Genomic DNA, 70,309 nt, shown 5'->3' with positions numbered 1-70,309 from the left:
GGTTGCTTCAGGATCAGTAGATTTTGAATTGGGCTGCATGGCTGTGTGTGTGGTTTTTTGCAGGTGAATGTAAGGAAGCCAACAGACTGAGCAGCAGGATCTGAGGGGACTGGGATGGAAGACTGAGTCCTGCTCAGAGAGGCAGAAGGTATGTAACCAGCCATCTTAGCTGTTTCTGTTATTCATGAACTGATTCATAAATCCAGGTTTAAATATTTATGGAATATTTTATTAGTTTTAAGCTCTTCTTGAAATAGTGTCATATAGTGTCAGCCTCTATTACCTGTATCCTCACAGTGAATTTGGCCTGCAAAGTGCATGTTGGCCTTTCCAAAGACATAGAGGCTTGCCATATGGGCTCCAAATAGCCAGTATTGCTTTGTGCTGAACTTGCCACTGCGTGCTATGGCAGAAGCAGTAAATCCAGGAATGTTGTTTTCGTAAGAGGAAGAACCATGGCAAATGCAAAAGGGGAAAGAGTGAAATGTAAGTGGTTGATCTATAAATAATTCTGTGTTTGTCTGTCACACCAATCTTTGGGCATGCAAGATTTATCGACTGGAAATAATTGAGAATGTAATTATGTCCCAGGAACAGCTTATGGGAAAGATGTTTGCGTGGGGGTGAGGGCAGGCTGAAATAGCAGAGGTGGCTGTACCGTAAGACTGAAGTGGCCCAGCTGGACTTTGGGGAGAAGTCACAGGATGGTAACGGTGGTGAGTCCGGGAGCAGAACCATCCCTCTGCGCAAACCAAGGACGTGTCTGCTGAGGACACGTGGATGAGTTTATCTTGGCAATTTCTGATCAGGTCACTGCCTGAAATGAGGTATGCGCTAGCCCCCGGCTGGGTAGTGCTTTCTGCCATTGCCAGCACTCACGGTCCGTGCCGCTGTCTGCAGAGGCCAGTCCAGTCCTCTGGCTGCTTGACTACATCCTGCCCTCAACAGCACTTCTTGCTCTCGCTTTGGGCCCTTGCTTCAGTTAGACTTGTGCCTTCTCTTGCCCCCGTGCTGTCATGTCTCTTTCGGCTCCCTCCTGCTGTTCCTCTGCCTGTCCTCCATCCCAAGCCAGGAGCCTCTCACACAGCCAAACCCACCCCATCACCGTGGCTCGCTCTCTTCCCCAAACAGCCCAGAGCCTTCCTCGGCAGAGTCCCTTGCTCTGCGCATCTGGGCACCTACTCCACAGGCTGCACCCGTGCTGGCTGCAGCCAGCTCAGCTGCCCAGGTATGCAGGTTCCTTCCCCTCCAGGCTCTGGAGCTGGCCTCGCAGCATCAGTCAGGTCATCCTTGGCCCCGAGGCTTTTTTCAGTCAGAGCTGATGTTCACTGGTGGGGGCAAGTGGTGTCTCTGCGTGGTCTGTTGTTGCATGAATATATTCTGGGGTGCCAAAGATCTTTTTGGAACAGGGGACAGCCCTGCACTTCCAATCAGCAGCCTTCATTTGGGCCTGTGGGTTGGTACACATGGGCAGATGGGGTGGAGATGCCCTTGGTCATTGATACAGTAGGGAAAAAGAGGAAATGAGGATCTGGGAGCTTTGAACTATGGGGTGCTTGTGGGGCAGTGTTTGAAATATGAGCTGCACTGGCAGAGCTGGAGAGGTTGGCTGACAGGCTTATCAGCAGTTACCTTTGGCTGCTAATCCTGAAAGTAGTGTTGTACGGGAGCAACTTGAGAGTGGTCAACTACTGGAAGAAGTTGCCCAGAGAGGCTTTGGAATCTTCAGCCTTGAGGATATTCAAAACCTGGCTGGACACAGGCCTGGACTGCTGGCTCTAGCTGATCTTACCTGAGCAGAGTATTGGACCGGATGATCTCAAGAGGTTCCTTCCAACCTCAATTGTTTAAGAATTCTGTAACTTGTGTGAAGAGACAGCCCTGAAGAGCTGGATCTTACTCCTGACTACTAACAAGAGAGGTAGGGGGAAAAAGGACACACTTGCCAGTTTTGGGAGGAGGCTCTTCTTTCTCCTCCCCATGCCTTCAGTAACCATGTTCTGCCACCCACCACATTTACCAGGATCCTGCTGTGTTGGTGTCATGGACATTTTGCTGCCATTGGTAATCTGCTGCCCAAGGCAACCTGTCTGCTCTAACACCCCAGAAGAGGTGGCAGAGACCCAAGCGGGCAGGATTAACATGCTGGGCACAATGAGAGACCCTTTGGGTGGTGAGTGGGTGGATTTTTGAGAAGTGCACAGCCAAGCTGAGTGACCTTTCTTGACAGTGTTTCGGTCTTTGTTTTAATTTGGATCTCTGAGACCAGAGGCTCAAGACTCAGTCTTGTGTCTCAGTTACAGTCCATGGCACAAGGTTGTGGAGCAAAACCCATGGACCCTAAAACTAGAAAGGACATTGCTGCTTGTCTGGGGAAGCTGTGGGACCTGGACTATCTGTGGAATGTGTGCTCTCACACTTCCGTTGCGTTACTGCAAAAGCTTTCTTCAGATGAGGCAATCTTTCATAGTCTGTCAGTGATGGACTTTTCTGTTCAACACAGGATTTCTCGTTGCCACTTTTTACTCTCAGCATTGTGGTATGTCCCGTTAAGAAATGTTTGTGCTGGGGATGTTAGAAGGGAAAGTGTGCAAAACAGGCGTGCCAGGCTGGTAACTGTTAGTAGATGACTAACAATTTTTGATTAAGTCTCCATCAGAACCAGTGTTGAATTTCAGCTGTTTCTTTACTTGTGTTCTATCTGCAATCACAAAACTCCAATTTCCTACTTTCTTTTTTCCAGTTCCACATGTCCTCTAGGGGAAGTGCCTGCTACTTCCTTTGCTTTTCTATGAGGAAACGTTATGCAGATCATTGTATGTATTGATTTGAAATAATCACTCTGATTTTGACAGGAAAGCCAAATTCCATATGGGTTTTTGGGAGCCTGTGACAAGCAATTTAATATAATTGATGTGTCTCTCCGGGAAACAGCTTGGGATGATTTTAACAAGGCTCAGTAGATGCTGTTAAAAAGTTGGTGCCTGACAAATTGCACTGGTGCAACTTGGCGAGTGAGTTTATAAGTGTGTGTAAATTGGCTCCACTGTGCATTATTAAAATCTGAAGTTCTTTCTCTCCTGGAAATTAGCAGCACTCTGAGTTTACACTGAGATTTGATTATTGCCCTAATCAGTGAAGGACAGTGAAAGACTGCCTCAAATGAAAAAGTCCTTTGAACACTGGCAGGATCTCTACAATGCTTTTTTTAAATTCCAAGAAAATGGAAGAGATCCTGGTCTAATCAATTTTATTTAAAGACTATGGGTCAAGTAGAGCTATCTGCATTGCAATGGGGACACAGCTTTAAAACTGCTTGGATTGGGCTGGTTTCAAATATCTCTCTTGTGGGGTGACACACTGACTGAATCTGGTCTTCACAGCAAAAACTAAGATGTTTTTTGGGAAAGATAAAGCTCATCCAGAGCTGTCCCAGGGCTCCTGTTCTGCAGTCCTCTTCTGGTGGCTCCTTCTTGCCAGAACCTGGCAAATAGGGAGCAAAGTTTTGAATAAAATCCCAAATTAAATTTTGGAAGAGAGGATACTGTCAGGGAATCTGACTGTGAGTACAGAGCCCATCTGCAAAGTGAGCTGCAGTGTGGGATTATTCCCTTGTTAAGCATGAAGACAGCAGAATTACCTCTGATGAGCTTATCCTCATGTCTGGAAGTCAAATGGTCATTAGAGAAAAAGGATCATTTTCAGCAGCTGAGCCTGTAGGTGATTTGGGTTCACAGCTGGAGAGCTCAGGACTTGACAAGGCTTGGTAATCCCACAACTGGCCAAAATAAAATCACTTTGGTCGTGTTACCCTGGGGATGGTCCTGGCATGGCAGGAGGGGTGGGTAACAAAGCCTCTCTCCAACCAAACAGTTGCCCCTGTGCTGCCTCTGAATTAAGAGATGTGGCCAATGCTTCTGGCTTACTGGCAGGCCTGAGAGCTCTAATCCAGCATATCATCAGCTGGTGCATGTCTGAATTCTGCAAATAGATTGTTGAAATTTTTTGTTTTGGTTTTGTCTTTTTAATGACTGTTTTATAATAAAAAATAGGCGAGAACTGTACCTTTAAAGTGTGCATCCTCAGCTAGGGATTTCCTGTGGAAGCCACAGCAAAATGAGAAGGTTTAGTTATAGCAAGGCACACTCTGGCTTTTCTCCGTGTTGGCAGACTGAAGCAAGGTTTACAGAGGGTGCTTTAGGTCTGAGTCCATCATTAGAAGATGTGGCTGACAAAGATGTGGCTGAAATGGATGTGCGAAGAGAATGCTGTGCAATCTCTGTGCATTGTGGCTATAAATCTGTGTATATCTTGGCGATGAGGCTCTACATTGGGATGATAAAATCTTGAGATGGACCTCGGGCTGTGTTAAAGTGCTGTGGCATGTCATTCCAGCTGCTGGTCTGGTGCTAAACAAACAACTTTATTGTTTGCACACTGCTCCCTACTGAAACCAAATGTCAAGGATGTCTGTCTTAGTGGCCTTTTTTGTGGTTGCTGTCTTGATGTAAAGGATAAGCTAATGGTTTTCCTGCAGGAACTCGTATCTTAGTGGTAACAAATGCACATTCTTAATGTTAAACCAGTGGAAATAATCTAAGCTTCATCCATTTTCAGCTGTTGGTCATGTTGACAATGGGTTCAAAAGCCAACTGTCATGACCAAAGACCTTTTCTCCAGGGTGATATGTTCTGGATTTTCTGGGGTTTTCTTTTGTGTTTTTAGGTATATTTCACCAACTTAAGAAAAATGCATGTAAGTCCATTCAAGACCACTTACATTTCCAAGCCAAGCATTAAGAAGTTGGTAAGGCTGCCCATGTAGCTGTAATGCTACAGAGCTTCCCACAGCATTCAATGTCCTCATCTACAGTAAGGTTGCAATTCTGTTTTCTAAACACAAGTGTTAATGGTGTGCAAGATGACCTAAGGTATCTTTCCTGGTCCATAGTTCCTGCTCCGTAAAAAGTACAGACTGCTTAGAGTAGGTGAAAAGATTGGAATTCACCAGTCACCAACTGGGTGAAAAGATCAGAAGTCATCTGCTGCCAAATAGGGGCTATTAACCTATTATAAGCAGAGCAACAGATGTTCACACAGGGTTTCCTGTGATTCTTGAACTATGACAGTGGAAACTATTTTAAAAAAAGCCATTTATTCCAAAGCCATCTGACAAATCACAAGACATGCATCAATATGGAGAAAGTGATAGTCTGCACTTAAAAAAAGAAAGTGCATGGAAAACTCTGCATAGGCCAGAGCACCGTTCTGCTTCTGGGGTCAGTTAACTGCTCTGCAGCAGCCCAGAAATTACTACAGATGTTATATGGGTGTGGGGAAGGAGCAGCCATGCTCAGTTTCCTTGTAAATCTAAAGATTCTGGTGGTTAAATCTGGGACTATGAGATCAGACTTGTTCAGGAAGCGTTTCCCTCTTACACCTCACTAGCTTTTTGAATGTTTGGTATTGTATCTGTTGGATAGCAGAGCGGTGATCAGCTGTGAGTACCAGTCTAAGGGCTGACGTGTGCTGAGTGGGTCAGCATTAATGTGGCCCATGTGGATGCCTGGATGGAATAAGGGACAGACTGGTTCAGTGAAGATGACTTTAGAAGTGTAGAGGTGTGAGTGACTAGTTGTATTCTAAAGAGAGACTTTCATAGCTGAGGAAGACCTCAGCCTGCATGGGTTTGGCTGTGAGCAGCAGAGGGGATGGTCATGGCCGTGTCTTTCATGCCATAGCTGCACCATCCAGAAGCCAAACTCCTGCCTGGTGGCTACCTGACTTCTAGCAGACACCCACAGCCCAGTGGCTTTTGTCCCTGCTCCAACCTCTCGGCAGCAGTGGCTGGAGGTGCAGAAGGATGACCCCAGCATGCAGGGGTAGGCAGTGAAATGCCAAGAGCTGTATAGCAGCTCCTAGGGGATGTTGGTGAAATAGATGCCCCTGAGGCTGTTGGAGCACCAGGCTGGGGTGAGCTGCCTGAGGGTCCAGAGTTACTTCTAGGACCAAGAAGGGAGGATGGGGAAGCAGGGGAAATCCAAGGGAGGGAGAGGTGGATCCATGTGGGAAAGAGGAGATGACAATGATCCCCTGCCCCAGCACTACATGTTTGTGCTTTGCCATCTACGTGCACAGACCTTTCATTGAATTCAGTGCATCTTAACTAGACGGGCAGAGCAGGAGAAATGTGAGGCTCTGCCCTCCTGCGCTGCACTTCTAACCCAATCTTGGACACTTTGTGAGACCTCTCTCATCCTGGAACAAGAGTAGCTGCAGATGCAGGGCACCCTTCTGGTGTCTCTCTTGGATTTGAGGAAAGACCTGCTGTGACCTATGTTCCTGCTGTGAATTCAATGTTATATTCCCCTATACCAGAGGAGCTGAGGGGAAAGGACAATCCCAATGTTCTTATATAGCATTTTCAACCATAGCGTGCTTCCCTAGTGAAGAACTATAGAGGATTCATAGTATGTTATTTGTTCCTGTAGCATCTCGAACGTCATCCTTTTTGCTGGAGACTGGCTTCTGTGTTGGTACCCTGAACTTTATCTCCAGGCTAAGCAGTGTGAATAATTCCTTTTCAACACAACCATCCCTCCACCTAGCTCAGGGACTTTATGGTTTAATTTCAGTGCTCCCTGAAATGCACCCATAGTTGAGCTCTTCTAGTGCTTAATGACTTCGTGGTCTCCAGGTTACACCTTGTCCTACCCCATTATGGTAACAAGATGTCTCTATCCTGCTAGAGGTAGTGCATGTGTCCACATATCAGGTGGCAGAAACAGAGGCCTCCACCTTGTCTGAGATAGAAATTAGACATAAATTCTTGATCCTTTTAAAAATGAAACCCCAAATACATTAAATTGTTTTAGGGATTAGTCATGAAAATCTCTCTCCTCTTCCTGCTTGCTGGGTGTATGATGTTTGGGATGTTGCTGGAATCCTACATTCCCTTCTGAGTGACCCCTCTCTGATATTAGGAGAAACACAAAGGGTTCCTTTGGTTGCAGAAGCAAGTTTGACACCTGTGGTATGGTCAGAAACACAAGTTTATGGTTTGACTCCAGGCTGTGTTCATTAGACTCAAGGTTCATCACCTGGCTGGGTGGGTCCATGTGTGAGCCTGAAATCTATTCAGGTGGTACTGTGGACCACTGGAGCCTCTGACTGTGTGTGCTGCTACAGTTCTGCTTTTTCCCGTTTTTTGCTGTTTGCTGCATAAAATCCTAACGGGAAGAGATGAAGTGAGATGATGCTGTTTCCTGCAGTTCATCCCTCTCTTCACCACTCTTTTGGCTGGTATCTGGGTAGCTGAAATGCAGGAGTTGCTGTAGTACATCTAGGAACTGGCAGTGTGTTACCATCAGGTAGGCAATCCTCCTTGAAGGTGTGGTATCTAACACAAGCCTGGTGGAGCTGCCTGCTAAAACTTGGGCTCAACTGGCATAAAGGAACTCAGAAAACCTGGTTCTGTTTCGGACTTCTAGAAATCCTTAAAGTTGAGATTTATCCTAATATATTTGTCTTTCAAATAGGCGTTTTGGTTCAAGATTTTTTCCTACAAATATTCTCAATGGACTTGTCTGCTGTCTGTAGTTGAAGAGGTCACAATGTGAGATCATGTGAGGCATAACCATGTTGTCGTGCCGCTGCGAGAGTGGTTGTCACCATATGAAATTAGTTCTGGGGGATTGCTTAGTGAAATATCCCTCTTTTGGGTGTCAGGGAAAATGGGGAGTCCTGCAGTAGGAAGGGACCTGCCTACTCTCACAACAGAGGTGTGGTAACGAGCAATCTTAGATATTGCACCCTTTTCCTCTCTGGCAGGGACAGCCCACCTACCTGCACATTCAATTATTCTCTTTTTGGCAATTCTCAGGTTTTTAGACCTGTCTGGACTCATGAATCTCTATGGTTCTCAGAGGAATGCAGCCTTGCATCAAATAAGTCCTTTGAAGGGCTTATTTGATGTCCTTGTTCCTCAGGTTGTAAATCATAGGATTTGTGCTCTGTGGAGAATTTTGAACTGGGTGCGAAGTACATGAAGGAGCCTGTCCCATAGAATATGGTGGCAGGAGTTAGGTGGGAAGCAGAGGTGGAGAAGGCTTTTCATCTGCCTTTGGTGGACTTAATCTTCTGGATGGCAACTCTGGATGTAGGAGATGAGAGTGAAGTGGATGGTTGAGGACCAGGTCAGTGATGCATGTGTCGGAGCAGGAGAGATTTGGGATGGGGGGCATGGCACAGAAATGATTGATGTTGGAATCACAGAAGGACAGGCGGCATATAAATAAAATCTGAATAGTTGCATTCACACAGCTCGTGAGGCAGAATCCACACAGAAGGAGCACATGGAACCCCTTGGGCATAATGACAGGGTAGAGCAAGGGGTTACAGGTGGCTGTAAACCAGCTGTACGCTGTCATGCCCAAGAGGTAGCACTCTCCTGTCACTGCGATGCGGAGCAGGAAGATCTGAGCCGTGCATGCTGTGTATGATACGACTTTTGTCTTGGCTGCAAAGGTCATCATTAACACTGGGTCGAAGTAGCTAAAATCTAAGAAGGAAAGGCTGTTGATGAGGAAGAACATGGAGGTGTGGAGGCTGTGCTGATGAACACAATCATCCCCAGATTTCCCAGTAGAGTCAGCAGGTATATTCTTCATGAGGGTAGTGAACTAATATGTTTTGGTTTTGTTTTGGTATGTTTTCCCAAAATCATGTTAAGGGTGCTACTGGTTTGCAGTGCTCTTCGGCGAGGAAGGGCACAAACCAAACAAAAAACCCCCCATAGAATAAGGCAAGAGAAGTATATGCATATACAAACATGAATAGCCTGCTGAAAATGTCAAGCTATCCTGGTTCACAGCTGATAAATATTCTGATTTGAGAGTGTCTAGCTACCTTCTTGTCAAACAGAAAGCCTGGAATGTATTGAAGTTTGCCAAAGAAATAAAAAAAAGTAATCAATAGAATGTAATGGTCACAAATGGCATAAAATAGTCTAATTTGGCTTTCTAAAGTCTCCTAGTATGTTGCAAGAAGTATTGAATCTTTGCTCGTTTCCCCTCCTCATGAGAAGAGTCTTTACTATCTCGAGTGCTATCTTCTGGTTTATTTGTGAACAAATCTGTGGAGGCCCCTCGAGCCAGGACCTTCCTTTTGGAAGTCCCTTTGTGTCCAGCTGCTGCCCCGGTGCCCAGCAGCCTCTCTGCCAGCCCTGTCCCCAGTCCTGCCCTGCGGGTTCTCGGGACCGAGCCGGGAGAGGTCAGGGGGAGCAGGAGTTTGGTGTGAGGGGAGACGGGCCCCCCTCTACCTCGGGGCGAGGGGACTGGTGCAGCCCAGCCCTGGGCAGCGGCTGGGGTGCCGGGAATCCTGGCGGCTGGAGCGATCCCGGGGCCGTCCTGGCACCGCGTGGAGGGTGAGCACGCTGTGCTGCGGAGAGCGAAGCCACGCTGGGGGAGCGGGGTGACCCTCACCTGTGGGGGTGGGAGGAATGCACCAGCCCCACAAACATCCCCTCCTTGTTCCTCCCCCGGTCATTGGGATGGGACTTCCCCAGGGCCCTGGCGTGGGGCTTGTTCTATAGCAAACCCCAGCAAAGCCACATCTCCCGTGGGCGCGGGGCCGTGGCAGCAGCTCTGGCATGCTGGCCCCGGCACAGGGGAAGAGCACGGTCTCACCTGGGTGCCCCCCTTCCGTCAGCCGCCTCCATCGGCTGCAGGGAGAGACCTGCGGGCACAGCAGCACTGGCTCAGTGACCTCAGCCGAGCCCCGACTCGTGCTGCGTGGGGGTCCCTGCCAGCCCCAATTCCCTGGGGCCAGGGTCCTCCTGCGGAGCAGGGGCCCTGTGGCTGGCCAGTCTCCCAGGGAAGGGCTCCCCAGGAGCCTCCCTCCTACCTGGTGCCGTTTGCTGGAGAGGCGGCACCGGCAGTGCTGGGCAGCCCAGGCTGCCAGGAGCAGGAGGAAGCTGCTGGCCCAGATGAGGGGCAGCCAGATGTGCTGGGTCAGACCCATGGTGTCTGGCATGGCGGGGCTGGGGTCAAGGGCATGGGAGCATGTGCAGCCCTTCTGTCCCTTGGGGACAGTGAGGTCATGGCCACTGTGAGGCTGTTGAGCGCATCAGAAGTGCTGGAGGGGATGACGACAGGGGATGGGTGACTGGCCTGGGAGAGCGATGCTGAAGAAGGGCAGAGCCAAAGGCCCCAGAGCAGTGCAAGGCAATGGCAGGGGCTGAGGCAGCCAGGATGGACCCAGAGAGCAGGGCAGGCAGCTTGTCTAGCGCTATTTTCTCTCTGCATCCCACTATTCTGCTTCCTCTTCATGTTTTCTTGCTCCATCCCTCTGTCCTGCTCCCCATCAGTATACTTTCTTTGTAATCTCTGTCCTTCTCCCTGTCTCTTTTTCCCTATCCCACTGTTATTTTCCTTGTCCCTCTTTTTGTCTTTCTGTCCCGCTCTCCTGCTCCCCACCTGTATTTTTTTCTTTCGCCTTCTGCTTCTGCCCTTCGTTATCTCTTCTCCCCTCACCCCTCAGTCATTTTGCCTCTCTCTCCTCTATCCCTCTAACCTGTTCCCCATCCCTCTTTATTTCTCCCACCCTGTCCTTCTCCCTGTTGCTCTTTCACTCTTTTCAGCCCATCGCTCCAGGAGCTGACCGATCCCTGCTGTACCGGGGAGCACTGCTCCAGTAATGACTGCCCAGTGAAGGGGGAGCGTACGGGCACAGAGCCCTGTAGCAGCCTCGCTCCGGTCGCTTCTTATCCCTGTGAATGAATAAATGCTCGCCGTTCCCTTAGGGCTGTGTTGGTGATCCTGCTGTGCTGGGTGAGTGGCTCTGACAGACCCAGGGGAGGAGGTGATGCTCTGTGGGGGTCTGACAAATGGCCCCTTCTTCCTGATGTGCTCCAGCTGTGGACCAGAGCTGGAGGAGGACCCCAGGTGTGGCCAGTGAGGCTGATGGTCATGGTCCCTCCCTGTAAAGGGGCTGTGTTGCTGGGGTGGTGGTTGGGACCCTGCCCCTGCTGCCCGGGGTGGCTATGGCAAGAGGAAAAAGGAACTGTACAATCTCTGGAAGTGAGGTCGGGCTTCAAAGGAAGAGTACAGGGCTGTGGTTTGCGTATGCAGGGAAAAGATATGAAAGGCCAAAGCTCAATTAGAGTTGAAGCTGGCTGGTGTTGTGTCAGATAACAAGGAGGGCTTGCTTAAGTACATTAATAGCAAGAGGAAGTCTAAAGAAAACACTGGACTGGTATTTGTTGAAGATGGTCATCTGACTAACAGGGATGAAGAAATAGTGGAAGCATTCAATACTTTTTTTTTGCCTCAGTCTTTAATAATACAGATAGACCTTGGGCTGCCCAGTCCTCTGAGTTGGAGGACCATGAGTGTGGGAACAGTGACTCTCCATTTGTGAATGCTGAAATTCTTGGGGACCAGCTGTATCAGCTGAATGCCCACAAGTCCGTGGGGGCTGATTGGATTAATCCCAGAATACTGAAGGAGCTGGCAGATGTTATTGCAGGACCCCTCTCGATCATCTACCAAAGGTCTTGGGAGTCTGGGGAGGTCCCTGCTGACTGGAAGCTTTATGTTCTGTTTGCAGAAAAAGTAATATTGACTTTTACTTAAAATAGTATGCCAGCCTCTCTAATGGAGCACTGTCTGTATGCTTTCTCTTAGGCCAGTGTTCAGTATTGGGAAGACAGGGTGTGATTGAAATTAGCAGAAGTGATAAGCAATGATGGAAGCAGGTTGTGCCCACGCAGGCAGTGACTGTAGAAAATGGCACGTTTTCATCAAATCCATCAGGGCAGGAGGACAAGGAACAGAGCTGCACAACTGAGGCACTGTGGTGAGTATACGCAAGCCACAGAAACAGCCTCAAAAGTGTCTCACTTGTACTTATGAGGGCCTCTGTTACCTCCGCATCATGATGGCAGCAACCCCACATTGCCCACCATGTGGCTTCTCCCAAGTCCTAGCACAGCTCCCTGCTCTTCCAAGGTAGCTGGAAGCACTTTGGGTAAAGCAGGTTCCTTCTCCATAGAGACAAATCACTTGCAACCAAATCTTCTCAACTTGCAGAGCCCTGGGTGGTTCCTGGGCAAAGCGCTGGACAGCTTCACATGCTCTTCCTGACCATCTCCAGCATGTCCCGTGGGAGTGGTCCTTACCTCATAACAGGTCCATGGTGCCTTATATAAAAACCTAAAGCTGCATGCTTTACTAGTGGTGGTTCTTCACTTGCAGTTGAGTGCCTTAAATTAAAAAAATCTGACATCCACAATAGGACTCATTTTGTGACCTCATTGAGCTTGCTTGCTTTGTGGAAAGGTGCTCACTCTGGTACACCAGGATGAACCTGCTATTTCTATGGCACTTCCTAGAGGAGATGTGAACTTTATGTGATTCTCTTGTTTAAAATTATGAATTCATACTTCGTGTGAAGTACATGCTCTAACTTTATGGCCAAACAGCAGTGGCATAATAAATTTCACTCCTCAAATTCCTTCACTGTTTGATGTGATAATTATTAGCTTGGCTTCTTTGGGTCATAATGCTGTGCATTATGTTGGACGTGCACACGTATGTGCATGTATTTTTGTGTTCTAACAGTAAAACCTAGCAGCCTTTTTCAATCCAACTTGGTGTGGGATAAGGTACATGGCTTCTTAAAGGGCTTGTGCATAACTCTTCCTCTTGGTTCCAAGAGTGCTCCAACTCTGGAGAATGCAACCAGAAAACACTGGAAATTACTCTGGCTTTAATACTCCAGGTGGGGATCATCTCACTTAACTTCACATGTCCACTCCTTAGCTAGTACTCTTCACTTTAGGATGAAGTGGCTTCTGGGGACACTTTAGATATCAACATGCAGGTGAGACACATCCCTCATGTTTTGCTCAAGAGCAGAGTTTCCTCCATTTGCGGTACAGCTGGATTTTTTTTTCCCCAATAGTTGTTGCACTTAATTTGGGTCATTTTATATGATGGTACACTGGGGTATAATTAACTTTCCTCTGGAGAAAAAAAAAGGAAGCAAAAGAAAACATCAGAGTAGTTGGTAATTGCTGCTTCTGGGCATGATATATCTCTGGAGACTCATGGAACACCAGGGACAAACTTCAAAGGCAGAAATTGTCCATTATAGATCTTCAAGATGACAGAAACTGCTGGGCAAACTGAAGCGTGCCTTGCTTTCACAGGACCTGAATAAATCCCAGTGCTCTCTTATGCCTGCAGTATGGCTCTTGTGCTGGAATAATACCTCAAAGTAACATACTGTGAAATGAATTTCCAGAGTCTGAGTTTAGCCAACATTCACATCCATACACTCAGCATAATGTGCCTCCTGCATTCTTTCTCCATGACAGGTTTGTACCAACCTTCCAAGTCCTCATGTTCCTCATGAGGAAATGGTTCTTCAACGAGAGGGTGGTTGGTCACTGGAACAGGCTCCCCAGGGAAGTGGTCATGGCATCAAGACTGAGTTCAAGGCGTGTCTGGACGATGCTCTTAGTCGTATGGTTTAGTTTTAGGTAGTCCTGCAAGGGGCAGAGTTGGTCTCAATGATTGTTATGGGTCCTTTCCGACTGGAGATATTCTATGATATGATTCTGTGAAGTCAGGATGAATGTCAGCCTCTCCTGCAATCTACCTGAGATTATCCTATCCTAAAAAAATAGTAATGTCTATAAAATAGAATTCTTCCTGGGCAATTTAGCAGTTATTTCTTCTGTTCACAAACAGCAAAGACATTTATTTTCTCTCTTCAAGTCCCGTTATGCACTCGGGAAGTGCTATCTACTTCAACTTCTCTTCCACAGAAGTCTGCAGCCTCATGTCTTTATTCCTTTGCCTGTTGGTGAGATTTTCTAGACTTTGATCGTTGCTGTTGCTCTCTATGGTGCTCGTCTTTTTGGAAGCGTTGTGCATAGTGCCAGACACCGCACTTCAGGCGAGGTGTTGCCAGTGCCGAGGAGGCAAGGAAATTCCAGTTCTCATCTCTTGCTCAGTAATGCCATTTGTATACATCATCCTAAGATGTTCAAGTCCATTTTCAGGCTTGGTTTAAGTACCTCCTGAAAACTGTAACCTGCTAGTTCATTTAGGCTCCAAATGCATTGTTCTTTTGTTGTCTTTGTCCTTAATCCATTACTAGTCTCCTGACCACCATAGCCATCATTCAACAAAGTCAAACAGCAAAAGATATAGGTGAGCTTAACAGCTGAATTACTTGGGAATATGTGTAACTTACAGGGGGTGTTCTTTTTCCTTCAGGTTGTTGGACGAAGAGAGGTAGGCAGTTTTATCCTCCCTTGATGCCACCGGTTGTAGGGTCACCTAAAAGCTCCTCAAAAGAAAAATGACAAAAAGAAAATCCCTACAGCCATTTGTAAGGAGCTACTTAGAGTGTCTTGATTTTATTTTTGAAGTGCTTCCTTGATGCTGTGAATGAGTAAAAATGGTAAGAGAATGCCCTAAAATCATGAGAGCAGGTTAAAAAAAATCACTAAAAATAAAATATTTTCAGTATTAAAAATACTTGGGAATAAGAGGTTATTCCTATTTACTTTCTTTGGGAAGATGTCTGGCTCCTGGGAGGCTGGTTGGCTGGGGTGGCAGGAAAGCAGACTTGAAGCTCTGGTGGACAGAGTTAGACTTTTCTAAGGCTTCTTACTTTGCTCCGAGAGATGGTAGATGCCCCATCCCACAAAACATTGAAGGTCAGGGTGGATGGGGCATTGAGCAACCTGATCTAGTTGAAGATGTCCCTGTTCATTGCAGGGGAGTTGGACTAGATGACCTTTATATGTCCCTTCCAGCCCAAATTATTTGATGATTCTGCAGAGCCTGAGGCATCTGTGAAATCCAAAAGATACGAAATCTGCTTGGAGTGGAGACTCCATGTAGAAGGGATTAGCTCTGTAAGACAAGAGGACAGTCAGGCACTGGAAGAGGGGCTCAGCCTCCAGTCTTGGAGGTCTCCATGACCTGACTGGAGAAAGCCCTGGGCAACATGATGCGAACTCCATGTTGAGACTGTATTAAGCAGGAGTTTGGAGGCAGAGGCATCCTGAGGTCTTTCCAACCTGAGCCTGCGAGTGGCCTGATTTTGTGATCAATTCTGATCGTGCTGAAGAACCAGGACCTTTGCCCAGACTTCTGTGCGTAATATGTGATGTGGAAACAGTAATGCTAAATCAGCCAGCATGTTGAATGAGATGTGCTGGTACAACCTTGAATACTGTGTTCAGTGTTGGGCCCCTCACTACAAGAAGGACATTGAGGTGCTAGAGCGTGTCCAAAGAAGGGCAATGGAGCTGGTGAGGGGTCTGGAGAACAAGCCTTACGAGGAGCAGCTGAGGGGGCTGGGGGTGTTCAGTCTGGAGAAGAGGAGGCTGAGGGGAGACCTTATCGCTCCCTACAACTACCTGAAAGGGCGTTGTGGTGAGGTGGGTGTCAGTCTCTTCTCCCAAGTAACAGGTCTTCCTCTTGACAGGACAAGAGGAAATGGCCTCAAGTTGTGCCAGGGGAGGTTTAGACTGGATATTAGGAAAAACTTCTTCACCAAGTGGTCAAGCATTGGAACAGGCTGCCCAGGGAGGTGGAGGAGTCACCATCACTGGAAATATTCAAAAAATGTGTGGATGTGGTCCTTTGGGACATGGTTTAGTGGGCATGGTGGTGTTGGGTTAATGGTTGGACTTGATGTCAAAGGTCCTTTCCAACCTTACTGATTCTGTGATCCAGACAGGATGCTTCGCTATTCTGCCAATGCTCTCTGCTGGCATGAGTATGTCAGAGCAGCTCCTGGATGTGTCATCTTCATGGCTGTTGGAGTGTTTTCCGCTTGCCATGCCTCTTTGCTTTAACAGATGCTCTCGGGTGATTCCTGTGCATCCCTTCTCCTGCTGTTTGCAGCGATCGTAGCACTGCTACCAGGGAGCTGAAGAGCGCAGCAGCCCCAGGGGCCCTTCCTGATGGAGCTAAGGGCCAGATAACTGCTTCCTTTTCCACACCGTGGCCCCAGGCAGGCAGAAGAGGAAGGAAAAAATGCCACAGAAGAGAAACCTTGGCTGAATTGCCACTTGCTCTCTGGCCACTCTACGTTGGCTGAAGCTGGTGCCTACCAAAAGGCTGTGCAAGCCAGCAATGTCCTCCATGGAAGGAAAATGGTCCTCCCTAAACGACAGCATCCTGGAGGGAGCAGACCTGCAGGACAAGAAAGGCTTGGTGCTAGTTCTGACCTTTTCCCCAGCTGGTGTAGTGCCGTGGGGCTCTGGCGTGGGGCGGTCCCTGTGTGTACACAGGGCCCTCACTTCAATGTCATAGAGGCAAACCCACAGCCCCAAAGCTGCTGCTTATTCTGCAGGGGCCTGGCAGAACCTGAAGCTGCCAATACTTTCCCTGGGCACATAAGGCTGTGAGTTGTGTGGACACCAGCACTAATGGATGGCCCTTCCAGTCCCCCCAAGAGAGCCGAGGCACAGGGCTGGCTCTGCAGCTCCTCCAGCAACCTCAGGCCAGTTTGTGGCCAAGTGCATCCTCACAGGCAGATAGTGGGGCTCATCCCACCTAGGTTTGGACATCTAACTCTAGGATCCCAAATGTTTTTGCCCAGTTACAATGGGATCGAATCACCTTCAAAAAGTGGCTTCCACCACAGGAGGAGGCCCTCAGAAGCACTAAAGAGGATGTATTGGTTTTATAAGCAATTGCTAAGGGAGATACAATGCATTATCTGCGATGCTGCAAGAGCTTATTTCCTGAGTGTGCATCCACCTTCAGTTTCCATCACCTTCAAGAAGTAGCCTCCCACTGGAGCCAGCTAGGAAAATAGCTGGCTTCCCTGGCTGGAACTGGTGGGTTAAAGAAATCACCAAACTGAGCTGGTCTTGGATGTTACTCTTCTGGAGGGAACAACTATCTCTGTTTTGCCCTCTCTGCTTGAGTTACCATCGCAGAACTGGATAAAATGTGGAGAGCAGGATGCTGTGGTGAAAGCAGAGCTTGATCCTCATACAAACGAGTGCAGCTGTGAGCAGAGAGCATCAAGTAAGCTGATCACAAGCCAGAGGAGCACAGGGATGCACAGCAGCGGGCAGGAACCCAACTCAAGGACTTGCAAGGAATGACCATCCTGTCTGGGCCCCTCCCAGAGCTGTCCCAGCAGAGCCATCAGCTCCAGTCTCCAGTTGTGGATCCCATCACCATGGGCCATTGGGTGAGTCAGCTATTGGGACCTGGAAAGTCCTGGCCAATGCGATGTTCTGTACCAGCAATGGGAGCAGGGCTGCAGCCTCGGGAGCCCATATGTCCAGGTGTCAGCAACTGGGGAGACTGGGCTCCAGGGGCTGCTACTGGGCAGACTGTCTGTCTGAGCCCAGCTGATGGAGGATCCACCTTTTACATATATATATATATATATTTTTTTTCTCACTAGTGGACTTCCAACCTGCTCCATCAGAGAGGAGCAGGATGAGGCTGTCGGTGCTGTCTGTGTTCATGTGGGAGCTCTGGCTGTCTGTGATCTGTGTGGCCAGCCATATATATGTACATATACGTGTACGCATATGTAGCGTGTATAGGTACATGTACACATGCTCTGTGTGCATGCATCTGCTGGGAATACATCTTCAGCCTCACTACAGGTTGGTACTGGGGACATACAGTGGCAGTAGCCTCACCTCTCTTGGGCTGTTGGATCATGTATGACCTGTTTCCCTCTAACAATTGCAAAACCAGAAAAGTGAGACTATAATAGCAAATTGATTTCTGTATTTTGATTTGCTTTTTCTTTATAGCTACACATCCATTTTAACCAAAAATGAAGTACAAACAAAAGTGCACTTAACCTAACCGGCCACTTGCAAAGACAAACACTGATTTCCCTAAATTGACCCATTAATAAACAGTTACTGTAGGTTATTCTCCAGAAACACAGGAAGAAAAATTTCTTCTGATTCAAATCATTCTTGTGCTTATTTTTTTCTCGCAATGTTAAGTATGTAAGTAGAATCACTTATCTTCTGCATGTATTATTTCTGATATTTTGACAAATTCCCCAAACATAAACTTGAGAGAAATCCCTGCAGGATGCCCTTGGGGAAATCTCACTCTCTTTTCCAGGTGCCCTAGAGAGGCTATGATGATTTAGCCCATGAGCATGGGATCAACAGGACATCATTCTGGTTTTACAAAGACCAATGGAGCCTGTTTTTTTTTTACTTCAGCATAATAATTGCTGAGTGTGGGTCTGTAAATAACGCAGGAGACCTTTGAAATGAGAGAGGGTGAGTGAAATCCTGATGCAAAGTCATGCTGTATGGTAAGGTGTTGACTGTCCTCATGAGTCTCTGTTAACAAATAATTTTGTGCATGGACAAAATCTTCCATCAGCATCTGCTTGATGATCCTACCTGCCTGTAGTTTCACTGGGATGGAGGAGAACTATGAAAAACTGCAGAAGCTCTGGTGTAAGGTAGGAAAATTAAGGATCTTATTAAGAACCTAGCAATAAAGAATGCAGCAAAGATGCAAAAGAAGAGGAGAAAAATGACAATGCACATTCTGGAGGGAACAACTCTATTTTATGTGTGGATTCACGAGGAATTTGAGTATCGCAGTAGATAATAAACACAAATGAGGATTGTTAGTTTAGCGCTGTGTTCAAATCACACGGCTAAAATTAGCTTTTCCTAAGTTTGTCATTTTGTCTTGTGCATGGCCCACCTTCAAAACGAAGGGTGGCAAAATTGCTCACCATTATTATTCAGTTTTGAAAGATTGTCTGAATCTCTGGGATCCAGGTAAATGGCAGAAGAGTGTGACATTTCAAGGCTGGCTGAAGACTGTAGAGGAGTCTATAGTAACAGGATGAGGGACCAGGGGAAGCTTTAAATCATTAATTGTTGGAAGTATCTATTTAGGTGTCAATATCTGGCACTGATCACCATTCTCAAAAACATGGGGATCTCATATGTACTGGCAAAAGGCAGGCTGCAGACGTACTCCTCAAGTGTATTTCACTGCGTCCGCCCCCAGGAGCTGCGGGAGAAGAGACATGAATGAATGAGAGAATAAACATGACTACTGTAATCTGTAAGGGGTTTTAGAGATGGATGAGACCGAATACCCCAAACCTAGTACACCACCCTTCCTTCATCCAAATGTACAACCATCCCTGGGTTCATCACACCTAGTTTTGATCTGAGGAGGCATGGAGAAATGGGGCTTTGTAGGTACCTGTAGATAGCAGGACATGACCACTGCTCCTGTAGATGGTGCAGGCAACGTTTGACACCAACACAAAATTGCAAAAGCGTGTAACTTTTGCTGGCATGGCTGTTCCATCCTCTCATTTCATTCCCCTCAGTTAAGTTGTCCTTAATCTGGACCTTCCCTTGCGGGTCACATAATCCAGGAAGGCCACCTGCTCTCTCCTGGTATTCTTCACCAGTATGGTTTTTTCAGTGGTTGTACGCAGCTGGTTATACCTTAGATCATCCATTCCTTCATCATATGTGCAGACCTTTCTCCTCTTTGGAATCTTAGCATGAATTTAGGCACTCAAACTTCCTAAGTGCAGCTCTACGCTGTCTGTCTACGCTGTCTGTCTACCCTCTCTTTAAATGCAAGAAGTAAGCAACTACAAGTGATAATTCAACTCAAATATCTGAAAGCCATTTCAGATGGATAGAATTGCCCTGTGGAAGTGTCTGGCTCCAATCTTAGCAAGTGTATTTTCTGATAATGATATTGAGAGCTTCTCAATAAAGACATTAGTGGGAGTATAAGACAAGGATTCTACCATGCACCGAGTTGGAGGTACATGTTGGCACCCTATTACACATTGGAAATCCTTTCTAAAGCCTATGAAAAGGAGAGCTTAAGGTATGTCTTAGTATACTGAGAGGGGGTTTGGAAGGTATAAAATTCTAGGTATGTCTGAGGCTGGATGAGGAAAGTTGAATGATTAAAAACTTCATTATAGAGAAGTAATATGTCATTCTGTAAAAATACTGAGATTATACTCACTTGATTAATCCCAGAAGTTTCTCACTAGATGTGTAATGAAATCTACATTATTTAACTACAATTGGCTCTGGATTTTTAAATTAATGATATGTATTTTTGATGTCTCAGCAGTGTCACATCAGCTATGCAAAAAAGACCGAAATCATGAACTGGAAAGGAAGTAATGAAGGGAAAATTTGCCTTAAGATTTACCCACATCAAAATGTTAGGAGTGAAAGTGTCAATCTTCAGGGGTTATGCTGGATGCATGATGGTCTGTAGGGAGTCCTCTGGGATTGATCTCTTCCTTTCAACATCTACAGTGCAGGTGTCAACGTCTGAACAGGTCATTTACCCTCTGAGGGTGAGTTGTCTTATCCTAAGCAAAATAGTTCATCATAGGTCAGAAAAGCCAATTTTGTATGTTGCCAGGAGGCCAGATAGACAGCTCACTTATAGCTGTGTATAGCATGGTCATGCAAAGGAAGATGGATCTTACTTCTGATGACCCAGGAATCAATTCCAGAAGGAAGGACTACACCTAGCCTGTGGATAGATAAAAATGATACCAGTTCCTAGACTAAAAAGCACAGCCACTGTCCCCCAGGATGTTAAATTCCAAGTTACATTTCACTTTGTGATGGGACCTTGTATCAACTGTAGCCTTAAGATGTTTGAAAGTAAGTAGATGTTTGAAATACAGGAAAAAATGTCCCTGTGAACAAGGTTACATGATCGCAATTTTGTGGACAGGATAGTTATGAAACACTTCATATGCCCAAAAAAATCCCTGTGCAGATATGGGACTTGAAATTGGCAGGGAACCATAGGTCAAAGGAGAGGTGGTGACAAACTGCTTTCTGTGAAGGAGTTAAGAAAAAAAAAGCTTCAAAAAACAGCTGATATTTCTTCCAGAGATGGCACTCTCATTGCAAGAAAAAAATCAGCAGTTCTTAATTTTTTTTTTAAATTTACTGTTTAAACTCAAAGACAGTGTCAGCTTTTTACGTTGATATTTATGAAGTGGAAATTGCATCAGGAATTTTTTCACCCTCTTCCCTTCACATCTCTCTGCAGTGATGTCAAAATGGCTGATGAGAACTGCACCGAGGTGACCCAGTTCACCTTCTCAGGACTCACAGAGCACCCACAACTGAAGCCCGTCCTCTTCGTGCTCTTCCTGGGCACCTACGCACTGACGCTAGCAGGAAACCTCAGCCTGATCGCCCTGATCAGGGTCAGCCCCCAGCTTCACACTCCCATGTACTTTTTCCTTGGTAACTTGTCCTTCTTGGACATTTGCTACTCCTCCACCGTCAGCCCCAAAATGCTGCTGGACCTTCCAACAAAAACCAAAGCCATTTCTTTTGCTGGCTGCCTCACCCAGTTTTATTTCTATGCTGCTTTTGCCACAGCTGAGGTTTACCTGCTGGCTGCCATGGCCTATGACCGGTATGTGGCCATCTCCAAGCCCCTGCTCTATGAGGTTGTCATGTCTCCTGGTGTCTGCATGAGCCTGGTCGCTGTGTCCTACCTTGTAGGGTTGCTGAATGCCGTTGTGCACACAATCGCCCTGCTCCGGCTGTCCTTCTGCGGCCCCTTGGTCATCAATAACTTCTGCTGCGACGGGCCACCGCTGTTTGTCGTCGCCTCCACCGACACACGCCTCAATGAGGGTTTAATGTTTGTGTTTGTGGGTTTCAACATGATGACCACCAACCTGTTCATCCTCACCTCCTACGCCTGCATCGGGGTGGCTGTGGGCAGGATGGGCTCTGCTGCAAGCAGGCGCAAAGCCTGCTCCACCTGTGCCTCCCACCTGGCAGCTGTCCTCATTTTCTATGTCTCTGCTACTTTCAATTATATGCAACCCAGTTCATCAAACTCACTGGAGAGCAAGAAAATCGCATCCATCTTTTATACCATTATAGTCCCCATGCTGAACCCCATGATTTACAGCCTGAGAAATGAGGAGGTGAAAACTGCCCTAAGCAGTTTTATCAGGAGGAAAATGTACTTCTGAAAGACAATCTCATGTTGTATTTTTTCCCTTTTTTCTCTCTCTGTTTCATGCAGGTCTCCCTTGCCTCCAAAACCATTTTGGCACCTCATATGTTAGGGTTGAAAAATTAGTCTGCTCTCAAACTGTGCCCACTAACATAGCTACATCAGTCTTGTCTCTAGTACAAACTTCTTGCCCAAACTTACCTCCCGTGCAATGATCATGAGGCCACTGCGCAAAGCAAGGTAAAAGGTAAGCCTGTGGGCCAGAGATGGTGATGATCTGGATCTTCACACATAATCACAGGAGGGTGGAAGTTTGATGGGACCTCTGGAGATGACCTAGTCTAACCACCTGCTCAAAGCCAGGCCAACCAGAGAGGCTGCTGAGGAATGTGTCCACTCTGAATATCTTTAAGGATGGACACCCTACAACGGTTTTCAGTGCCTGATCACCTTTACGGGAATAAAGGGTTTTTTTATGTTTAAATGGACTTCCCTGTATTTCAATTCATCTTCTCTCTGGTTACCACTGAGAAGGGTTTGGTTCTCTTTATTCCTCCCTGCAACAGGTATTCACGCTCACTGGTAAGATAGCCCTGAGCCTTCTCTTCTCCAGGCTAAACCATCTGAGCTTGCTCCTGGTATGAGGTGTTCTAGTCCCTTAATCCCCTTCACTGGTGCTGCTCCAGCATGTCCTTGTCTCTCAAGCTGAGAAGCTGAGACCTGGACACAGCACCCCAGGTGTGGTCTCACTGCTGGCAATGCTTTTCCTAATGCAGCCCAGGAGGTTTTTGACCTTCTTTGCCACAAGGGCTGGCTCATGGTCAGCCTGGTGTCCTACTGGACACACAGGTCCTTCTCTGCCAAGCTGCTTTTCAGCTAGTCAGTGTCTAGCCTTTACAGGTGCCTGGCTGGATTTGGCTCTTGGATGGGCAAATGTATGTATGTTGTATGTTGTATTTTGCCTCCATCCACACCACCTTTGGCTTCTGACTGGACCCCCCAGATGAACCCTGAATCTGGTTCATCATCTGCCGCGGCTGTTGATGGTCCCCTTGCAATGTCCCAAGCACTTTTTCCAAGGTACTGAGTGACTTCTGCCAACCAGATGTTGTTGGCCATGGGCAGCTGCTCTCTTAGCTGCTGGTGGTGTGATACACAGATCTGTTATCCTTCAAATTCCAGTGGTAACTTCTGTACCAGCCAAATGGTGGAGAGGTGTATGCCAAGCCATAAACTCTCCAACCATCAGCTTCAGGGTGTGGAGTAGTTGTACAAACTAAACTGCTTTGGAAGTGCTCATTGCCTTTAACAAAGAGGAAAGTTTCCTTCTCCTTAGTGTCTGTGAAGTTGTCCTCCAGGGGCTTGTTAGGAAGAATGAGGTACATTTACTATGAACTCTCTAAGAAGGTTTCAAGATCATTAGAGGCTTCTTCTTGATGCCCAGAAGGGCTTGTTAAGCTGATGACTCCTGGGTGGCTGGTCTCCAGGAGGAGTGCCTTGTTTTGGGAAGGGGGAGAAGTGTAAATTCTGATGGAAATAGATTTAATGACTTAGCTGATTTTGGAGTTCAGGCCTTCCAGAAGCTTCCAGTGGGTCACGCTATGACTATTGGCTCCACCCACTGTTAGACAAGGCCTCTTATTTAGTCTCGTTAAGAGATCTCCTGTTCTCCCTACATGTTCAGTTCATATGCATTTGTTTGTCTCCGCTAATCGTATACTTTACCTTTGCTTTATCTTCCTTATCTTTCACTCATAGGAAGAATATTTTTTAAAAAGTAGAGTCCTTTAGTTGTGGTGGGAGCCTGGACTGGTCTAGGAAAAGGCAGGTGTCTGGCTCTGGCTACACTTCCTCTTCTCTGGCTTAATCTGCACTAAATATCTTTGCATTTATCTTTGTATTTCCCTGCTAAAGGCTTCATCTATCCAAGGGCTCACTTACACTACCCCAAGAGACTCTGCAGGAGATGCAGACCTCTCTGGTGCATAGCCCACCAGGTCCAAACTCCATTCTGGGCTTGCTCAGCTGACATAATTCCAGGCTAACTAATGTTCTCCTGGTAGGTGGCTGGAGGGTCTTGGTCTGGGGTGGTGCTGAGCAGCAGGAATACCTGCCACGGTAGCACATCTCTGCTGGGGCTGTGAAGAATGAGTCATTTTCCAAAGTGGCAACGCGTCCTACCCCAGCAAGGACCTGTGCCGGAGGTCAGACCCAAACCCTTCCCCTGGCCACCCTCAAAGGTGGCATGTGGCAGTAGGGACAGACACCTGGCATGTGACCTTCCCCCAGGGGACAGTGATCTGCCCAAAAACCCAAGCAAGAAGTTTGTCCTCATAGGTTTCATACATTACACGGTGTAAGAGTACGGGAGTAGTTGAAGATACAACACTTAAGAAGTTTTCTCCTTTCCCTGCCCTTGCTAGGAAGGCAAGAGCCACAGCTGGGGCCATGTGCCCTGCTGTGAGCCCCAGGAGGGCCTGGACCTGTCCTTCTGGGGTGGGTTTCTGCGCTCAGACCCATGAATGCCACCTCTAGATGTTGGCGCTTGATAATGGTGAAAAGAGCCAGGGCTGAAATTATCCCTTAGTTCGGTCCTTCCCTGTGCAGTATGGGTGTAAGCGCACTTTTGGTACAGAGGATACCGGCTAATAAGTGACATTTGTTCACTAATTGCATTTTCCACGACTTTCTGCTGGGGCTCCACTTTCTGCTAGCTTGCAGAGATCACAGATGCCTGTCACAGCTTATTTGTATTTTACATTTTTTTCAAGCGTGTTATTCAAGCATATAAATTTTATTACTTCTCTTTTCTGGGCAGGGGTGCGGGGAAGAGATGTTAAGGTGAAAACTGCTTGCTTAGTCTTCCACTCACACACCAATCAGTCAGACAATGTCTTGGCCAGGCAGCAGTTTGGATTTGGTATGCCTGCCTTTATTACAGATGTAGAATTTGGACAGCTTTCCCTCAGTCTGATGCTGGCTATGAATGAGCAGTGTTGTCCAGCAGCCCGGATGCCGGTGAGGTATCCTTTCCAGCCTTGCATCTGGAAACCAGCTGGGGGTGTGCCTTCCGCTCTCCGCTGGTGTGCCCTCTCAATACCCTTCTGAAGCCTTTCTACCTCCGCTTCAGCCAGGTTAAGGAACTTTTTGCACTGCTGCTGATATCAAGTGAACAAATTTATGTCTTGCTCTCTGACTTCATGAATGTGATTCTTCTTCTTCCCTCATTTATAGATAATTCACTTTCTTAGACACTTACCGTAGCATGGGATGAGCTTCTCTGCCCTCTGTACAAGTAGCCCAGTGAACCACCTCAGAGCCTTGGGAGCTGGCTTAGACTTAGATGCTTCGCTACAGGTTTTTAGAAACATGTGAGATGACTCCCATCTTTAGAGATCAGAAAGTCAGCTGTGTCCCACCCTGTTTTGTTATAACTTTCCATATGCTTGGTCTAGTTTTCCTGATACCTTCCTCAGGTCCTTCTGGTGATGGTTGTTTGACAGGCAGAAGGAAAAAGAGACAAGGCTGGAGGATATGTGTTGGAGCAGAACAGTTTAGACCACAAAATTAAAGGGGAAAGACAAGACTTTGGCTTTAGAGATGCTCTATCTGCTTTGGCTGTACATGTCTTAGATGTTGTAAGGATTTGTTCTTGCACTCCTTTCAAGCATTGGTTTATTAAGACTTTGAAGTCTATTGGGGAAGGACTTTCTGCAGGTTTCTCTAGGCTTGAGTTACTCCATCTAATTTCAGTCATCTGCATAAGGAAGGCTGATCAGCCTGTGGAGAGTCACTCTCTCTGTAGTCAGTGGGGGATTCAGATATGAAACTGGAATTACAATGGCATCCAACGGCATCCAGATTTTGGCTATAATGTCACTGAGTAACAAATAAACCCACACCACAGAAAGGAGGATGCAGAGTCATCGATGACCGAGAGAGCTAGTGGGTGGGGAGCAAACACACCTGTATTGCATGAATGGGAGCACAAAGCACATCTTTAAAAAGGTTAGTTTAATTGTCAGTAAGTTCAGGAGGTCTGAAATACTATTCATCTTGCCTGGGCTACTTAAAACCTAAGGATCTGTCTTTTGAGTTACACAAAGAAAACCCCTTTCTGATATTCATGTCTGATTATGCCCTACTTAAATCAGAAAACAAAATAATCTACTGACAGCTGTTCACATGACAAAATAAAATTGAAGGATCTTGGCCCATGAGTACCCAGAGTTGGACTGAAATGCAGTAGGAATTAAGAGGGCAGAAATCAGCTACAGAGGAAGTGGGTTATGGAAACAGGGTTGAGAAAATGCTCACAGCGCAGGGGGATAAACGTTAGTTGCAAACAGATGCACCCTTTATTGGAGAAGATGGTGATTTTGTTTGCTAACCAACATAACAGACATTGAGAAATCTTCAGGTCTGAAGAGAAATCACAGTAGCAGCTCATATTTGCAACATAACTTAAACATTTGTATGCTCTGAAGTTAATTACAAAACCCTTCAGAAGCAAAGTACATTTTAAGCTTTATATAAGCAATTAATTTTTCTCACCGTTCTTTATTTTTTCTGTTTTACTTCTTGTTTTCTTTTGTGTCATGATGCTATTGGCATTTTCCACTTCTATTTTAAATGAATTGCCGGAGTGAGGCAGGCTGAAGTCTCAATGTCTTTATTTAGCCTCTGGGTTTTAGGCTAAATGTTATTTAGAAAGTTATTTGTATGCAAGGTCTTTTTGTTTAGGTGCTGTTGAATTTAGCGCATTTATGATTTCATCTCAGTCTTTGTAAAAATAAGTTTAGGACAATTGCAGGTAGAGAAATAATCACCTTTGAGTATTGTTTCCACTCATATAACTAAAGGCAATACTAGCAATCCCTGAAAAGCCTTTAAATAAACAGGGATTTGGGTCTATTCATTGCCCTTCTCAGGGCACACTTCATGTCCTTGTTCCTGAGGCTGTAGATGAGGGGGTTCAGCATTGGGGCTACAGCGGTGTAAAACACTGCAACCACTTTGTCCCTGCCCTGTGGAGGCCTTGACTTGGGATTCATGTACATGCAGATGGCTGTCCCGTAGAATACGGTTACCACCATCAGGTGAGAGCCACAGGTGGAGAAGGCCTTGGATTGCATATGTGCAGATTGAATCTTCAACATGGTGGAAAGGATATGGGTGTAGGAGGTGATGATCAGAAGAAAGGGGATGAAGACTATGAGGATGCTGAAGATGAAGATGACCAACTCCGTGAGGGCAGTGTTAGCGCAGGCCAAGGCCAGCACTGCTGGCGCTTCGCAGAAGTAATGGTTCAAGATGTCATGCCCGCAGAAGGGCAGTCGCAAGGTGAGGATGTTGATGACCATGGAGCTCAGCAGGCTGCTGGTCCAGGAAGCCACAACCATGTGAATGCAAACCTTCCTGTTCATGACAGTGGTGTAGAGCAAGGGGTGACATATTGCCATATATCGATCATAAGCCATGACTGCAAGCAGGACACATTCTGTCATGCCAAAAGTCAGAGAGAAATACATCTGGGCAGCACATCCGGAGAAGGATATGGTCCTCTTCTGGGTCAAGAGGTTCATGAGCATCTGTGGGATGCTGCTGGAGACGTAGCAGATATCTAAGAAGGACAGGTTGGCAAGGAAAAAGTACATGGGTGAGTGCAACTGGCAATCAGCTCTGATCACTGTAATGATCATGATGTTCCCAACCACTGTGAACAGATAAAAAAACAGGAACGCTATGAAAAGAACAGCCTGTGTCCTTGGCTGGGAGGAAAGGCCTTGGAAGATGAACTCTGTCACTACACTTTGGTTTTCCCTGGCCATTGTTAGTCCATAGGTTTAACTGTCAAGATAAGAAACAGCAACAAATTCAACTCAAATCTGTTACAACATAAGTGTAATGAGCTTATTTTTCTCTCTGAAAGGGAGAGAATCTGCTGTGGAAAATAATGTACCAGACACAAGATACTATCTATTTTATATTGTCTATTATGGTGACCACAGAAATGAGAAAATATTGATAAAGATTTCTCATGCTGCATTTAGCTGAACCTCTGTTCATACTGGTTGTGGTCTAATTACACAGATTTAACAGAAGAATGCCTAATTTATGCACATTTTAATGCCCCACAGACTTACTATCCTCACTAGAAAATCAAAATTCAATGTTAGATCAAAAGATTATGTGTCAAAATTCCAGTTCTCCATATCCTTTCTTAACATAGGAAGAAACATGGAACAGACTTCTGAAGTTAAACAATCCTTCAGACACTTTCAGTATGACAAAGATCTACTCTTTTGGACAAATATCCATAGACCCGTATCCTTTTCCTACAATAAAGCCAAAATTCAGCACACATCTAACAAATTAAATTGTCCAACTGCCTTAACGTATGTCTAGGGTCTTACGGCATTCTCATCACTACAGCTCCTACTGTTCATGTTCTGTCTTTACACCGTATTGTTGAAGTTGTTTTAAGTCTTTACTATGACATGAAAGTTTCAGAGTAGTATAGGGTCACAGTTGCTGGATCCTGAGCCTTCGTGCAGTAAAAGGAGAGTCGTAGCAGAATGCCTACATTAATAATGCTGTGGAAGACACTAATAAATGTCACTTGATACGTCGTAGGGTATCTGAGACATCTGAAGGCGGCCGTCACATTTGATGCAGAGATGTTTGAGGGCTTGCGTTCCTCTGGAATAAAAATTGGACAAATGACAGGTCACACCAGGATGTCTCAAGTGGTACCAGACTGCTACAGCTGAACAAATTATTTGGATGCCTAGTGGATACCGTCAATGGACTCTAAAGGGCGATTCAGATGACCAGCTAGTAGGTGACAACTTTAGCTATCTCAGGTTCTCAGCTGTCCCTGAGAAGCTGAGTAGCCTTCTGGCCTTAACCTTGACTCTCGGTTTGTTCCTCACTCACGACAGAAATTTAGATGTATAACTTACATATAAATGCTTATAGGTAGATTCCTAAATCTGATGCCTTCACCTGAAACTGAATCCTATCCTGTGTTTTTAAGACCAAGCAGACTCTCACAACCTGAATTAGCAATTATGCTGCCCATGGAAAGTGTTGCAAAAATGAAGCATCTTTCCAAAACAGAAACTGTTCTGGAAGGGAGGTTAAGAAATAATCCTAGAAAGCTCAATTTAGGGAGGCAGCTTGCCTCAGCCCATGACAGCCCAGGGAGCCTGGACAGCTCAGCCCCCATCTCCTAGTCAGCGAAGGCAGGTGCACCCCTCCGGACTTGAAAGCAAGGATTAAGGTGGCGAAGCATCCGTACCTCTTGCCGTTTTAGGTACACTATGGTGTCCAAGACGTCTGTGTGGGATAAGCACATATGATAAAAGAGCTGCAGAAGACTTGTATCAGCTCTATCAACCAGCTTTTCACTGGCACCTGTGCAAATGTGGCTATCGGCTCATGTGTCAACACCTAAATTTCAGTGAGATGGGTCTGATCCCTAATGTTTAATGAGATTAATCCAGTTCTTATGCAAGACATGAACTCTCTAGACTAGGTGGACACTTATCAGTTATGATGCCAACTATAAGAACCTGAATAATATGAAATTCAGCATTGAATGTAGATGGATGTAGAACCTGAGAGGCATCTTTCTCTCATTTAAGCACATATATGCACTTTAAAGCCTGTGCCAACATAAACAGCTACATTCAACTTCTGATTCTGTTCAGGCATTTATAATTTAAAGAATTACACTGCGTAGGCAAAGAACAATTAAATTTTGCCTTCAATAAACCAGTTGTGGTAATGTTTTTGATGAATATCATACCACATTAAAAAAAGTCCTTCAGAATCTGAAAACTGTTGGCCTCTGGGAGCAAGAAGGGAAATTTAGCTATAGTATAAATAACTAGAGTGGGATTCTCTGTAGGGTGTAGTTTTCTAAATACTTTGGAGTATCTGAGACCAAGTGGCTCATGAGAAGTTCCATGGACTTGAGATCTGTGCTTTTAGATCCCGTACCCACTTCTGAAAATTGTCTCCTTATATTATTGACATTAGTAGATAGCACAAGCTCTGAGCTTTAAATCTTTTGATTTCAGAGAAATTTGAAGGATGAGTCGTTTATGTTTTAGAGGTGAGAAAAAGTAAACAAAAATAAGGTAAGTAAGTGCTTTGCTCAAGGTTAAAGTAAGTTTCTTAGAGAAACTATTATCATGGCATATCTCTCAGCAGTGACAAACATGCCTTGGACCCTTATAAATTCTCATATAGACTAAAATACCTTGAAAACATCCTGACATATCTCTGTTCCAGGTTTGTAAAATTAAAGAATGTTTTTTCTGTACCTGAAAACGTCCACTCTGCAAGAAGGCTGAAACTCATCCCACAACAAGAATACTGATAGCAGAATACACAAAAGAAAATTGCAGACACCCCTTGCCCGATCTCCAGAAATTTTAGGTGTTTGTAGGCAAGAAATAAATGCAAAGTAGCTTCGTCCTTCACAAAGATTTAACTCAGTCGAAGTGATAGCAAAGTAGTGGAAAAACTGAAATCACATTTCAAAATTTCCCTTTAGAGACACCATAACCAATTTTAAATGCCAAAGGGAAGTGGTCCCAGAGGTAGCACTGCAATTACTTCTTGAAAGCACAAGCCCAAGTATAATTTTAAGTATTTAAGTCATAAACAATTGTAGTTTTGGTAAAAGTTTTTGAAATTGCCTGTTCAAGACTTGGAGAACCATACATTAGGCTTCAAATCTTAAGAGACTAAATATTTTCATGGATTTGTGGGATTTTTAGAGGATTGTCTAAATGTGGAATTTTATCCAGTTATTCCTATTTTGAGCCAACTGACTTCTGTGAGCATCATCAATACTCCAATTTCAGTCTGAAGACATCAGGAGATGCAGAAGCTGATACATCTCATAAGGTGAAATCCTCCTCAGATGTGTGAAAGTTACGTTACCTAGGTCTAAGCTACTAACTTTCTTTTTAGTTAACAGGGAAAATAGCCGTTTTCAGAGCACAAGGGAAACACCGCTTCCTCCACATTCAGCTCAGAGGAATCAGCATTTCTAGAGAGTGATTGATCTCTCTGTTTGGAAAGAGGAGGATAAATACCTATATTGAGTGAAATGACTTCCCAAGGGTTGGTGGGGTGGGAAGGCAGTGGTGGAATGGACAGTCTAGATAGTTTCTCCTAGCACCAGGTAGTCATCTCTTTTCCATCTGCCTGGACCTGAGACGGACACCTCAAGAAGTCAGAAAAGCTTCTGAGAGAACTGCACTGGATTCAGCAAATATGGCACTTCAGCTGTTTTGAATTGCAAAAAATTTGGACTCAGTGACTGGGCTTGTTTCCTGACACGTTTTTAATGAGGTCTCAGAGCTGGATGAGGTGTGCCAAAGGTTCACTCAAACATTTGGAGGCCTGAGGGCCAGTAAGACCTCACTTTGGACCTGCTTCCCTTTGGACTATGAGCATCTTCAGCCAGGATAAAAGCGGTGCACTCATCTCTGAGGAGAGGTCATCAGCTGTAACCCCCTCCTGGAGCTAGGTGCTCATCCATAAGTGTTCCTCAAAAACGAGACTTTTTTTTTTTCCCTTGCGCCCAATAGCCTACAACACTAGAAAGAGGGAGCTCTGTCACACAGCTGCGATTTTCTTTCCCAGAGCTGGAAAAATTTTGACAGGGAAGGATCATAATATACTCGTCCGGTTTCTTATACTCTTTCTCTGAACATCTATTTTTGTCCGCCGTCAGAAATCGATACCCGTGGGCTGACTTGTCTCACACCGCAGAGCTATTCTCATGTTCTTACCGGGGGCCTGCCCTGTTGGAAGAGCGGGGTGGGAGTAAAGACAGCGCCATCATCGAACCGCCAGCTGGAACAGGCAGAAAAATGTTGGCAAGCTCTGTCTGGTGATCTTTTTTTACACTGCTGCTTCAGGAGAACCTCCAGTCTTTCCCTGCAGTTGCTCACTCCCATCTCTACAAATACAGTCTTCTCTGACATGCTTTTTTGCACCAAGATGCTGAATTTCTGGAATGAGTTCCCCTCTAATTGCATAAAGCTATCCCTGTAAATGAATAAAATATGGGGGAGTCCAAATAAAGTGCAGAAAAATACCCTGTATCAATGAAATGCCCATAGTAATCACCATCTGCCCATTTGCACTCCACATTTGCCAACCTATTTGCGTATCTGGCTAATCTCATATAACCAGTGAGGGATGAAAATGAACCATTTTCATGTACCTTTTCCTAAAGACAAACGATTCCTGAAATTCTTGACGTGCCTTCTGAAAAATTACATATGCCTATTGCTATTGGATTTCAATTGAAACCTCAACAAAGACATTGACTATTACTTCTTAATATCATCATACAGACCAGTTGTAGATGGCTTAATATGCCTCCTGAGTCACTCCAACAACCACTGCCGTAATTAATTTCTCATATGAATACCTGGTATTTTTACAAAGTGTATGTTAGCCAAAATGTAAAACCAGTGCACCAGAACATGGTTAAGTTGTGAATATTTGTCTGTTTTCTCACTTCTCCATGTTTGCTGTGGAGAAGGTGATTCTTAAGAAAAAAAGGGTTTTTTTCCTTAAGCAAAATTCAAATATATTCTTAATGTGTGGTTTTTTATCATTTGCAACGCAGCCAGGGCAGATTTTCCTATCTGTCTTTTGTATGGTGCTGTCAGATATGAAAATGTGCAACATGAAAGAGGTTGTGAATGATTTATTTTTCTCCTTTAAAAATACTATCCAGTTGTGAAATTCAGATTGGGCTATAGTTCTGGCTTTAAAATTCTCAAGACTTTGGGCATCAAAAAAATTCAGTGTTTTAGGGACATCCTCTCCTCTCTTTCCTCTGTATTTTTTAAAATTCTGTATACAAAAGACAGAATTGTAGAATCGTGGAACGGTTTGGGTTGGAAGGGACTTTTAAAGACCATCTTGTCCAACCCCCCTACCATGGTGGGGTGGGGTGGGATTGAACAGATCTTTTACTAGATCAGGTTGCCCAAAGATATCTGCAAGGACGCACATCTGCCATGACTACCATGTCCCTGGGGAGGCTGTTCCAGTGAACAATTGTTCTTACTGTAAAAAATGTCTTTTTTATGTGGAGCTGAGGTGTCTCCCAGTGCAACTTAAACCTGTAGCCCCTTGTCTTCTCCATATGGCTCCTTGTAAAGGGAGAGCCTTTGTCCTCTTTGTAGCCACCCTAAGTACTTCATGTCTTCATGTATTACAAAGTATATTTCTTCTGCTTGGGAAGATGTGGATCCTTGAAAACTTACTATCGTGTAAAGCAGGTATTTCAGCTGAATCAAAAAGTGATGTCTGTGTTTAGTTCTTTCAATTTGGAAAGCAAAAGGAGGGGTCAAATGGCCTAGGACAGTCCTTATCAGTGCAGCCTTAATGAGCTCCTCACCTTCTCCAAAAGAATCAACCCTCTGACAGAGATTCACCCTTTCACTAGTATTATTCTGCTAACTCATGGCCAAAACTCAGCCTTCCTGCTACTGCTCCTGACTCCACCTAGAAGCTACCAGAGCCTTGAGGGCACTGATAGGACTTAATGGCCCTGACGAGCCTCATCTGGACCACACATGGCCCTGCCCATGGCCCAGGAGCCCTATTTAAGCTCAGTCTAGGGCCATTACTCTTTCCTTGACTATGGTGTAGGTGTGTCTGGCTATGGCTGCATGGACCCTGGATCAAGATTGTAGTTTTGCCTCCGACCCTGTTCCTGGCCTGTCTTCCTTTGCTCCTGAAGGCACGCTGTGGGTGGACCCTGTACCTAGTTCATTGCTCGCTGTGGCTGTTGATGGACCCTGTTGCCAGCCCTTGGTTCCGCTGGCTGCGTTCAGCCCCTGCAGGTCTGTGCCCAAGAGTGAGGCACTGCCTGCCCTGGTGTCCCCTTAGCTCCTCGCTCTGGTCCCTTGGGGACCTGCTGGCCCTTGCAGCTCCCTGACAGATGCCATGTGGATGTGTTGCAGAAATGTGCTTCTACTTCTAAACTTCTGCAGACTCCAAAAGGAAACACCGTTCAGTCTGTTTAACCCAGGTATGGAAAATCCCTGAATATCTTAAATATTAAACCCCTTTCCTTTTTCTTCACAAGACTTCCTGGTTTTAAGGCTAGACTCTGATGTTCTGCTCCATCTATCCTTACAGCTATTTTCTTTCTGTTCCCAACATATCACATAGAGTAGAAGTGACTAGGAGCTCTTGTTCTACTTGGTATGTGCATTTTCTGCTGTCTCCACATGGCCATAGAAGATTTTCATTCAGTTTGATGTCCTAGCTGACTATGGTGAAATAACTGCATTGCTTATACCTGGCACATTGTTGTATCTCTTCCCTAAAAGAATTTCTAAGCTCTAAAATGCAGTTGTTGACAGAAGTAGTCATAAACATATAGCTCATCATTGGGAATATAGTCTTTTGTGGTCTGTTCAGTGAGCTTGGCATCAGGCTGGGGACTAGTCATCCTCCTAAATATCTTTTCTAAGATGACCATTGTGTCACAAGTGTGTCTGAACCACTCTGCATCTGCATGGCCAAGATTTGGGTCTCTAATTTTGTGTATCTAACAGGGAAATGGGCAATTCATATTTACTTGTCTCTGAGCACTTCATTATCAAAGGGGTAAAATATGTATCTCCTAAGGTATTTTTTCCTAACTGTGGACACATAGGAAGAGCTTCCTCACAAGTATTTTGAGACAAAAGTTCTCCTTTTCTCTGCTGCTCCTAAGGGCTTCAGTTGATGTGGTGTGGCCTGGCATTGGTTCTGCTAATGAACAAATATTTGGGAGTGGTGATCCACCATCTTAGATTACATTTTCTATTTAAATCCACAGCTGGGACTTGCAAATTTGTTTGTTTGTCTTTTAAAAATAGATGGGTTTTCTGTATCAGCATAAAGATTTCAGAGAGAATTGATTGCATCAAGCTGCGCCTGATTGCTGAACCTTATCTGGGGAACGCACATATGTAGCATTCATTTTTTTGATCTTAAAACAGCACTGCTCATTAGTAATGTTAAACCTGGCTTCTGCAACCTCGGACTGCACTGCCAATTGGAAATGCTCCTGGTTTCAAATACATTAGCCCAGATTTACTCTTGGCAAACATCCATGACGACCTGGACCTACTATACCTTGTAGCAATGACATGCACAAACACTTGCGTCCTCATGATTGCTGTCGTCTTTTTGCTTTTAGTTTAAACAGTCAGCAGCCAAATGGATACTGAAATTCAAGAATGCTGAAGTTTATTTTGTATAATTTCAGCAGCATAAAATTGAGCTATGCAAGCCTAACCTAGCTGCCTGGGCTTATTTTATAGTCAGTGTAAGGAGAGACCTGCAGAAAGCAATACATGCCATTTTCCTTAGAAACTTGTTTTATGATGGGATGAGTTGTGCTTTGGAAGTGCCTATTTCTTGTCAATGATAGCTAAAAGAACCCAACTACCTTACTTAGATTAATAACTCTTAGAAGCCTAAAACTAGTTAAGATGAATTTTCATGCACTTTTGGGGTTCCTCTGACTTCCACAGCCTTTGAAGTCTGGTGTATTGCCCAACACAAATTGCATGCCTCAAAGTCGTCCTCATCCCATGTAAATGTTCTTAGAGACCACTGGGAGGAATGGCTCAGTTCAGACGAAATAAAACTTTAAGACCTTAAGTGCTTGCCTGTGAACATATATATGACCTCCATTGCACACATGAACTAGACAGAAGGAAGAGGCAGGCAATGCAAATAAAGCTTGTTGGAGAATAAAAATGTTGAGTTACCCAAGTTTCCTCACAGAAAGACACTGGCTGGGCATTCATCAAACAAGGTAGACAACTTCTAGTGAACAGTGGCTGAATTGAAAGATTTTTTTTTTATTGTACCTGTCCACTTAGACAGCTGCTTGATATTCTTACTTTAGTCACTGAACACCTTTAGGTCACAACTCTCCTATGAAAGAACAAGAATTACTCCTTTTTTAAAACAAAAATTGATATTAATGAAATAGATTTTCCTTACTCCTATTTTAAGCAGTAGTTACAAGTTAAGCTGCTTTAAGTCTTTCTCTGGGTGTATAATTCCTGTATTATGTAGGGTCTTAGCTGGTGAGAACCAGCACCTTTTAATTTGATATGATCATAATCATATCACCAAAAGTTCTAATGACTGCCTGAATTCCATTTTCTATATTGTCAGGATCACTTCAAGGTGCATTTGAATTTTTTTCAAAAAGTTGTTGCTTCAGGGTCACAGTGGCCTTGTATCCGTGACTCCAGATCACACGTTGGGACTCCATTTTGCCAAAATGTCCATCCTCATTTCAAGACTGTTTTGATGCTTTTAAAAATACTGTTTGTGTTTCCAGTCAAAGGAAGTATTAGAAGCATTTCCAAGAGTGCTTACAATATCTTTAGAGCATATAGTTTCATTGAAACACTTCCACACTGAGACACCATCAGTAGCATTTTCATTGTTCGTTCCGCTCTTCCCTTGAGGACATCAGTCTCCTGTGTCCAAAAGGAAGATATCAAATCTGTGACATTCCCCAAAATAAATATTTCCCGGATCCAGCAAAAAAAGAAATATTTCCCTAGCAGGTAAGTCTCCTAATGAGTAAAATTTCCTTCCATTTGGAGAGTTGTGTAGAAATTGTTCTAAGTCAGTTGCCTTGTTGACTGAATGAATTTCAGTTGCACTAAAGGAAGAGAGTTGCTGCCTCATGATACAACAAAAGAAAAAATTATGAATATAGCTTTAAAAAGGGGGAAGTTTATTTTAGGTGCAAAAATTAATAAAAAACTATTGATCTGGGAACTGAAATCTCTTGCAGAGACCACTGAATATTTAGCAGCTGGTAGGATTTCCATACCTAAATTTCTGAGCATGATGAACAGCTGAAAATAAGAAGAAACAACCACATGTGTGTAACCATGGAATATTTTTCAGGGCAGAAAGGTTTTTTTACTTTCACCAGAAATCTCACAAACTGCCTGTGATTGTGTCAAAACAATTTGTAATGTTACATGGCTGCTGTTTAACTGGTTTTGGCTAAAAATAAAACACAATAGAAATTTTGTGGAACTTGTCACCTCATTTTAGGAATGTAACTGGGGGACCTATGTCATGACTTGACTCACCCCTGACATTTTCTGGAGTAAACAGTCACATTCAGAAAATGATTCTGACTTTACAATGCACCAAGCCTTCACCAAGAATGAAGGATTATGAAAGACAAGATCAAAGCAAGCCATCTAAAATGGGGTTCACCTCACTCAAGTGTAACCTCCTAAAATTGTGGCAGTGAATTGATACTGGTCACCCAGGCTTCCTTTCTCAAGGGACACACATATACACATATCCAGAGCATGATGCATCCCACCTATCCCTCGGTAAGGCTGATAGATGGAGCTGAACATGGTGCACTCAGACCAACCTTTAGAGACCCAAACGCAGGTGAGATTCATTGCAACTAGAGCGCCTGGAACCACAGTTGGGAACTGAAACCCTCCTTTCTGAACCCCCAGACTCTACTGTAACCATCTAGTATCTTATCCTGAATCAATCAGCTTAGATTATTATTTTTTTCAGGCACACTGACACTTCTGTTTTTTCTGTGTCTTTGTCCACATAGCATTGCTATTTACAGACTTGCTTAACTGACTTGTGTTAGCAGCTCTTTTATTAGAGGTCCTTTTGAAATCCTTACATCTTTACATTTACAGGAAATATATCTGCCCTGCCTAGAATTTTTACTGGCATCGGCAGAAATGTGTCTTAAGTTTTGCAAAGCTAAGTTAAATTACAGACTTTTTATGGAAAGATATAATTAATACCCAGAATTAATTTTCTAGGGGACTGAGTCTAATTCAAATTCAATTAATAGTTTCAGCCCAAAACAATACATGGGGAAAATTGCTTGGAAAATCTACAAATATTTGTGTTTGAACATCTAAAAACAAAATTCATGGCTTTCTTTTCATCGACTGCTTAACAATTAATCAACCTCAGGAAAACAGACCCACAAAATATTTTGTAAAACATCCCAGAATGAGATGCAATTATGATCTATCTCTTAAATAAAATCCCACCTGAGGTCCTATTTCATAGATATGAAAGGAACATACAGGAAGGAATTCCACATATAAAGTGTGTTTGTAAAGCTCTCTTTGAATGTCCTCCTAAGCTTTCCTTTCAATGGGTATCGCCTAAGCCACTGGTTTTCCTCTCTGATATTGGGTGAGTTGCTTACATTTCTGCTACCTCTATCCTGTGAAAGATGTAATGTGTTTGTGCTGCTTATCCACTAGGATTGACTGATCCCCTGACAAAACTTACATGTCCGAAGCCAAACAGAAGATAATGAAATGCCTGAAAACTGCACCACAATGACCGAGTTAATTCTCTTGGATTTCACCAACCGCCCGGAGGTGGAGATATCCCTGTTTGGGCTCTTCCTACTCATCTACACCACCACTTTGGTGGGGAACGCTGGCCTCATTGTGCTTGTCCCGCTCAATGCCTGCCTTCACACGCCCATGCACTATTTCCTAAGCAATTTATCTTTCTTAGACCTTAGCTGTTCTTCTGCCATTGCTCCCAAGATGCTGGTGAATCTGTTAGCACAGTGAAGACCATTTCTTCAATTGGCTGTGGAACACAGATGCTTCTTTTTGCTTCCTTTGCTGATGCAGAGTGCCTCACTTTGACTGCGGTGGACTATGAACCTACGTGGCCATATGTCATTCTCTTCTCTACACCATTGCCATGTCCCATAGGGTCTGCACCTCCATAGTAGCTGGGGCTTATCTCCGTGGGGGTCTGACCTTGCTGGTGCACAAATCTTTCATATTCATGTTGTTCTGTGGCTCCAATGTGATCAACCATTTCTTCTGTGGTATCACCCTGCTGCTGGAGCTCTCCTGCTCCAATACACACATCAGCGAGGTCCAACTCTTCACCCTGTGTGGCTTTGTACAAACCAGCACCTTCCTGACCATTGCTGTCTCCTACACCTTCATCCTCAGCACCATCCTCCAGATCCATGTGGCAGACAGCAGGCACAAAGCCTTCTACAGCTGCATCTCCCACCTGATGGCTGTTGGGTTATTCTATGGTTTCTTCCTCTTCACGTATTCATGGCCCAGCTCCAGCTACTTGCTGGACACAAAGTGATGTCTGCATTTTATACTGTCATCTTTCCCATGCTGAACCCCCTGATTTACAGCCTGGGGAACAAAGAGGTGAAGGATGCCCTAAGGAGAAGAGGGAGAAAAGTGTTTTTGCAGTGATTTCCTTTGAAGTGACAGGATACAGTATGTTTCTGGTGTCATACACAATAAAAGTACAAGTGATGGGAACCACCTGACTAAATGTAGGTGACTTGTTAGGAATATCTGTTTCTGAACTAGCTTCCCAGGTTTGTTTGGGAAAAAGTAGTGGTGGAAAAAAGTAGTCAACTTAGAAGGTGATTAACTTTACAAAACAGAAACCCAGGTCAGGATCAAGAAGGATCTTTCTCCTCATTGTCTATAAAGGTAGTCTATCCCAAATGCAGCGGCAAGTTGTATTTTTGTAGCTTACAGTTATTGAGGCAACTCTCAATGAAGATGCTTTAAAGAAAAGTCCAATTTAGACAACCACTACATATGCCTGTGATTGTATGTATGAAATTTGGAAAACTAAAAGCTTTTGTACAGTGGAAAAACCTCCCTTATTTGTCAGTCAGCTCTACCATAACCTCTATAGAGAGAGGAATCTCACCTGCTCACAACGTAGTGTATCATATGTTTAGGACAGGACCGGTGTCCTTCCTGCCTGTTCTGCTCCCACCAGGCATCTTTTATGCTTGTTCTCATCCTCTGTTCTTACTTTGACGATTTTACTACTTGTATATGTTTTTCCATAATCTGTTTGTCTGTATACCCCAAGCTCACGTCTCCCTTCTGGTGGCATAATTACTTTTTTATTTCTGCTTCATTTTGTTACAAAATGCTTGTTGACGGTTATGGTATTGGCAGTGTCCAGTGTTACAAAACATATACACTCGTGTCAAGATAGTAGTACACTGGTGTCTGGATTCAGTATAAATATTAATTATATCCTGTTTAATCCACTGGTACTGCATGGGTGCAGTGGGCCTCTGCTTTGGCTTCTTTCGTTTCAGGACTGGACCTTTTTTTGTTGGCTTTCCACTTGCTGGTGTCTGTAGAAGCCCTTCTAGTTGTCCTTGCCCATTCCTTGTCACTCTAATCTGCAGCTAAATTACAAGGTTTCCTAATCCCAAGAAATTCCCTTGTGTTCCCCCTTGGCAGCCTGTTCCTGTGGCGTGGTGGTGAAGGAGATGGGGAATGGCAGCTGGATGCCCTGCCAGGCAGGTAAGGTAAAGATGAGGGCCAGGACCTTCAAGGTAAAAGTGCGGTAGTCAACAGCTTGAAGTCCAACCGGCAGCCAGTTATGGGTGGCACCACTCAAGGAACAACACTGGGGCCGATCCTGTTGGCATCAGCATAATCAGTTACCAACACACGGGGCAGAAGGCACTTCAAGTCTGCAGGTAACAGTGAACTGGAGGGGGAAGCAGTTCATAGCCATGAAGGCAGGACTAGCCTTCAGAAGAACCCTTGATAAGCTGAAGGAATGGGCCAAGAAGAACCTCCTGAAGTTCAGCAAAGACAAACAGCCTGTCGCATCCCTGAGCCAGAATAACCCCAAGCATCAAGGTGGGTTGGAGTAGCTTGGCTGAAAAGTGCTGAGATGGTGGCAGGCAAGACTAGGTGACTCCTCAGGCGCCTCCCAATCCAGGTGACTCTATGATTCCTAATAACTGTATCTCCTGAAGACCAACTTGACTTGGCCCTGGGTTTCTTCATATTCTTTCACAGGTCCCCACCAAAAAATACATAATCATGGCTTTTTGTAAACAATGAAGATGGTAATTTCTGAGATTAGCAACCTCAGAAGAAAATTGTGTTAAGTACAAATGTCAGCAACAGAAAGTGGAAGATGCGATTTAACTTTTCTGTGAAGTTGCAACATACTGTTGTATTTGGTGGAGTTTCCATTGAGAAGATAGGCCAAGTGTGCTCCTCTTTACCTTCCTCCTATAGATTGTAAATGTTCCTCTGTAGCCCTCTCCGTTTCACCTTCTCCCCAGCTTTCAGCCCCCTCTGTGTCATGAGCCCAAGGTCCAACTTTAAGGTGACTCAACTGTATAACCGTGGCTCAGGCTGCTGAGAGAAACCCGAGCTGTGGGATGGTGTGTAGGGAGCTACAGTACAATCGGCAACAGAGCTTGTTTGCTCTGGAGTTGCTACTAGCTCACAGAATCAAAAGGACAAATACCAGCACAGAAATTATTCTAATCACAATGGAAAAGAGAACAGGGAAATAGTCTGCCAGTCACCTCTGAACACCATCAGGGTGTTGGTGTTGGATTTGGCCAACGATGGCAGCTTGGCAATGGTGCTCTTCAGCTCTGGGGAGGAGGAGGAGGCTGAGGCCTGCCTGGTCAGCGGGGACTCCTCTGTGACCCACCAGAGGAGTGACCGTGCAAATCCTTAGCCTACAGCTTGTTAAATCCCGGCTGTCACTCGTGTGTATGCACCACTGATAAACGTCACCCAGTACCTGAGAGGTGCAGGCTGCATCCCCCTCGCTGGGCTCCTGGGCGCAGGGCAGCCTGCCCTTAGAGCACTTGAACAGCCCAGCCCAGGAGCTGGCGGCTGCCTGGACCGCCCCCGGCCCTCCTTCCCCGGCCTCAGACATTGGGCACCAGCACGGCCACAAGCCGCATTCCGCTCTCAGACGGGGGCCCCGCATCATGGCCGCCGCCTCCCCCGCCTACGCTTCCCAGCACGCAGCGCGCATCCCAGCCGCTTGGCGGCGCCGCGGTGACGCCATCTCCATACGACAGTGAGGCCTGATCTCCATGGCAACGCTGGGCCGGCCCTGCGGGACCCCTGCCGCGATCCGGAAGCAGCCCGGCGCCGGAAAGTATCCTGCAGGTCCCCAAGCGACCCTGAGAAGAGAACTACACGGCAGCGGCCCTAGCCAATCGATGGCACCCCGCCGAACCGCAGAAGGCTCCCCGCAAGCCCCGGAAGCATCCCCGCTGAGAGCGGTAGTGGAGGGGGCACAGCTCCGCGCTCCCGCCACGCTGCCAAGGACTACACTTCCCAGCATGCTCCGGGGCAGCAGCGCATGCTCTCCCGCCTGCCCCGCTCACGTAGCCCCCTGATTGGCTCAGCTGGGAGCTCCTCCGCCGGCAGCGCCCCCTTGCGGCCCGCGCGGCGGCAGCGCAGGCCGGGGCTCCCCCAGGTGGCGGCTCGGCGCAGGCCCGGGACCCCGCAGGCTCCACTGTCCCGGCCAGGCCTCACCGGGGCTCCCCCCCGCCCCTCGGCTCCACAGCCATGTGTAAGCTCCGTCTCCCCGCTGTTTCCTGGAGGGAGTCCAGGCCGGACCTGGTGGCTGGACTGGTGACAGGGCCAGGTGCTGTGGGGCTTCCTTTCCCTGTCCCGTGGGATGAGGAGGTGCCCGCGGGGTGGGTGCTGGTTTCTGGTTCACATGGCGCTGCTGCTCATGGGGGTCCTAAGGCTTGTATGAATACTTATGAGGCTGCCTGGTTGTGGCAGCTGTTTGCTTGGTGGCTTGCTTTGGCCCCAGTGGCTGGCAGGGTGTGCTTGCCTGCTGTAACAGCCAGTTGAAGTCATGCTGAGCTGCAGGAGCTCTGGGTGACAGGTTGGTGTAGGCTTGAGAGCAGGGAGATGCCCTGATGTTACAGGCAGCCTTAGGCAGACAGATGAGGTGGAAGTGTCACTCAGATTGGTTCTAAGACTCAGATGAGTTATGACACAGTTGTACAGCTTGAGGAAGCAGAGCTAATGTATATGAAGACCAACAAAGTGGAAAGTACTTATAGGAAAATGAGCTTCCTTGCTTTACGATGACAGAATTAGGTAGGTGTGTTAGCTATGCAAATGGTAATGATGCTGGAAGGCACCACAAGCAGTTGGCAACATCCTGTTGTCCTTCCACCCTTCCCCAAATTCTATTAAACGTCTGTGTTTTGGAGGGAAGGGGTTGAAGTGGGAGGAGGAGGGGTGCTGGGAGTTGTGACCAACTTCTCGGTGTGCTAGTTGCTGACTGTAATCCTGGTGCTGTAAGCAAGGTGGGAATATTAAGAAAGTTTCTGAAATCTTCCTTAGAAAGAGGTGCAAAGGGCAGCATTCTTCGCAAGACAACAGAACTCTAGAATTAAAGCCAAGTGCTGTAACCTTTCACATATGCCCTGACTTGCGGTATAACGGAAGGGCAATCTGCTAGTTTTCAAAGGTGAAAAATGTTGCTTTTTAAAATTTGCTCTTGGGAAATGAATAGTACCTTTCTTAGTTTGGTTATTGCAGATGTCAGACAAAACATGTTGCCTGAAAATGAAATGCTATCTCATTCTCAAGAAGGAAAATGAATAAAGGTCATGTGCTGGTCAGGAAGAGATTGTGCCTGCTTCCCAATTCCTAGCCCTTAGGGTTTCCTTGCTTTCGTAGGTGCTGTTGCTCAATCCTGACGCTCCCCCTAAAAGGAAAGCAGCAACTGACTGAAACTTTTTTGTCTGTCTGATTATGGTTGGGGGTAATATGGGGAAAGGGGTAGAACTGTCTCCTACCAATTGTTTCTGGAAAAAGGCACTTCTGAAGGACTTCCTACAAGAAGACAAAGTTTCCAGCTGATCTAAAGTAATGATGGTGTCACTTTCTCTTCCCATTCCTCCGTTTCTCCATGCACTGGTGTTTCTTATGCTGGATGTGGCTGTACAGAGTCTCAGTCCCCTTCCTTCTTCCTTTTCAATTCCCTCAATTTCCAGCTTTTTTCCTAGCTTGTCAGCTTTGTTATTGTAGGTCTCTGTGCGGTTGTGTTACTGTGATGTGACTATGGGCCAGTCTATGTTGAAGTAGTTTTGGAAGTATTCTGTTCTCGGGTACTGCACTATTTCTGGATCGAGCTGCTTTTCTAGCCGCTAGAGTAGAGCAAGAAGGTATTGAACCCTTCCCACCTGAGGAAGTTTGTGATGACACAGGGCCTTGCAAGCAGGACTAAGCTGATGAAGCAAAGGAGAAGGGTTTTTAGTAGAAAACACTGAAAGTGGATGTTTTTCTTTCCTATACTAGGCTGACAACCATGATCTACCCTGTTCATCTTGAAATGTTCACATTTAGGGGAGGGAGGTAGACCCTAGTGACTCCAAAGTATATGAAAAGATGAAGAAAGCAGAAAGTAACCACAGGCTTTTCTTAACAAGTGAGCTTCTGGGCAAATAATGAAGCTAGAGAAATGGTGGAGATCTTTTGTAGGGACTTGTGCTGTCCTAATGCTACTTTATGGCTCAACAGCAGGATCCGCAAATATAACTTGTCTACTGTTTAGACCAGCCATAATTGCTGGCAAAATATATACAGGCAGTGCTGTATCACTGGGTATCTTAAATCCAAAATTGTTTTTTAACAGGGCAGTGAGACAGCCTTTTCCTTGTCTGTGGATCTGAACTGACTGATCAAAAAGGTGTGTGATAAAAGCAGGAGTTAAATAAGCACGAGGTTGGATGGCAAATCCGTTTGACCCTTGCTTCCAAAAGTGAGGCACTCAGGATAATGCGTGAGCCAGGGCTGGGGTGTGTTAGTCCTCGCTGGGCAAGGACCTGGCCTTGACACAGCATCTTCTCCAGGGAGGCTCTGCTATAGAGGCTATAGGGACAGAGAAAGTAGGAATTGCCTACGTCAGACAGTCTTCGCTACTAGTTAAGCCTTGCTGTGGCTAGGGATACAGTGACTTATGAATTCCAGTAAAAGGCTGGTAGCTTTTTTGTGTGGTCATGCTGAACCCGTTCATACATCTGAACTTTACTGACAAAGTTTCCTGGATTAAGTAACAGTGCTGCAATTCTGGTTTATTTTTCTTCCCAATCAGAAGTTACGTTTTACACGGTGTCCTAAGTAACATCCGCATGGTTTAGCATCTGAGCCACTCCTTCCACTGTCCTGTTATTTTAGCTGATGTCAGCCTGTTGCTCAATCTGCACCTCCTGACTGGAGAAATGCTTTGTAAGAGAACTCATTAAGCCACTTCCCTTTTGGGCCTGATTTAACAACTTCACTACTTAGTGTACTGGCACCTTGGCCAAATCCTAGGTGTTCAGCCTTTGCTGTTTCAGCACGAGTCCGTATCTGAGGAACAGCTGTCTGTGAACTGTCTCATCAGTGTGTCTCATCTCCATCTCCATCTGCCCTGCAACACTGAAGGTCCTAACCCTGCCACCACGGTGTGCTCAGTGCCTCGCTGCCATCGGAGCATTCACAGGCCTGCACTGACTGACCTTTTCCAGCATTTCATTTGTGGAGGTTTTCTGGTGGGATCATGACAGCCAGCAGAAATTCAGATGGCTTGTCTAAACAGTAAGTTACGGGGACCAAATTAGGCACAGGTTTTATAGCCCATGCAGTTTTGGGAACAAAAGTCCTGGCCACAGCAGGTGTGAGGAAGCATCCTTTGCTTTCAGGGAGGGTGTATACCAGCTCTCAAGAATCTGGCTGTGGTGGTTGAAGCAGTTTGCTTCTGCTTCCGCTTCACTTCTACTTCTCATGGCTACTGAGCTTGGCCAGCATCCCTTATCCACCTCATTGTGAAGGCATAACCTGGACCAGCTGATGTAGCAATCTGCTGTCCTCCCACCTTGCACCTGACTTTGGAGCGTGTTGCATCCATCCATCCATCCATCCATCCATCCATCCATCCATCCATCCATCCATCGGCCAAACCAACCCTGGAAACTGGACAAAAATGGTTCCTTTTTCCTCTGCTGTTTTTTTGCTAGATTTGTGAGCTGAACTGGCCCGTTGAAGCCCCAATGAGTGCTGAAGCTAGTGTGGGGTAAGCAGGGCGACTGGAGGCAGGGAAAACAGGCAAATAAGGTGTGTGTGTGGGGTGTATGTTTTGTGTGTGTGAGGAATGCAGTCTCCCATTTTTGACAGCCTCAAGCTGTGTGAATATTTCAGCTGCATGGTGTAGCTTTAGTCTGCACCTAATCCTGTCCTGCGGGTTGTGTTCCGATCACAATGGCTTTTAGAAGCAACCAAGAGCATCAAATAAAAAGGCAAGGAGTACAGCCTGTGCTAAAGAAATGTGGAGCAGAAATATTTTTTTTTTTTTTCCTTCTTGGACTGGGAAGTTCCTGATTTGACTGGTTTCAGTCTTGGTCATCACTGTCTATTTAGAAAGGTTTTGGGCAGCGTGGCCATGCATGACTGAGCATGACTACTCAGAGCAACCGAGGGGAGGGACCAATTCCTTAGACCAGGCAGAGCGTTCCTCCATCTGTCTTAAACCTGAAATGAAGCTGGCTGCTATCCTAGAAAAGTCTGAGTGCCGTGCAGACTGCCATCGTTTGCTACCACATGAGATCGATAGTAACAGCTTTTAGTGGGAGTATCTTTCCAGCGTTCTGACCAAAACCACAGGGCAGCATTAGTTGGTGGCCACAATTTAAGAGGCTAGTGGTCTGCCTAGTTTTAATGATTCTTCGTAGTCTGTTCAGCAGAGCACTTGCCAACACAGCCAGTGCTACAGTCTGAAATAGCCAGATGGGATTGCTAAGGAGCTTATATACTCCTTTCTATAGTGGCCCATGCTCCTGTAGCTGCCCTTCCGCGTTATCTATCTGACCGCATGGAGCGGCTGGCCTGTTCTGTAACTGTTCTGGTGGCTGCTGAAACGTTACAATCTGTGGGCATGGTCCACCATCTGCTGAGTTGAAGACCACGACTTACACATGGTCCTCATATCCGATCCTGTGTATTAATATCAAGGTCAGGTCTTGCCCCAACAGAGTCTGCTGAGTTGTGGGGTTTTTTATTTTCCCCATTTTATTTCTCCCTCTGTCCAGTTTCATGCTTTTTTTTCCACAAATGCTGTGGTGGACTAAGTTTTAAAAGGGTGAACCAGGTTCTAAGGTCTTAGCTCTCCTTTTGCTGGGTTTGTTCAGCATGCGGGGCAGAAGCGGTTATGGCACAGGGAATGCAGCAGTGCATCGCTTGCTCACCGGTCCCTCCTGGCTTGTGGATGGAGCTGTGTCCCCCTCATCCAGAGGGGACTTTGCAGGGGCAAATACTCCCCACTTCAACACTAGCTGGCTGCTCCACTGGTAGCACATGGAGGAGCAGATCCAACTTGAGCCCCTTGAACTGCTTTTAAATATTTTTACGCTGATGGTGAGGGGCTGGACATGGCTTAGGAGGAAATAACACCCAGCAGGAAAGGTGTGCAAGTGGGTGTGCATGTGGAGCCTGCAGAGTTGTGGTTGCATCTCAGCTGCGTGAACCGCATGGGTGTTTTCAGTGTCCCTTTACAGCATAGCAGGAACCAGCTTTTGCCACAGACTCGGAAAACTCCCTCTGCTTTCTACTTGCCCTCGCCAACCTGTGCCTCACCTCAATGGAGAAAATCCCTCCAGTTCTTCTAAGCCACTAAGGTGATCTAATCTCTTCAATTCCTCTAAATAAGCCATGAAATGAGTTCCTGGAGAGACCTGCTCAACAACAGCAGTTCAGAGGTGCCTCCTGCAATGGCATGTCCTGCCTGAGAGAGATCATGACATGGGCCACTGCTTGTTTTTGTGGTGGAGCTAGTGCTTTATCGGGCTGATGCATGTTCTTTAAGCTAGTGTTTAACTGCCAGTTCCCTGTAAAAGCTTGTTTCTTCTCATCATGCTTGAAAACATTTGTCTGCCAGCCCCATTTTGGGTGGCTAAATATAAAAGGGAACACCACCTACTCTGGAAGGCTTAATGCTGTATAATGTCTGTTCAGACTTGATGCTATACAAACTGTCAAAATGGCATCTCGGGGATGAGCAATAATTACAAATATGAGCATGCATTGGCAGATGGATAGCCTGGTTTATGGGCACAGTTGTGGGATAGGGAAGCTTTTAAGGGCTGCTGTACTGCTGCCTCACTTTACTCACCAGCCTCTGTCTCTCACTGACCAAGTACAGTGCCACTTCTTATTTCTGCTTGATACCCCTATGACACGCTATGGCAAGGTGCTGCGGGCACACAGGCTCCTGTGTTGGACGTGGGACCAGGCGTAGTGCTGTTGGCATGCCAGCTCCAGCGTGCGTGCCTGAGGTGTGCCGCTGTGCATCCTCTCAAAATTAACCGATGGCCTCAGCTGACAGCCTGAGGGATAGAGGGGGGGATAGACATCTGTTTAAAGTTTGTCTTTGTGACAGATTCCTAAATGAAACCTCATCTTTAAAAAAATGACATTTCGCCTTGTGTATCCTACTCAGAAGGAAAGCTGCCCTATCATTCATCAAGGCTTGACTACTTAACCGGTGTTTTGCAGGGAATTCATGACAGGAAAGTGGTGATTTTTGGTGTATTGAGAACTTTCCCTATGTTTGTTGACTTTAGCTGTGTGGTTCTATTTGCAAGAGCGGTTTTCTTCCATCTTTTTAGTATTTGAGGAAAAAGTTAAGTACAACAGAAACGGGGAACGAGAATGATAACGCACCCCCTTGTTTTTAAGGCTTTGTAAATCTGAGAAGGGGAAAAAAGTGGATCACACTACAAGAGGATGATGACAGTATAGCAAATGCTGTGGATTGTGGCCTGTGGTGGAATGTCAACATTGCACTCATTGTGGCTTTTTCAACTTGGCAAATCTGTTTTGTGAAAGCTACAGTATATCAACCTAGTGCACAGGCTGTGGTTGGGATCAGAGCTAGAGCTTTCCAGTCACAGGTAGTGGAGTCAGTCTTGAAATTAGGTTAAATGGGGCTGATACATGATAGTAAATCCACCAAATTCTGCTTCTGGCCATGCTGGGCAGACAGAATTATTGTATTATTAACGTTGTTCTTCCTCACTCTCTTGCCTCTAAGCACATTTTTAGAGGCATGTCAAAGAAAAAAAATTCCACTAAAAGGGTATTCTGAACAAATTAGAGAACTGTAATCTCCTCGGGCATTTTGTTTAGACTGACTGTGTGCAAAAATGTTCCAGAGAGAAAAAAACTGTAACACAACTTAGAAAATGTTTGTCTGTCTAAAATGGGTTTTATATTACTCTTCTACAAAATCCTGTAGGGCAGACTGGAGACTTTTTTTCTTTGGGACTTTCTTCCTACAGCAGAACGGTTTAGTGTTCAGTCATCTCCTAAGCATATTTTCTAGAGTAACTTCAAATATCCTTTGTCTTTCTGTTTTAGGGCTGTGTTTCCAGGAACTAGCAGTTCTGCCTAACCCAGTCATTTGCATTCTGTGCCGTTTAAGTACTCAGTGAAAACCTGTTGCCTAAAACCTGGGTTTCCTAAATGTAGAAATTTTGGCACCTGAAAGAAATGACTGCAAAATTTGTGCAATGTTTTGCCCAAGGAGCTAGAGGAGGAGTTTGCAGTTAATCATGATTCCATTTTTAGGATATCTTACAGAAAAAGTAGAGCCCAGATGTTTTTAGTAAACGTCTTTCAAAACACAGTTGAGATCAGTGTCAATTTTCCAGACACATGATCAACCTTGGAGCCAAGTTTAGGGTTGCTTTTATGTTTACATAAAGTTTGTGAGCTGAATTACACTGAAGTTTGTGGGTGGAATGGAAGTTCTCCATAACAAATATTTGACTGGATGCACAGTTTATCTTATTTACAGGACCTTAAGCTTTGAAAAAAAGGTTACTGTGTTTTCGTTGCTGTAATATTTGAGGCGTATTCAGCTCTCTCTTGCTCACTGGATTTGGAACAGTTGTTGCTTTTTTCTATTATTACTCTAGCCATTAAACTATCATGGCAAAAAGCAAGCATTTTAAAGCAACGGGGGAACCATTTCTACAGATGATAAATGAAATACTGTGTATTCCTGAATGTTCTGGCTTGTCTAACTATAGTGTGCTCTGTGCTCACATCAAGGCAGCCCTCTCAGTGAAGGTCTAGTCCAATGCCTAAGTCACATGCTAAGTTTTTGCTCAGGGACTATATCAGCAAAAATCTGGCTTCTGTTTTTATAAGCTCAGAATTTACTTTGTGCAAATATTGTCCGGTGTCTGTTTAAAAGTCATGTTTTCAGCCCACAGTAAGATCATGCCATCATTTGGAAAGATCAAGCACAAGCAGGGCAAAGGTAGAGTCAGTGTGAATAATATTTAAGTGGGTGTAAGAGTCATGGAAACTTTCCCTTTTTTTAATAGCACACCCTAGGCCTTACCCTATGCAAAGTCTTTGCTAATGTCTAATGCTCTTGCTGCATGGTGCTATATGTGGCCCTGTCTGCGCAAACTTGCTGTTAACCACGTGTTATGCCCTCTTAAAACCCCACTCTGGGCTCCCGAACTAACAGCTCTTTACCCTTGCGCCAGGCTGGGACTCCCTCAGACAGACAGACAGACAGATGCGTGCATGCGCGCACACACGGTGTGTGCCACGATACTGAGGCGTGAGCAAACAGAGTCTTGGTGGATTTTTCTGCATCTAGGTCCACCCTCTGACTTAATCATCTTCTGTATATATATGGAAACATTCATCAAAGACGCTTAGATTATTTTTGCACGCTGAAATTGTTCTCTCCAGCTGTCATATCAGGAAGCTAAGCATTACTGTCCCTAAATTGGCCAATGTTTGGGTCTGTGCTCCGTGTATAATAGCTAAGCTGTAAACAAGAGAGCTTGCCCCATTGTTTCTGATGGGATCTTGTCCAAGGGAAAACAGAGGGTGTCTTCAACAATTTGAAGCTTGTGTAGGCAGACAATACATTGACTTTTGCCTGTGGGCAGCACAAAGCATGCCTCTACTTCAGACCAACGAAGCAGCTGAGAGCCGACATGAATTCAAAGTAACGCTGCACATGCACTCTGCTGAGAGGATGGATCCGAACCTGGGCAGCTGTGATGTTTGTGTGCAAGAGTGTAGTGGAAAGAAGGAGTTTGGATTACAAGGCTCTTTTTCCTCCATACACCAACACCTTTAATCTACTGGATTTGAATGAGAAAGGCCAGGATCCCCCCTCTAATTCAAATAGTTTAATGAACGATGGTCAGGCATGCAATAAACTATTAGCTACTGAAAATAATGTGATCGAAAGTAGTGTGTGAAGCATTGTCAGATGCAAAAAATGAGCTTGCAGTTACCGAATAGGAATGTTGTTTGATGGGAAGTCCAGTCCGAGTGAGTATGGTAATGCTTTTAGCAGACTTCTTCCCAAGAAGAACTGCATTGTATATGCATTCTTCATGAAGAAAGGCACAAGATAAAAGAAGGCTTAACCCAAGCCATAGGAAAACAGTATGAAATAAAGAATGAGAAGAAATGGCCTTAAGTTGTACCAGGGAGGTTTAGACTAGATATTAGGAAAAATTTCTTTACTGAGAGAATGGTCAAACATTGGAACAGGCTGCCTAGGGAGGTGATGGAGTCACCATCACTGGAAGTGTTCAAAAACCATGTAGACGTGGCCCTTCGGGACATGGTTTAGTGGGCATGGCAGTGTTGGGTTGATGGTTGGACTTGATAATCTTAAAGGTCTTTTCCAACCTTAATGATTCTGTGATTCTGCAAAAATTAAAACACAATGTGACAGTACTGTGAGAGAGTCCATTGCACAATCAACAGAAAAGGCCTGGGTATAGCTGAACTTAAACTTTTGTAAGACCAGAATGTTAAACACTCTTCACGTTGATCACCAAGGTATCCTGACGCATGGCTGTACAGCCCAGCATGTCCTGTCCTGGCCACGTAAATCTGCTGTCATCAAAGACAATGTGTATGTTTGCGCAACTTGCAATTGAGCCAGGAAACAGAATGTAGGACTTCCCTAATCTTACTGATATGTAATCATGGGTGGCATAGACTGTCCAAATTACAGAGGAAATATTCCTGTTATTAATGGAATTTTTGCTCAATTGCTTACAAGCTGTGCTTTTCATGAAACAATGTAATGAGGATTGGAAGAAATAAACAGGAATAGCTTGCAATCTATAAGCTGCTGGGCAACTTTCTTCTGATACTTCCAAGGGTGTCTTTTGTCAGTCACAGGCAAAAAGGTTAGGTAGAAAAAGAGCACGAACAGCAAACACAATGTAAAAGAAATGGTTTAGTGTTTTGTAGGTTCAAGGTTAGTCTTTCTAAAATACTGAAACATGCTCTGCAATGAACTGCCAGTACAGTGCCAAGTTATACATGAGCCTGTGCTTCAGGAGAACAACTCCTAACTTTTGACAAGCCTCTTCAGCCAAATGCAAGGTTTGTTTGAGGTACCTGCAAGCTGGTGAAAATACTACAGTATGAGAACAGTAATGCAAGTCCGCCCAGCAGTTACAACTTTTTTTTTTTTTTTACATAAGCATTTGTGTGGGAGGGGAACAGAAGATTTCAAATGTACCTGGCAGCCTGCTGAAGCGATAGGTATGACCCACGTTAACTTATAGATCTTAATTACTTCTGATGGTTAACTGACGGAAGCAACAGAAAGCAGTAAAACAAAGGAAGGCATAGGCTGCCTGTGTCCTTCAGGGGTTGAGAGCATCTCGAAAAGTGCAGTTCTGCTGACACAAGCCTTGCACTGCCCTTTACACACAGACACCTATGCAGTCACGCGTGGGAAATCACACATTACTGGGAAGGTTCAAAGACCGAATACAACTTTGTAGAAAGAAATGGTTAGGGGAAAATTGATTTAATCCAAGTTTACAGGCTCAGTAACTTCTAATATTTCTGATAAATTTCAACATTAAGATTGGCTTAGTAAAAGCCGAGATTTTGTTAGCCTGATGTTACAGGATAATCTCAGTTTAAGTAGGATGTTTCTAGCCCTCAAGGTTGCACTTATCGTCTACTTAAAATTTCAGAAACTGGAAAGTAAAAGAATCCAATGTTTATTGAAAATAAATGACCGCACACACTGAATGCCTATGGTAGTACTAAAAGCAGCTGAAATAATCATCTCCTTATCAGAAAGCTCAGGGGTTTTTTTCCTGTTTGACCTTTGATTTCTCAATTACCTCTATATTATTTGGTGTCATGTTTGAACTGACTATAGGCTCCTATCCTAGACCTTCACCATCAAGCAAATCGAACATCTGAGGGCATGAAATGTTAGTTTCTCACCAGCTTTCTTGTGTATGGTGCCTTTTGTCATCACTGGTGCTAACATCCAGCATGCTTCCTTCCCCGGGTCACGAGCCAACACCAAAAGTCATTGCTGCAGGCGCCTGTGAATAACTTGGAGCAACTTTGAAGAGCTGTGTTTGCGTTTGGTTGGCTCATCAGGGATCTTCGCCGTTATTTAATTGTTACTTGCATTTCTTGGGCCCGTTTTTGAGGCAGAATCCAAAGGAGGGCCTGGTCGTGGAAGGGAGGCGGCTGAAGACTCACCAGGCTGTGGTACCTGGGTGGCGAGCCAGAGCCGGCAGCTGCCATTGGCAGCCAGCCACGCTTTTATACAGGTTTCCAGTCCCAATTACCACTTTCAGAATAAATGGAAGGAGAAAACAACCCATCCCCCACGGCACGAATTCCTTCCTTCCCAACGCTGTATTCAGCAAGCGGCTCCAACCTTTACTATTAAGGTTTAAAGGCTCTAACGTCGGCGAACAAACGCCTTTCTGTCTCGGTGCTGGCCAGGCCTTTGCCCGGGGCCTGCTCCTTGCCCCTGGGGTCGGGACGAGGGTCGGCTGAACCCGGACGTGACCGTTTTGGGGTGCGCCCCCCCCCCCCCTCGCCGCAGGCCGCGGCCTGCCCGCCGCTCTGGGGCAGGGGGCGCGCGCCGGCCCCGCCCACACGGGGTGAGGCGGGGGGGGAGGGCTGTGCGTCGAGACACGCGCCCTCGGGGGAGGTGCTGAGTCACGCTGGGCTAGCAGAAGCGCGGCGGGAGGCCCCGCCCCCCCGGGCACTATAAGAGGGTCGGCGCGGGGCGGCCGCTGCTCAGAGCGTGTCGGCGAGGCGGAGCGGAGCGGGTTCCTGCGTCAACAGTGCTTGGACGGAACCGGCCGCGCTCGGGCCAGCCGCCACCACCGCTACTACTACTATTACTGCCACCACCCCCGCTATCGTTACCCGCCGGCTCACCCCGTAAGGCAGCGCCATGGCAGCACCCCCTTCCCAGGTGCGCCAGAACTACCACCAGGACTGCGAAGCCGCCATCAACCGCCAGATCAACCTGGAGCTCTACGCCTCCTACGTGTACCTCAGCATGGTGAGCGGCTGGGCGTGCTCGCGGAGGGGAGGAAGGTTTTCGGTTTGTTCGGTGTGTGTGGGGAGAGAAAGGAGAGGCCTGGGGCCTGCTGGGGGGGAGCGCTTGGGCCTACCCGGAAGGCTGGTGTTCAGGTAGGGCAGGGGGGGTAACTGAGCCTCGGGGGCAGGCGGGCCCAGCCGGTGTGGCCCCACCCGGTGTGGCCCCTCCCCGAGAGGGATCGGGGCCTGCCCTCTGTTTGGGCCCTGCCGTGGCGGGGGGGGGAAGAAATGTCGCACCTTCTTGCGTGGGACCTGCCTGAGGAAGGCGGAGGGAAGCGGGAGTGTGCGTGGGGTTAGTAGGAAGGTTCTTGCAAGGGATGAAGGTGTAGAGCCGGGGCCGCGGCGTTGGCCGAGGGACCAGCCTGGGCTCTCAATGCATGCTGGCCGAGCTGCTTGATCGGGGCGGGGGTTCCCGGGGGCCGGGCCGGGCCTGCGGGCGCCGCCGCGCTCCTCCCCCTCCGTCTCTGGGGCCTTCTTGGCCTTCCCCAGGGGGTGGAGCAGCCGCTTGTTTTCTGTAGGTGAGGCCTTTATCTCGGTGGCGACCTTCGGTTGGACGTTAACCGCTCTCTGTCCCTTGCCCTTGGCGGACTCGTTATCGGCACAGCTCAGCAGCTTCCAAGCCGCTCTGCCCTTGGGGCTGGGCTTGGATAGCAGGAGTTGACTAACAAAGCGATTGGCACCTTTCCCACAGGCGTTCTTGTCTCTGAGGCAAGGTTTTTCCTTCGTAGTTTTTTTAAGCAAATCCGTTGGACTTAATGATCTTAGAGGTCCTTTCCAACCTTAACGATTCTATGATAATGGTAGGAATCCGTGGTTTCCTTGGCACTGTGCTTACATGTCTCACTTGGCGTGAGGCTCCAATTTTAGCCATAGTTGAGATGAGTAACTTTGGTCCACACAGCAGCTCTGACCTCTGTGCAGCAATCTTGGCGCTTTAGATTTGCAGGTAACTTGGGACTTTCTAGCGACACTGTAGTAAGTCGTGGCATGTAGGTGTAGAACTTCTACAGCTTGCTGCTGTGTTACCGTGAAGGTTCTGATTGTCAACTACAAGCTAAATGTAATTATGTTGGTGAATGATAGTGGTACACAAGCACCAGTGTCTTGCTTTGAACCTCCAAGCTGATGGCTGAAGAGCAGAGAATTCTGTAGTAGTTTGTCTGGTAAATAACTGGCAGTTGGTACAAAGCTTTCCATTGAGTCCTGCCTAACAGCTCTGACAAAGAAAAAACAAGCTGTGTGATGGCTTCTAACTACTGTTAAGAGGTTTTTTTGGCTTTCAAAAAGATGATCTTGTATTTGCTGTTGAATATGTATTCTAGTTCTATTTATCTTTTGGTTTTTTAAATGCGATACTATTTTTTTTCAAAAGCAGAAACTGTACTTCTTGGTCTAATCCCTGATAAGCCTGGGGAACCTTTATTGTACTTGGCCACCCTTAATGGGTATTGCAAGTCAGAACCTTGACTTGCGATCATTGTAAACAAACTCGGGCAAACAAAGGGAGCAGGGAAAACTTCTCCTTCTTGAAAAAGGCTTTTCAAGTCTGCTGTGTTTAAGGCCTTTGAATGGTGCTCAGAAGAACAGGTATCTTTGTGGGGTGTAGGGTTTTTTGTATCTTCAGAACTGAACGACAAACTATCTATGTCCCTGGTGTTCATGGGAGGGATGCAAGTTAATTTAATCCTAGTCAGGAAAATCTTTAACTTGCTACTAAGGGAAGGTGCCCTCCTGTCATCGTGCTGCTTGCTAGCCTTGGCTTGGACTCCAGCCATCTTGAAGTAGGGCTGATAGGAGACCTATCTGAAGTCACGGTACGGACTTGACTTTGTGTGGTTGCTGGACTGAGGCTTGGGGTTTGGAGCACGTGAATTCTTGTTTTTCAGTCCTACTATTTTGACCGGGATGATGTGGCTCTGAAAAACTTTGCCAAGTACTTCCTGCATCAGTCCCATGAGGAACGCGAGCATGCTGAGAAACTGATGAAGCTACAAAATCAGAGGGGCGGACGCATCTTCTTGCAGGACATCAAGGTGAGGAGTGGAGCTATGGGTTGTCCTGTCTAATGCAGAACTAGACTTGTGGTCTGTCTCCAGGCTGGAAGGGGACAAATTTCCCTGTCGGTCCTCTCCCAGAAGGAGCAGCAGTGGGCAGTAGATGAGCATACTGCATTGCTGCGATCCGTGTGTGGCACTCGGCCCAAAATCTAGAGATGTGTAGTAATTTGATAATTTGTGCTGATTGACTAATAACAAGTACTTTCTATGTAAGGAGAGGATGCCTAGTCCTAGGTGGTTTGCTGTGGGGTGAGGGTAACTAGAACACAACTGTTTCATCTACCTTAAATTTAACAGCAGGAAGTTTCTCTGTTCTCTGCACTGTTTTGTAGAGAACTCTTGACTCGCTTGCCATGGGAATATGAAATCTCGGGTTTCCAATTGCTTCTTATGGCTCACTGCAAGACTTAATAGCACTGTTTTCTTGAAGTCACTTCAATTAGACTATTCAGAACAGCAGAAAGTAATGTCGTGGGGCCAGTTTAATGCAAGATAACTCTTCATGGGGGGAAAACAGCAAACAAAGTAAGCAGTGGGCAGTTGAGAAGAATTCCCTTGCGTACTAGTAAGTCTGAGTACTTGTAAATGCTGGACTCTGTACTAGGCAGTTCTGAGCTGAAGACTAGACTTGTCTGTACTGGTGTCTTAACAGCTTAATTCCTGGGACTGTGCCCATTACCTCCTTACATGGGCAGATGTTTAAGCCATTAAGTTATAATGGGAGGAGGAAAGACAGTTCTCTTAGCTGTCTTGCTTACAAGAGCTCATAGAACATAACATGAGGAGAACCTCGGGGATGGGGACAGGTCTGGGACTTGGAGCATGCATTCGGCTCTGTTCAGAGTGTGTGCTGTGTGTCCGCCAAGTTTTGGTGATAGCAAAATGAAGAGACCTAAATGCCTGAATTTGGTCTAAACAGCCTGTGAGACTGATCTAAGACTTTGCTCCCCAATGGTCTGTGGATATTTACTGAAAATATGGTCATGTGCTTTCTCCTTCTAGAAGCCAGATCGTGATGACTGGGAGAATGGACTGACTGCAATGGAGTGTGCCCTGCACCTGGAGAAGAATGTGAACCAGTCACTGTTAGAACTGCACAAATTGGCAACTGAGAAGAATGACCCACATGTGAGTAGATGCTGAAGCTCATTACACATGTAGCTGTGTAATGAGGGGGCTTGTATGTGTATAATTGTCTGGGTTTGCGGGGGGAGCGGTGTGTCCCTGACCTCACTAAAGGTGAAAAAAGGGTGTGAACTAGTGGTGCTGCCTTTCCAAAAGGAAGGGCCCAGGTGTCAGCCTGTGCCTTCGCCATGTGGCAGAGCTATTGCTGTCTTTTTCCAGGAGGACCAGTTGCAGTGTGTTAGGGTTGTTGAGGCCTTCCTTACAGAACAGTGGGTGCATCGCTTTGTTCAAACCCTTCTGTTGCTCTTGGGAACGGGGAGTGCTCATGAACAGTGTTTTGAGGAGAAGAAATGTATTAAGCTCTATGGAGAAGGCTTGTTTCTGTGGGGGATAAGTTCTTCCTTTAAACTCAGTGGATGCCTCTGAGGCTTTTTGCCATAAAATTTTGGGGTCACTACTTCTAGGTGTTAAAAGCCCTGACGCTTCAGAACACAGTGTCTGAAAACACAGGTTTTTTTCACAGATGGAAGTTAGTGACAAGGCTGGATTGAGTCTTCTTAGTATCAGGAAGAAATTAGCATGTGTCTGAATCAAAGTACTCTTGGAAGTGTCCTGCATAAGTTAGAGGGAATTTTTAAAAAGACAACACAGCTGGATCATTCTAAAGGTGTAAATCCTCATGGTTGTGAATTCGAGTGCTGTGCAGTGGGGCCTTCTTAATATGTTCAGAAATTTTCCTATTGCTTCCTGTAGTGAAGAAGAGGGGAGGCTTCCTGAGCTGACAGTGTACTGCAGGGCTCTGGAGTAAGCGTGCCTAGATAAGTCTGCCTCACTTTGGTCTTGTTCTGGCATTGCTGAGGCAAAAACCAAAGGCTTCTTCCTCTTGAGTATCTTCTGCAGCTTTAAAACTGTCATTCTCTGTATCCTCTCCTTTCCCTAGAGAGGGCTGGTAGGATTTTGGATGCTCCTTCAGCAGGATAAGCTGTGTGCAGGCCTAAATTTAAACTCTTGTCTCGCTTTCAGTTGTGTGACTTCATTGAGACTCACTACCTGGATGAACAGGTGAAGTCCATCAAAGAGCTGGGTGACCACGTGACCAACCTGCGGAAGATGGGGGCACCAAAATACGGCATGGCAGAGTACCTCTTTGACAAGCATACCCTTGGGGACAGTGACAATGAGAGCTGAAGTCTTGCCAAGAGCCACTCTGTGGGTTTCAGTGGGACTTCTACTTTGCTGTCCAGCTGTGCATGCATCTTCAGCTATCTAGTTAAACTGTTCTCATATTCTGTACCAAATATTGCCCCTCTTTTCTCTTGTGTTTTGTGTATTGCCCTCCATCCAATAAAGTGACTTGGTTCGAGTTGGCTCTTTCTATTTTCTCTTGGGAGTGAGATACTTGCAGGATTGTGCTCCATAGTCTCTGTTGTGACAGTTGTCTTAAGTTGGGCATGGATGAAGGGATATATTAGAGGGATAAGGTTTTACTTGCTTAGTGCTTTTATAAAAATGACTGCCTTTTCCAGGCCAGTAGGGCCTGCTGCAGGAATTGCTCAGTGACTAAAGCTGGGTTTTAAAATGCTTTTGCCACCAAAGCTGTTGCTGTAAAAAATGCTCAAGGAAAGGAAGGCTTGAGTATCTGGGCTTGCTGAACTGGTCCCTGTGAATTCAGGTGAAGCTACTGAAGGGCAGGGGTTAGCGCCTCACTAGGCGTCGTGTCTAATGAACGGTGCTACACTTGTGTATGGGGAAAAACATACTGTGAATCAAGACTTCAGAGCTATGCACTCTAAGTGGGCTGGACTGATGTAGCAATGCTGCAGGAACTGCCTCAGGGATGCTGTATTGGGAGTTGCAGTGGGCGGTGATGGCATCTGCCAGGGTGTAGCAGCTGTAGTTGGAAGGCAGAGAGAGTAGGCAGCTGTTGTGGGTATTGGAAGGGATGTGGGAGGTGGAGTAAATTTGTCATGTGCCCTCTGTGATGGGGGAAACTTGCAGCTGTTTCTGAAGACAGGAAGAAGTAGGAAAACTGTGGTTTCTTATAAATTCGTATTTTTTGTGTGGAAGCTAAAATGAGGAAATGAAACGGTCCTGGACTTCAGCCTTACTTTTATTTTCTTAGGGAAGACAGTAAAATCTCATAGCTGTAGGGTGTCTGCTACCATCCAGATGACTCCTCTGCGCACTGTCAAATCAATGGCAGATATGATGTGGAACTTCAGAAGGAAGCAATGTGCTGGGTAAATACCATTGACTGCAGCCACCTGCGCTAGTGGATGCTTGCCCTACCTTATCCCATTACTTTTCCAGTACTGGAAAACAGCTAGATGTGACTTTATTAAGCACCGTGGATCTGCATCACAAATGATGTCACTCGCTTCGGTCCCTTACTCTCCCTGGAGTATCTTGTCAGTAGTGCAAGTCCTGCCTGAGACTTGTGACAAATGTTAACATAAAGCTCAAGTTCCAATTCTTGCTGTGTTGAGGAGGGGGGAAGTATCCTTATTAACTCTATTCCTTTTCTGTTGTGGGCTATGCCTGCGCTCCAGGTTCTTCAGGCTGGTACCTGCTGAGCTAATCCTCTGCTGTTAGGCATCTGCAATATTTAACACTCAAAGTCTTATTTGTTCTTTTGCTATATGTTAGAGGGGTTTTTGCTTGTTTTGTTACTGTTGCAGCACTGAAGTTGTGCCTGCTGCTGTACCTGAGGCCAGCAGCAGTGTGTCATTAGTGCTGGCTTTAGCCTAGGCTGGGCTTTAGCTGCATGTTCCAGCAGTAGGTGTTTTGGCTGCACTGCCCTTCTGTGTGGCTTAGTGCCAGTGTGGCCAGGTGTAAAGATACTGCGATATCACTAATATGGCAGGTATCTTGACAGAACTGTGTGTCTCTTGGTCTCCTCTAGCTGTACTGATCTGTCTGCTCTTCGCATGTGCTTTCACTGGTCTCCATGATCACCTCCATCAGCCCCACATAGTCACCTTCGGCTAGCGAGATGCCAGAGTCATTGGGGGATGGACTCTCTGCTCGTCTTGGCTCTTTTGTAGGAGGAGTATTAGTGCTTCCATTTCCAGTATCTCTCATGGTCCTGGAAACCTCTGCTGGATGCTGGTCTGGAGTGCTGGCTGCATCTTCTAAACTGAGGCTGCGGGCATCAGGGCCTGTGTTCGCCATGTGGGATCTCTCCAGCACTGGGGATGTTGCAGGAGTGAATGAGAAGCAGAGGGAGGCACTGCCTACGGGGGTTTTGTTACTGGGGGTGTGGAAAGCACTGGAATGCTCAGAATTGGGAGTGACAGATGCTGTGTTCTCCAGGGTTAGCCAGGGTGGGTGAGAAGCTTTCAAGCTCTTCAGACTCTTGAAGCTACCTTGCTTCTCGTGGTCTGGGAACTCTGCCAAGAAGGGGAATTTAGGGCTGTCTGATGCTGTGGACTGAGCTCCTGGACTTCCTGTGGTGGCAGCTTCTGTGCTTTTAGTGTTAGAGTTGCTCTTTTCTTCTACCATTACAACCAGTGAGTCGGGACCTTTGCTCCGATCTGTTGGCCAAATAAATGTTTCCTTTGCACCTGACCCAAGGGAGCTCTGGCTTTTGTACATGTCGCTGACCCTGGAAGGTGAGGAGTTGACAATGACGTCCCTAAGAGAAGTCGAGCATGCAGCGATGCTGGAGAGTGCAGGAGGCTTCTTGCGGCCTTGGCGTCTGGAAGGGAAAATCATGGGGATAGAGCTGATCGGTGTCTGTGGAGCACTGTAGAAACCAGGTCTCTCATAAAACGGGGTTGACATGAAGGCGTCAAACTCCCTTAGTTTTCTGTCTTCACTGTCCCACTGCTCCTGTGAGCTGGAGTCTCCACTTGGCCGATTGGTGCTGCAAGGGCTTCCGGACTTGCCCATGTCGTGGTACGTATAATGGGAGAAGGGGGATGTGGGGTCTCCTCGCCTGCGCAGCAGGTTCATCCGGGAAGAGGACCTGGAAAAGCTTGGTGACTGGACGCCGAGGAGGCGGCCCAGGTGTCCCAGTAACGGTGTGGAGTGGTTGGCCTCCTCATTCTCTTTAATTTGCTCCAGGGGCTGGAACTCCATCTCTTCTTTCTGCATGCTGGGGAAAGGCAAAAACAGCCTGTTACGCAGTCACAAAAGGAGGTTGTTTCTGGTGAGAGGCTGGCAGCACAGGGAGTGCTGCTGTCAGTGGCAAACCTCTCCCTTCCTGTATTGCCATTAGATATGTGTTAGGCCCTCCACAATAGGGATGCTCATAGGAGAGGGAGGGGGGCAAGAGACCAGAGGTATCCATTTCCGAGGAGGATGTTGGCTGTCATCTTTGGGTGAGCCTAAAAGTATCTTAGAGCAAGATTTCACAGACTATGGAGAAAGATATTACTGCATGCTCTTACTCCTCAAGTATAATATCCTGCACAAGATCTGATCCAAGGTGTAAATGTGGACTGTTCTGACACTCTGTGGCTGCACTCACCTGATATCAAAAGTTGAGCCAAGGAACGATGGGCGCTTGTACTCGGCAGTGGCCGCAGTGTAGGGTGGCTGGGGATCAGGCTCGTTCCAGTATAGGTCCTTCTCCAGAATGGGCAAATCCTGATGCATCTCATCCACTGCCATAAGGGAGACCTGCAGGGGACAGCAGCAATGTAGTACAGGGTGAGTGGCATTATGTGTGGCTATCATCAGTGGACAAAGGAATGCAGGGCGGGAGGAAGCGATGTAGCACGGAAGGGAGGCAAGCGGCTGGGTTTGCTGTGTGGTTTCCCGTCACTCGGGTTGTTTTTCACATGGGGAGATTTGATCAATTGGAAGGAAAGTGATGCTGAAACAGACAGAAAGGCAATATGCGCCCTAGGACAGAAGGTCTGAAGGTGGAGAGTTGCTGCATGGAAGAAAGCAGAGGAGGCAGTTTTAGATACAGACACAAGGTGGCAAAAGCTGGGGAGAGGCAGGAGTGTCACTGAAAGGTAACGGTGTGAAATGAACAGCCTGGATCCATCGTGTGTGCCAAAGCATGGACTAAAGCTGCAGTCGGTCTCTGTGCAGCAAGATACGCCAAAAGCCCAGTCTTCCCTGGTGTGGGGGCATCCTCCTGGCACAGCTTTTGCCCCACATTCTTCCTGGAGCTTGGGTTGTCCCCTTGGCTGATAGGGGGGAACAGTGAGCTGGCCACCTTCACCCTCATATTTGTTGAGAAGCCTTATGCTCTCCTGCTCTCCTAGCCATCTCCTTCTGGAGATCCTGGGCTGCCTCTTCACGTGCAGCCACCTGACACTTCAGGAAAACACAAGGGTAACAGGGATGCTTCTCCACCCCATTGCAGGCATGGGAGGTGGGCAGCAGAGGTGTTGGAGGAGAACTTTGTGACTGCACTGATGAGGCTTGCTAAACCCTCAGGTGAGGTCCTGTCTCAGTGTTCTGCTGCAGGTCAGGCTCATCTGGAGGATTGTGCCTTTGCTTTACCTGCAGGTTCCTGTCGATGAGCCAGTTGGTTTCAAAGTCGTCATCGTCCTCCCCAAAAGGGTTGATGAGTTGCTCAGCCACCTGCATGTGGAGAGAGCATAATGAAGGTCACCATGGTCATACCTGCTCCTTTCCCTGCAGGTAAAAGGCCTGTGGAGCAGAGTCGTGTGTGATGTCTCTTGAATTCGGAGCAATGCTGTTCTTCCCAAAAAGGGATGGGTTAATGGAGGCTTGCCAGTGGCTGGGCAGCATTGGTGTACATAGAGAACTGCCCCTTGCTCACATAGCCCGCTTGCAACTCCAGACCACCAACTGCAGGCAAAGCGTAGCCCACTGCCTCTCTTTTTCCCCAAACTATTCAGGACCAAAGCTTTTAGGAAAGGTGGAACTGATCTCCAGGGTGAGACACTCGGAAAATGAGAAGGTCTTGGCAATACCCTCAGCCCCTGATCAGCTCCCCTTTTGTCTGCCAGCAACTGGCATGTTGCCCTTAGGCCAAAGAACACAGCGGGGTTCCTGGTGAGCACACACTGGGAAGAACCCTTGGCTGGGTCAGATTCCGGCTCCAGACACATTTTCTTGGACTTACCTTTAACCAGCCAGCGTAGAAGAAGAACTGCAAAAACGTAAAGACAGGCACGAAGAGATCTAGTTCATGGCCAGGATATGCTTTTTCTGGATCCAGGAACTGCCGCCCGATCAGACAGGCCAGGAAGAAGCTGTAAACAGCCACGGTCACCACCTGGGAAAGATGCCAGGGGACACACCAGAGCAGCTTGAGTTCCCAGCTTGCTTTCCCTGCATGTCTCTTCAGTTCCACCCCGCACATCTCCAAACAGCAGCAAGATGCTGCAGAGCTTCTTTCCTTTTGAAAGCCTTGGATTCAGTTATGACAGGCTTCTCCTCTGCTCTTTGCAGAGGAGATAGGTTAACGTAATATCCCCTGCAGAAAGCTTTAAATATACCCTTTGCCCTTCAGTTGTTACATACACTATATTTCATTCCATGCTGTCCCTGGAATGACATCTGTGTAGGCGCCACAGAAGGATAATGGCAGAAGAAAGCACGTGGCATCCTAGATGGAAAGAGTTTAAACAACTGACACATGGCTGCATGGTTGTTCTGCTGCTGAAGTAAGGGGTGCTGTGAGCTCGTTTCGTTCCTGTCCTTGCCTCTCCTGAAAGCTGTCTTGAGCCCCTTGTGGCTCAGTCCATGCTGGCGGGCCACTTCCAAGTCAGGGAGGGGAGCCCTGGCAGTGCTGCCAGCTCTGAACTAGCTCCTTCCTTCCTGGTGCTCATGCTGGACCTTTTTTATATTTGCCGTTGGCTTGCCCAGATTTCAGGCTACAATGAGCTTTGTGCTTTTCTCTGTAATCATGGGACTGGAAACTTCCCCTTTTCAAATTAAAAGCAACTGAGACTCTTGCGTGGTCTCTTGATACAACAAGCAAGGGGGTTCAAAACAAACACCCAGCATCACAAGACTCTTGGGCTAGCCAGGCAGCTCCTTGCAGTGAACAGCACAGGGCTGTTTCATGGTAGGCAGGATACAGAGTGCCTCGAATGACAGACTTTGCATTTTGGATAGGAACCTATTAAAAATGGGTTGTGTACTGCAGAGGGGGCAAAGACATGCTGTGATACTGCTTTTGCTCCTGGGACAGGACACTGGTCTGTGCAGGAATATAGTTTCTCAACGTGTTGCCCATTAACCTTCAGCGCTGCGTGAACAGAAGCAGTTCCCGTTCCATGGTGTTTCCAGGTGCATTAGTGTTACCTGAGCAGCTGGATCGTATGAGACAAAGGAGCAAGTTGGTGCTGAAGCGTCTGTCTGGGTTTGCATCGAGAGAGCTATTAAACAGCTGAGTACACGCACGCAGCTCGCTCTCACACACACGGCACAACTCCATCAGAGATGCCCTGCCTGCTGGAGCAGCTTTGCCGGCAGACAGACAGATCTCAGCTCTGCTGAGGAGGAAGAAACTGCTTCAGGGACGTGCTCCTGGCAAGGCAGTGCAGGGAGTGATCCGTGTGTGTCTGTGTTTTCCTCATACCCGCGTGGCACGCATGGTGGTTAGCTACCCCCAGACAGCATGTGTTTCTGTAGAGGTGGCTGTGTCTGAGTTATGGAAATAAGGCTGGGGGTGTGCTGTTGAGCTATGTACGTGAGAGCACCAACGTGTGTAGGTGGGGATGAGGGGTCCGAGTGTGGGGCAGGTGTGGGTGTAGAAGGGGGCGCCCCTTGTAGCATGGGGCAGTGAGCACGGGCAGGCAGCGCAGCAGTAGGCGTGGGGGGATCCCTTCTCACCTGAGTGTAGACCAGGGGGATGCTGATCCAGTCGTACCCATAGAGTCGCCCGCACTGGCTGCGCAAGGTGTTGAGCTCCTGCAGGAGGGAAAAAGAATGGCCTGTCAGCACGAACATTGCATCGCCTTGCTGGGGACACTGAGCCTCGCCGTGCCCGTTGCCTTTCATTGCTCCAGCCCATTCCTTCCCGCTTGCACCTCCTCTGGAAGGAAGGGCTCAGCCAAGACTCCTGCTCCCTTGGTGCCCAGCCTCACCCCAGCAGACCACCAGCAGGGTCTCACGCTTGCCCTGGAGGAACTCCTTGCTGCCTGGGTGTCTCCATCTGAGACCAAGATCCCTTCCTAGTTCACTTCGTAGCAGAGTTTTCCTCCTCACAAAGTGAGCAGCCAGCAGGTTAGGCAGAGAATTCTCAGGAGCATCCATTTCTCTCTCCTGATTATATAGTGAGTCTAGATAAATAGCCCAGAGGGAGATCTCTCTCTGGGCAGATGAATCTCACTCCAGGCAACAGAAACAAAGTGACTTTCTCTGCACATGAATACCCGGAAGGATGAGCTGCTCTGTGTCTTTCTTCTCTGCAGCTGGGCAGGGATCGTTGCCAGGTCTTGCCTGCGGAGCATGGCCTGCTTCCCAGGACTAAGAGTTTTCAATAGCGAAGTTTTCTACAAGGCCCTTGGTTGTTGGGGATGCTTTTGACCTCTCCTGGTCTCTTCCAGATACATGCTTCCCTGGCTTCCTTGCAGCTTTCCGTCTGTATCCTAGAGACCTCCACTGGCCACTGTCGTTGGCTGCTCTGGAGTGTGTGAAGGCTGGAGGAAGGCTGATCAAGAACCTGCTACATGGGTGTCTCCCATTACCATGCCTAGATGTGAGTCCCATGGTTCCTCCCAGTCCCACCTTTGAGAAAGATGTCACATTCCCCTTGCCTCTAATACATGTGACATTGCTACCACGTCAGCAGGCCATGAAAAGCTCTGTTCTGGCACGAGCTGGAGAGTGACAGTGGGGGCATTTCCCATCAAAGTTAACGTAATATCCCCAGGCACAGGCTTGGCTCACTGTTCTACCTCACCATTCCTATTCCTTGCCTGACCTCTGGAAATTCCTGTAGTTGCCCCCAGAGGACTGGACAAGGATCTCAAACAGTTGCCTGTAGTCTCTGTCACTCACATTCAGGATGCCTTGGAGCAGCACGCTGTCCCGGATCCTCCCCTCGTTCCTTGCCTTCACAGCCAGATTAGAGAACCACACACATGGGATCCAAAACTTGTTGTGGGGGGAATTCAAGCTCTCAAACTTCTTGTGCTCTTCTGGTGTCATGAGGCCTGGGTGGAAAAGAGTAGGTGGCAGAGGGAAGACCATAAAGGGCTGAAAGGAATGGATCTGGTCTGAAATGAAAACATCTAAATCTCAGGTGGTCACCTTAGCTTTCCTTAAAAATCACAGGAAAGACTCAGGCACTCAGCCTTTGGGAGACACATAGGAGGTCAAGTCTTCTTGTTGAAACATGGAGTTACAGAAGTGTGAGAGGCAGGCTTTATCTCATTTTGCTTTGGATGTCTGCAGCATATCTGCACAGATCACAGTCAGCAGGGAGATAAAGTACTGCTGAGGGTGGAATTTCCTGGTGTACTTAGACATTTGTTGGGAATGGGATAACTTGTGTCCTTGAAGCGCCTGTTTCTCTCTGGATTGCAAAGGGAACCCAGTTGACTAGGGCAGGTGCAGACATCTCCCTTTGGGCAGACTGGGAAATGTTGTACCTTGAGGATCATCTTCAGAGAGGATTCAGGGAGCCCAGGAGTTAAGATCGGAGGTCTGATGCTCCAATTCCCACCTGCCCAGTGGAAAACTGTTGCCCTGAGGGAGGACAAACATACCACTTGGCAGGGGTCTGCTCGTGCTCTGCTACAGATCTGTGCACAGGGTCATTTACTACAGGGAGCTCTTCTCTTCCCATGCACACTTTCAGTGCAGGGTGAGCAGCTCCCAGTGAAGTACCTGCACCACAGTTACCCTAATCTGATCAGCCAGGGCTGCCCTGTGACCTGCAGCGTATCTGCATTTACAAACCGGATCTCGATACTCTCCTTATGTAAAAAATTCAGGCAGAGACCCTTCAAACAAGGCTTCCAGCCACTAACAGGAACAAGCATGCTGTGCCACAGGGAAACAGACAGTTGATTATCTCAGCAGAGCAGAGCTGGGGCACGAGCAGATGTGCAGCACCCGCTGCAGACAGCAGCTGAGCACATTGCAAAACTATCCCATCTCCAGACTGGAGGCCATGTGGCCCTTTCCAAGGTTCCTCTCCCCGAGCACAGCAGCGAGGTGCTGCTGTCTGCCTGCTGCCAGAGCCGCGCAGAAAGCAGTACCAGTACTGACCTGCCCTCACGACATGCTCCATGCTGGGGAAGCGCTTGTAGACAGCAGTGCTGACTGAGCGCAAGATCAGCACGCTGCACAGGTTGCTGTAGCGCATGAGGGTGCGACGCAGAAGCCGCCCGTACTCGTCCGCGCCATCCACGTTGCAGGAGACCAAGTTCATGATGCGGTCAGGCCATGGGATGCTCTCGTATTGAGCCCACCAGCGGGACACCACCAGAGCCACGTAGAAACCTAGAGGTGAGCTGAGCAAATTAGCCGTCCTAACGGAGTGGGAGGTGTAACTGCTCATGTGTAGGAAGCCTGGTACTGCTCATACGGGGATGGGTGCAGGCATGCAGGCAATTCAGATCTCTGTGCTAAAGTTAGTCTGGGTTTCGCGGTTTATTTGGTGCCTGCCCTCCTGGCAGAACCCAGGGCCAGCGCAAGCTGTGTGCTGGGGGCATACCTCACAGCTGCAACATGGAACGACGTATTCTGCTTGAGGAGTTTTACAAAGGCAGAGGGAGGGATCCGCTCAGCGAATCTTGCCTGCCTGCAGAGCTGTATCAAACCAGGGAGAAGAAATGCCGTCCCTTTTCCCTCCCTATGTGTTCCCAGACAGAGCTCCTTACCCAGCACAAAGGACACGGGGATTAGCTCAGCATAGCTGTTGCAGTAGAGCGCCAGCTTCTCAAACATCAGCCTTTGGCTCTCACTCAGGATCAGCCTAAAAGGGAGAAACAGAGGCATCAGTCTCAAAGAAGAGTCTGTGCCATGTTGGGCCTGCTGGGATAGGAGTCTGGCAAGGGAAGCCAAGGACGGTAGTCACGATGCTGCCACGCTGTGAGTCCGGGGATGATGTGAGTGAACAGCTGTTGTGAGCCTGGGCCATCAGCCCACCTCCCAGAAATACCCTGCTGACCAGTCCGAAGGAGCCAGAAGTGGTCGCTGGCAGAGAGCGTGTGGTAAGTGATGCAGTCTGATGTCAGGGACCACCCCTATTTTTCTCACTCGGGAGAGTGCTATGTGGTATCAAGGGTTTGCCACAGAGCTTGGATGTGCACCACAGTTCACTTAATATCCCAGAACGTCAGTCCAAGCTCTGCCCTTCCATAAGTTCCTGCCTCTTCCTTCGAGCTGCTTCCCTGCCTCTGTGCCGCATCTGTGATCAAACCAGATAGGGGACCTCCCTGTCTTTCCCCACCAAAACCAGACCAGCCACAGAGTACAGTTTCCTTACCACAGATCTGCGGTCCCAGAGCTGATGTCTGCTCTCAGAAATGTACCCAAGGTATTGCCTGTTGGGGTAACAAGGGAAACTCTCCTACAGCTCCCTACTGGGACATCTCCAGTTCTAGTTCAGCCTTGGTCTCCGCTGATGTACATGTTATTCTTCTGTAGGTAATCAGCAAATGCAACTCTTCATCCCAGGGAAAAGCAGCTGTTACTTCCCAGGACAGAAAAAGGAGATTTATCAGCTGCTAAGCCGTACTGGAGTGGTAAGGAAGGACCTTTCCCTTCCTGCTGTGAACAGAGGCCGGTGAGTGGCTGGCCAGCTCCTCTTCACCAGGATCACTGTCCCAATCCTTGGTTGCTCAATTATCCTGCTCCTGGACAGGTTGAGAGTGAGGGGCTGTGTTAGTGTCAGGGTGTAAGGATGCTTACCTGTAGACAAGACTGATGGTGAAGTAGAGAGAGATGAAAATAAGGAACTCGGAGTAGAGAAGTTTGTAGATGCTTCCCTTCCATTGGAGCAGGAGCTGTGAGAAGGTGCCTAGGCGGGCGTCAGCCACGCGGTTGGTGTACGTCACTGTCATCACAGATCCTAGTGGAGACACAAAATGAGCAGATGTTGAAGCTGTCAGCAAGCTTGCACAGAGGGAGGAGACAGGGACACCGCAAGCGTCCCAGCAAGCAAGCAAGATGGAAGGAAGGAAGAAAGGAAGAGAGAAAGAATCAATGAGTTGAGATCAAAAGACAGGTAAGATGAAGTCAGTGACATAGAGAACCAGGAGGAAATTTATGGTAGGCAATTAATTTGATAAGCTTGCCATCTTTTTTCCTGTCTTTGAGCTGCATGTGAGCTGCTTACAATGATAGACAATATACTTTCTGGTGGAGCCCTTGGTTTCTAGTGTTTGATTGTCAGCATTCAAAGGGCTTGTTGGTCAGAGCGGACAGAGCCCACATGCCACTTCCTCCCGCAAACCAGTTGTTAAAGATAATTCTCAGGGTCACAAACTCCAAAGTTGCTTGCTTTATTTTTTTTTTTCTTGTAGTATTTGCTTCAAATTAAATCTGCTTGTCAGAATGTGTCTTCCTGGAATACTGACGGCAAAAAAAAACCCCAAAACAACCAAAGGAAAGCAAAAGCCCCAGAAAGGAGAGATTTCTTGGTACTGATCCAGATGAAGGTACCCCTGGAGATTTGACAGTTTTTTTAGTGCTCGCCCAACAAGTATAGCTGTCTTTAAATTTGGGCTGAGGGCCATATCTGGACTATGCTGGTCCTAGTCTCGCAGGCAGAACAGCCCTCCCTGTTAGAGAATGGAGGGATGGAGTTTGGCCAAGCTCACAGAGCACAAATTCCAGCAGCTCCACCTCCCCTTTCCTTTAACGATACGTTGCACGATAAATCATGCTGGGTGAAAAAAGGCATT

General features: G+C 46.7%; 5 protein-coding genes across 5 annotated transcripts; 3 read left to right on the top strand and 2 right to left on the bottom strand.

Annotated features, from left to right (window-relative positions):
* Positions 1 to 21,110: 21,110 nt before the first annotated feature.
* LOC309405426 (olfactory receptor 5J3-like) lies at positions 21,111 to 22,046 on the top strand (the record flags this gene model as incomplete). Its single annotated transcript, XM_082000196.1, has 1 exon — positions 21,111 to 22,046. One exon carries the CDS (start codon positions 21,111 to 21,113, stop codon positions 22,044 to 22,046), a length of 936 nt encoding a protein of 311 aa, XP_081856322.1.
* A 4,873-nt stretch (positions 22,047 to 26,919) lies between these two features.
* LOC309405764 (olfactory receptor 2D2-like) lies at positions 26,920 to 27,864 on the bottom strand (the record flags this gene model as incomplete). Its single annotated transcript, XM_082000631.1, has 1 exon — positions 26,920 to 27,864. The coding sequence occupies exon 1, from the start codon at positions 27,859 to 27,861 to the stop codon at positions 26,920 to 26,922; it is 942 nt and encodes a 313-aa protein (XP_081856757.1). The 5' UTR covers positions 27,862 to 27,864.
* A 10,566-nt stretch (positions 27,865 to 38,430) lies between these two features.
* LOC309405310 (olfactory receptor 5AS1-like) lies at positions 38,431 to 39,441 on the top strand (the record flags this gene model as incomplete). The annotated part of the gene is given in 4 exon segments (XM_082000060.1): positions 38,431 to 38,689; positions 38,692 to 38,787; positions 38,790 to 39,233; positions 39,236 to 39,441. Coding segments are annotated over 4 exon segments (918 nt in total). The 3' UTR covers positions 39,355 to 39,441.
* Positions 39,442 to 53,854: 14,413 nt separating this feature from the next.
* On the top strand, positions 53,855 to 58,878 carry LOC309406092 (ferritin heavy chain). The gene is made up of 4 exons (XM_082001117.1): positions 53,855 to 54,295; positions 56,220 to 56,366; positions 57,393 to 57,518; positions 58,539 to 58,878. The coding sequence occupies exons 1-4, from the start codon at positions 54,185 to 54,187 to the stop codon at positions 58,701 to 58,703; spliced, it is 549 nt and encodes a 182-aa protein (XP_081857243.1). The 5' UTR covers positions 53,855 to 54,184; the 3' UTR covers positions 58,704 to 58,878.
* A 1,517-nt stretch (positions 58,879 to 60,395) lies between these two features.
* On the bottom strand, positions 60,396 to 69,466 carry LOC309405847 (bestrophin-1-like; the record flags this gene model as incomplete). Its single annotated transcript, XM_082000765.1, has 9 exons — positions 60,396 to 61,611; positions 61,987 to 62,138; positions 62,976 to 63,056; positions 63,565 to 63,717; positions 65,283 to 65,360; positions 66,453 to 66,607; positions 67,668 to 67,901; positions 68,282 to 68,376; positions 69,315 to 69,466. The coding sequence occupies 9 exons, from the start codon at positions 69,464 to 69,466 to the stop codon at positions 60,414 to 60,416; spliced, it is 2,298 nt and encodes a 765-aa protein (XP_081856891.1). The 3' UTR covers positions 60,396 to 60,413.
* Positions 69,467 to 70,309: the final 843 nt, after the last annotated feature.

The sequence above is a fragment of the Phaethon aethereus genome (assembly GCF_964289735.1).
Source record: "Phaethon aethereus genome assembly, chromosome: 5".
NCBI classification, from domain to species: domain Eukaryota; kingdom Metazoa; phylum Chordata; class Aves; order Phaethontiformes; family Phaethontidae; genus Phaethon; species Phaethon aethereus.
The sequence above is the reverse complement of the archived record's forward strand: the minus strand, read 5'-3'. Positions and strand labels throughout refer to the sequence as shown.

Coding starts and splice junctions, on each gene's coding strand:
- LOC309406092 (XM_082001117.1), top strand. CDS start 54,185: ATGGCAGCACCCCCTTCCCAGGTGCGCCAGAACTACCACCAGGACTGC. Junction 56,367..57,392: donor TCTTCTTGCAGGACATCAAG/GTGAGGAGTGGA, acceptor TTCTCCTTCTAG/AAGCCAGATCGTGATGACTG. Junction 57,519..58,538: donor CTGAGAAGAATGACCCACAT/GTGAGTAGATGC, acceptor TCTCGCTTTCAG/TTGTGTGACTTCATTGAGAC.